The sequence below is a fragment of the Taudactylus pleione genome, unplaced genomic scaffold (assembly GCF_031769625.1).
Source record: "Taudactylus pleione unplaced genomic scaffold, aTauple2 ptg000145l, whole genome shotgun sequence".
Lineage (NCBI taxonomy): Eukaryota > Metazoa > Chordata > Amphibia > Anura > Myobatrachidae > Taudactylus > Taudactylus pleione.
Window position 1 is genome coordinate 3,822,218 of NW_028284547.1, and position 72,089 is coordinate 3,894,306.

General features: G+C 42.6%; 1 protein-coding gene and 1 pseudogene across 3 annotated transcripts; one reads left to right on the plus strand and one right to left on the minus strand.

Annotated features, from left to right (window-relative positions):
• Nucleotides 1-3,855: 3,855 nt before the first annotated feature.
• On the minus strand, nt 3,856-40,589 carry LOC148522634 (uncharacterized; annotated as a pseudogene). The gene is made up of 3 exons (XR_015878525.1): nt 40,531-40,589; nt 12,742-12,778; nt 3,856-8,085 (listed from the first exon to the last, which is right to left on the minus strand). The product of XR_015878525.1 is annotated as an uncharacterized LOC148522634 (transcript).
• Nucleotides 40,590-41,055: 466 nt separating this feature from the next.
• LOC148522635 (uncharacterized) lies at nt 41,056-50,601 on the plus strand. 2 transcript variants are annotated; one of them, XM_088473987.1, is made up of 4 exons: nt 41,056-41,154; nt 41,656-41,808; nt 46,636-46,700; nt 46,794-50,601. In XM_088473987.1, the coding sequence occupies exon 4, from the start codon at nt 46,977-46,979 to the stop codon at nt 48,108-48,110; it is 1,134 nt and encodes a 377-aa protein (XP_088330113.1). In that variant the 5' UTR covers nt 41,056-41,154; nt 41,656-41,808; nt 46,636-46,700; nt 46,794-46,976; the 3' UTR covers nt 48,111-50,601. The 2 variants fall into 2 exon arrangements, with proteins under 2 accessions (XP_088330113.1, XP_088330114.1); XM_088473988.1 differs by lacking the exon at nt 46,636-46,700.
• Nucleotides 50,602-72,089: the final 21,488 nt, after the last annotated feature.

Consider the following 72,089-nt stretch of genomic DNA (forward strand, 5'->3'; position numbering starts at 1 on the left):
AGGACCCGTTCTGCGCATTTGTTTACTAAACCCCCAGCCCAAGCATGATTGACAAGCAGCATTTGGGGGGTGAAGCAGGGGAGCAGCTGACCACTGTTCCAGGAAATAGGGGCGTGCCGTGATCCTCAGTTGCAGCGATGGGATCGTTGATGCACCATGGAGGTGTCTAGACCTGCTGCATTTGAGATGGACAGAATTGTACAGTCACTTGTGTGCGCCTCTCTAATTCCGTCAATCTCTGAATCAGGCCCTTGGTTCACAGAAAGGTGAAGATGCTGGGTGTACCCCTCCATCAACTAAGTGTATGAGAATGAGACAGATTCACATAGCTGGAAGTGGGCATCCAAGTTTGCAAGAGATCGGCCACGGCATCAGTTTAAGTCGCGGCTGCAGCAAAAGACGCATCTGTGTGTGACATTTAGAAGAATGTCTCACTCTCTATCCACCATCTCTTCCCAAATGTCTCATCTCTTTCTCGGGCTTAATATGTCTAAGACTGATTTTGTTGTTTTCCACTCTTCTCCGTCTTTGTCTCACTGGTTACATTACCAGGATCTTTCAGTTCTTCAGGGCTCTCTCTCACTCTGATCTATCTCCAGAACATTACCAGGATTAGCGTTTTCCTCTCCCTCAATGCCACAAAATCACTGCTCCATTCCCTTATCTCCTCACAACCACAGCCAGCTCCTCTCTGGTCTCCCCCCACACCCATCACTCGCTGATACAGTTCCTCCTTAATGCTGATGCTGGACTGATCTTCGTCACACAGCTCTGCTTCTGCCTCCTCGCTCTGCCAGACCCTCCAGCGCCTCCTCATACCCTTCAGTATGCAAACTAAGCTCCTCACTTACCTGCTCCAGACCATCAAAAACATCTACAACATTATCTCTCCCCACACTCCCTCCTATCTGCTCTGGTCAGTCGATAGCCACCTCCTCTCCTCCCCACTGATAACCACCTGTCACTGCCATCTCCAAGACTCTCCCTTCCTCCATCACACTCTCCACCAGCCTCCAATTTACCAAAGTTTCCCTCAGATGTAATTTTTTTACTCAAGCCTACTGGACCAACCCACTCCCACCCAATACCTTACCCACTCTGTGTCTCCCCAGTGGTAGTACCTTTCCTATTGTAGAACATGAGTTCTTGCCAGCAGGGCCCTCACTCTTCCTGTTTCATCCCTCCCCCTTACAGTTCACAAAACTTTGCCAGTGTGTACTGTATATACATGTAATTATGTATGTTGGCATTGTCTAATTATATTACTGTAACCACCATTTGTGACACTACTCTGCATGGCACTGCAGAACTTGGTAGCATCCTATGAATACTGTTATAAAGTCCCGCTTCTTCACCTGTCTCAACAGCAACAAGCAGCAGGGATGAGACATTTTGGATTAGTCTCCCCCACCCCAACTCTTTTGAATGTCTGCAGTATTTGGGATGAGTGTTATTTGTCCTTTTATTCTGGAATTTATTAAGCTATCAAGGAGGGGAAAGATGATGCATTGAGGCAGCTTCAGTTAGCCAAGAACAAGGATGTGCAACTTATTAACATGGGTAAAACTCACAGTCACGTCATTTTGCTATTCAACTAGAAAACCGCATTAAGTTGACGCGGGATTCAAAGGGAATTAGTTTGCACCTCCACATTAGGTGAAAAATTGGAAAACTCCTTACTTTAATATAAAAATGTCAGGAAATAGTGTAGTACAGTGGTTCCTAAACTGTGTGCCACAGCTCCCTGGGGTCCCGCAGCGCTATCACTGGGGTGCCGTGGTAGCTGGTGGCCTAAAGAGGCCAGTGCTTGTTTTTCTTTTTGTGTAAAACATATTTTTGGTGCACGGGTAGGAGAGGGGTTGGTGGTGCAGAGTAGAGAATGTGGGGGGGGGATTTGAGATGAGCAGGGGGGCTGTCAATGTATAGCAATAGGCAGGGAATTCTGAGGCTGCCTGTTGCTGAATGGGGTCCTACAGCGCAGTGCATTGTAGAAGATCAGACAGGAAGTGTCTGCTCTGAGGAGCGATGCTGCAGAACGGTGCTGACAGTCACAACTAAAGGTAAGTAAGGGGGAACATAGACAGGGGCACATGGAGAGACATGGAGGGGTCAACGGCAGAGAGAATCGGAGGGGGAAAATGGAGAGACTTGGAGGTGGAAATGGGAGACAGGGGATAATTGGTAAGAATAACAGTTTTTCTCTTTCCTTTTTCGCTTTCTTATTAAATACGTATGTTATTTTGACCCAAATACTTAAAAACAGGACTGTTCGTAATTATTTTGGCTTTGGAGTGCCTTGAAAAAAACTTATGGAGAACCTAAGGGTGCCTCCAACTGAGAAAGTTTGGGAACCACTAGTGTAGTACACCTGGGAGACCTCCCAATGAATAATAATAAGTTTAGAGGTTTTGTTTTTGCACAGAAAATGTAGTAAGGTACCAAGGAGATACATGACATAGGAAACACAGGTACATGTCCCTTGCATGGGACAGCAATTGTTAAAGAAAGAAGAAAATATTTGGGTGCTTGGATTTAAGATAAATGCAAGAAAAGTGGTAGTAGAAAGAGATGGGGGAAGGAACGAAAGAAAGGGAGACAGGAGGAGAGGTGGGATGGATGGGACTCCATGCACTTTTTACCAAAACATTGCAACAAGGAAGGTTCAAGAGTAGCAAAACTAAAGGGAGGGATTACAGCTAAGATATAATGGAGGAGCAGGACACCATTATGTTGAGACCATGGTCCTCACAGTTTAAAAAAGGAGCTGGAGCATATTGGTCATACCTCAATTTAAGAAACATACCATATTCTCTGCAGAAGTGCAGACATCATAGGTAATAAGTACCAGCAGAATAGTAATTGGATAGCATTCTCTTTGATGCCACAGATGAATAATTTAGAGACTCCCAGACCAAATTTACTATCAATACTCTACATCCATGTTTTGCAATCAGTTAATTTGTTCGCACACCATTCAAGCTATAGGCATGTGTATCAGCATATCCCACCTCATTCTTCCAGTGTTGGACAGAAGTCCATATAGGCTCCTTGTCAGATGTCCAGATTTCAATATGAAATTTACAGGGTCTTTGATCTTTTCTATGACTTGGAACACAGTCATAGGTTAAATGAGTTGGCTAGACGTTCCTTTTCTTGTCTGTCTGAAAAGATGGATGCATTGCTGCAGCAGGAGTCCACAAAAGATCTGTATTGGTGCAGGTACCTCCATAATCCAATAATGCTCTTTGTCTTTAAACTTTCCCAACCGTAGAGCTTTGCTCATAGAGAAATCCAATATAGACAGTCCTGGTAACTTTGGCTACAGTGGTTTAAACTTGACAAGACCAGCAAGTGGCTGAGGTATAGCGAGTATATTGTAAGGGTGTTGTCGTTTCATGTGTACTTTTTCTGCTAAGTACTATCATGCATGTATTAAAGTCTGATTTTGCATCCCTCTGTTATGCACAATCCATTCCTCTGCTTTGAACTCTTCAGCAATCAACATGTCAGGTCTGGTAATTTCCTTGGATGACTGCGCATCTTTCAGGCGTTTCAAAAAAATTAGTAGACAGAAAAAGAAAGTGCCTCTGCACAAGCTACTCAATTGATATATATATAGCCAAATTCTGAGATGGTTAAACAGTACACTATAGATTACATATCAGAAGAATATTCCTATAGAGAACTGAAGTAAATGCCATCAACATATAAAGTTGGCGGTGCTCCACTAGAGTTAGAAAAAAATATCAAAAGGAAAGAAGGGAAAGATAACTCTTTAAATAAGATAACTTATTTAAATCTGATAAAAAGTAATTTTTAATGAAGTTTAATGTATAATACAATACAAACACCATGTATAAATTGACATATCACAAACAGAAATATATAAAAAGATATACAAACATTGCAAATATCACAAAAACGAGAGTGAATTATCTGGAAAATTCTCACATTAAGTACTTTTGATTCAATTCGCTCAAATAGTCCCATGTTATCCAGAGAGTAACCTCTCAGTGTAAATCGCTGTAGTGATAATTATCAAGGCGAAATAATCAAAAAAAGAGATTTACTGTAAAATATCTCTTGGGTTGAATAAACTGACTATCCACCTACTGGTGGTGTAGATTGCTTTTGAATTTAGTCACATAGACAGAGTATGGTTAAAAGAACTGCTCAAATAGAGGTATGAGATACTGCTGTTAAGTCATCTGCCCGAAGGCATCCAATGATTTTAATGAGTGTTCCCCACCTCAATTGCAGTTATAATAGTCAGAAAAAAAAATAGTAAGTGTAAAAAGAGGAAATCAATAGTCATGCATCTGCTATCAAATCTCATAACATCAAAACCAACGTGAAGAGGAGAATTTAATGAGTACATATAAACGACAAATATTGATTCACTTTGAATAGTGCATCTGCTGTCAGTCAAGCTGTGCTCGGCTCCTGCGGAAGTATGGAAGATACAATCCACTGATAGTCAGGTAAAACCCAAATGAATATATAATAAGTTCATCAAATCAATACACATCAATTTACACCTAATACTTCATGGGTAGCTTCTCCGTATTGAATGCCAGGTGAATTGCGTTAGAAAAAAATAAGGTTCCCTTTATGCCAAGAAAAAGATATTTGTGGCTTAATTGGTAATATATGTCACTATAAAAGGTATACAAGTAAATAGATAATGATAATTCAGATCTAATAACCACAGTACCATATAGAGGATATTGGCTGACAGTACAAGGCATTAAACATATAGTAATCACAGAAATGGCGTGATCCTCCACGTGGTACGGGTATAAGAGATTTACAGCAATCCGCATGCAATCGGGCGATTGTTGCGTTCTGTGCATGCATCGCAGTGCGTGTAATTCTGCAGTCACCATGCAGACTCATCGCAGTAGTTCACAGGAAGTGATCATTTGGGGGGGGGGTGACTGGGGGTTTGGTCGGTGAAACGCAAGTGTGCCTGTACGTTTGAATGCCGTTATGGAGCATGCATAAATTAGCCACTGCGATGCCATACACAGCTTTGGCTTCCACTGCATGTAATGGGTGTAGAAATTTCGGAGTGATGAATTACAGGATCCAGCAATGTCTCCTTCCTCTGGCTTTCATGGAGGATTAAAAATAATAAATCAAGAAGAGGAGCACACTGTATGTACACACCCCAGGCCAGGGAATGGAGCTAATGTACTGGGAGATGAAGCGCTTGAAATTAAAAATCAAAAGTGGAAATCCCATAGGCCTTGTTTCATGTGGGGTAGGGGAGAATCGGGCACTGTGAGGAGCACTGCACTGGGCTGTGTTAGGGCCACACTATGTAGCTGCAGGGGAGAAGGCTGTACATGTGCAGTAGTAGCAGACTCCAGCCAGCAGATGGCGTGATAAGAAATATAAGTAATATGGGAGATATACATACAAGAGGTTCTGTCTCCCTACATGAAGGTGGAAGGATATGACCGTGGTGGGTAAAATAAGCTGGAGGACTATGTTATTACTGGGTGCTATATATTGTGTAGGGAACGTTTATATAAGCAGTTTCTCAAGCTGAAAATGCAACATGATACAGGGAAATGAGATAGCAAAGAAATCCATTGATCTCTATAATGCACCGCCCTGTGCTGCCCACAAGGGCGGCAGCCATACACTCATGTGTCAGTGAAACAGCCAAGCTGTATGGGGCAGGGTGATAGTTTAATCTAAGTTGTTCCTCTGGAGGATAGGAGATAAGGGAAGACAGCAGCCAGCAGGGAACACTATGTATCTTTCCTGCTACTGAGCAATCCCTGATTGGCAGGAAGACCCCATGTTTACATTTTACCACCAGATATAAAAAGACAAATAATCCATTTGCTGAATGTTACTAATGATGAATGATTCTTTGGGGGTTATATATTGTTATATTGTTACCAGACTGTCACCATTACATTATCACCTAAGTATATTTTCTGGGTCTATCTAAATGTACATAATTATCTATTAATGAAATCATTTAGTTCTACAATCAAAAACAGAATCACATTTATCCAGATCAGATTTATTCAGGAAGTGTTATGGGAACAGCTGCTAATAACATAAATGGTTATTACAGACATGACGTGTACACGTCCTTCAGTCTACATGCAGGATGGATCTGTCTGAGTTACACCACTATATCATAACTACTATCTGTATACTTTTACTGTAATACAATATTATTTACTATAAAGGATCTCTATAATCAGCCTGGTACACAATGTGCTCTCCTTTGGACTTATTTAATAACATGGTGTAAAAAGAAAGTATGTGCTGTAACCCATAGCAACCAGATATCAGCAGTCTAAAAGGTTACTATGGGATACAGGTGACCAGTGCCTTAGTTGCACCACTTTACATTATAATACATAGTATCCAAAATAGGAGATAAGGCAGTAATAGAAAGGTATGAGGGAAAGAATAAGTAGGTATAAGAGGGACCAGAGAGGAGACCTGTAGGGTGATACAGGACAGTGTGCAGGGTTCCTGAAGTAATATCCAGTACTCAAAGCTCTGCCTGTCATAGAAGGAATCCCAGTACTGGGAGGAGCTGCTGGGACTTTACTAGATAAAAATCTCTTTCTTCTACTAGTCCCAACACCTGCATGAGCAGAGCATCTATATATTACACAGCTCAGTAATGGCAGCACCATCACCATTCTGTTCTCATCCTGCAGCTCTAGTTCCTAACAGAGAGATCATCCTAGGGAAAAAGTGCTCCCAAGTCCATGCCAGACCTCTCCAGTCTTTATCAAGACTGATTTATATAAAACACTAGTCACATTCATCAAATAAAAATTGTCTCCCTTGAATACATACTGTTGTGATACAAGTTAACGTACTCATGAAACACATGCTACATTCAAGACCTCAGAAAGCATCCTCATGCGATTTACTACAAAGAATACTTATTAAATAATTGCTACATTCAGAGCATTCAAATGGTTTCTCTCCTGTGAAGACTCTGATGACGAAGAAGCATTGACTTGAGAAAAACATTTGCTGCATTCAGAACATCTAAAAAGGTTTCTCTCCTGTGTGACTCCTCTGATGTCTGACAAGTTGTTGCTGGAAACTAAAACACTTGCTGCACTCAGAACATGTAAAAGGTTTTTCTCCTGTGTGACTCCTCTGATGACTAACAAGATGTGACTGGTGGGAAAAACATTTGCTGCATTCAGAACATGTAAATGGTTTCTCTCCTGTGTGAATCCTCTGATGTGTAACAAGATCTGACTGTATGGAAAAACACTTGCTGCATTCAGAACATGTAAATGGTTTCTCTCCTGTGTGAATCCTATGATGTGTAACAAGATGTGACTGGTGGGAAAAACACTTGCTGCATTCAGAACATGTAAATGGTTTCTCTCCTGTGTGACTCCTCTGATGACAAAAAAGATTTGACTGGTGGGAAAAACATTTGCTGCATTCAGAACATATAAATGGTTTCTCTCCTGTGTGAATTCTCTGATGACTAACAAGATTGGACTGGCGGGAAAAACATTTGCTGCATTCAGAACATGTAAATGGTTTCTCTCCTGTGTGAATCCTCTGATGTGTAACAAGATCTGACTGGTTGGAAAAACACTTGCTGCATTCAGAACATGTAAATGGTTTCTCTCCTGTGTGACTCCTCTGATGTCTAACAAGATGTGAGTTCTGGGAAAAACACTTGCTGCATTCAGAACATGTAAATGGTTTCACTCCTGTGTGACTCCTCTGATGACTTACAAGATGTGATGCCTTGGAAAAACACTTGCTGCATTCAGAACATGTAAATGGTTTCTCTCCTGTGTGAATCCTCTGATGTCTGAGAAGCTCAGATTTATGTTTAAAGCTTTTGTCACACTCAGAGCACAGATGCGGTTTCTCTCCTGTGAGACTCATCATGTATTAGATGAGAAACAAATTAGTTGAATGTTTCTTGTATCAAGAAAATGAGAAGAGTGTTTGTGAATCCTCCAGAGGTGTAAGAAGAAATGACATCTGTAGTTGTCTTGATCAGAGAAAAATTTATTTTTATACAATGTCTTCTAATATTCTTAGTGGGAATCCTGCTCAATTTTCCTAAAAGAAGGTTATTTAAAAAAAAAAAAAAAGGTTACTGAGTTAATTATACTTTTGTGGTAGAGATGTTATATTGCATAAGGAACATGATCTATATTTATATACAATAAAAATGATCACTACATCACTGACCATAGTTTTTATATTTGTGTATGTTACCAAATTGCTATATGTCCATTTCCAGTCAGATGTGCAGCACAGAGACCTCTACCCTCCGGCAGCAGATACCAATACTTACAGTATATAGTACAGCCATGGCCAAAAGTTTTGAGAATGACACAATTATTGGATTTCACAAATTTTACTGCTTTTGTCAGATATTACTCTGGTATACTGAAATAAAATTACAAGCATTTTATAAGTGTCAAAGGCTTTGATTGAAAATTCAATTAAGTTTATGCAAAGAATCAATATTTGCAGTGTTGACCCTTCTTTTTCAAGACCTCTGCAATTCGCCCTGACATGCTGTCAATCAACTTCTGGGCCACATACTGACTGATGGCCGCCCATTCTTGCCTAATCAATGCTTGGAGTTTGTCAGAATTTGTGGATTTTTGCTTGTCCACCCGCCTCTTGAGGATTGACCACAAGTTCTCAAAGGGATTAAGGTCTGGGGAGTTTCCTGGCCAAGGACTCAAAATGTTGATGTTTTGTTCCCCAAGCCACTTAGTGATCACTTTTGCCTTATGGCAAGGTGCTCCATCATGCTGGAAAAGGCATTGTTCACCACCAAACTGTTCTTGGATGGTTGAGAGAAGTTGCTCTTGGAGGATGTTTTAGTACCATTCTCTATTCATGGCTGTGTTCTTTGGCAAAATTGTGAGTGATCCTACTCCCTTGGCTGAGAAGCAACCCCACACATGAATGGTCTCATGATGCTTTTCTGTTGGCATGACACAGGACTGATGGTAGCGCTCACCTTTCCTTCTACAGAAAAGCATTTGACCCAAACAATCTGAAAGGGGATTCATCAGAGAAAATAACTTAAACTTTTCCCCTCCTAAGGACTGGGTTAATGTAATCTAGTGGGAACTAAATACCATCTTGTATAAATCTTATAGGAATTTTCTTTTATCAAAGTAGAAATGGAGGATTTTGCCACATTGCCTCTAATGATAATACCCCAGGACTCCTCACTAGGTGGAGGACCCAAATCAGCCTCCCAAGCCACTTCATGGGAAAATGTATTTACAAAAACTGAGGAACGGAGTAAATTATATAAATTATATAAAATAGAGCTAATACCTTGTCTCACAGGTGTGTAGTAGCAAAGCCTCTCCAAAGGTGTGAATGGCCTAAATATAGAATCTTTAGGGAAAGAGTTATGAAATGACCTAAGTTGTAGGTATTCATAGAGAATTGGATGGGAGATTTGGTCCTTTTGTGCCAGAAGCTCTAATGAATACCAGGAAGTGCCCTGTATAAAATCACAGATACACCTAAGGCGGGACAGTAACTTAAAATGAATGAGAATGATAAGTAAAGAATCCAGGGAGAAAATCTGGGTTAGCCCAGAGTGGAGTCAGGGGGATGGATAGGATGAGAGGTCAAATCGCCTGGTGCAGAAAAGCCAAATAGAAAGTTAGTTTAGTAGTCGGACCAAGCCTCATAGTAATATGTTTAGGTATAGTGGGAATAAGAATGGAGGACAAAGTACAATGAGGATTCAGTGGTTTCAATTTAAACCCATGGTAAATTAAATGTAGGCGCAAACCAGGTGAGTGTCTGACCTAAATGAGTAGCGTAGCAATACTTCCTCAAATCAGGAAGACCCGCCCACCCTCCAGTGAACTTCTCATTAGTGGAAAATTTTACTCTAGGAGGCTTGTCCAGCCAGATAAAATTAATTATTGCCTCCTGCACCTGGTGAAATACCACAATAGGAATTCTTACAGGTAAAGTTTGCATAAAATAAAGAATTCTGGGCAACACATTCATTTTACCTGCAGTCATCCTGCCAAACCAAGAAATGATCTGCCCCCTCCATGCCCTAAGATCAGACTACACTGTAGCAAAGAGAGAGGGAACATTTTCATTATATAGGGAACTATAAGAACCAGTGATATAAATGCCAAGATATTTTATCTTTTTGGAATGCCAATTAAATGTAAAGTTTTGTTCCAATAGCGTTTGGGTGTCTGATGATATATGCAAGGGAAGGGCCTCTGATTTGGAATAATTAATTTGGTACCCGGCAAGAGTAGAGTAGGAAGATAAAGTCTGAAAAAGGATGGGGAGAGAAATGTGAGGAGAGGAAAGTGTAAGCAATAAATGATCTGCAAAGAGTGAGAATTTATAGTCCCCTTCTCCAACCCGAATCCCTTTAATATCAGTGGAGGAACTTATTAAAAAAAGCAAGGGGTTCTACAATCAAAGCAAAAATTCAAGGGGAAAGGGGTCAGCCCTACCTGGTGCCATTGCTTATTGTAAAGAGATCAGAACACCTTCCATTCATCCGAACCCTTGCTGTCAGGTTAGAGCATAAAACCTGTATACCCCTCAGAAGGTTCCCTCCCAGGCCAAAACCCTTAAGAGTAGCAAACATAAAAGGCCATAAAATCCTGTCTAACGCCTTTTCAGCATCCAAGATAGGAGCAGAGGTGGTGTCTATCTTATTTATGAGATGGGTAAGATCAATTGTTCTCCTTGTGTTATCTCTTGCTTGACGGCCTGGGATGAAACCCACCTGATCAGGGTGAACAAGCTGTGAAAGTTCCCCACTAAGCAGCGTCACTAAAATTTGAGAGAACAGCTTAATATTATTGAGGAGAGATCTGGGTTTGTAAGTAGAGCAAACATTAGGATCCTTTACTGATTTATGTATTACAATATGGCCTCTAGAGTACGAGGAGACAAAGTATCGCCTTTAAGGATTCCATTAAAAAGTCTGCACAAGTGAGGTAATAGCATATTATAAGAAGTTTAAATCTGTTCAATGGAGAAACCATCGGGCAAAGGGGCTTTACCGGATTTTTGGAATTTTAGAGTATCCTCCAACTCCTCTAAAGAGATTTCGGAGCCAAGCTGAACAACCTTGGATCGGCTTAATTTCGGGAGATGGCACAGAGTTAAAAAAGGAATCAATATCCTTCTCTAAAGAGGCAGATGGAACAGAGTTGTGCTTGGCATTATAAAGATTTTGATAAAAAGTCTCGAATTCCTTCACAATCCTCTCAGGATCATGCGTCAGATTCCCCAAGCTGGTTTTAATCGGCAAAATATTCTTTGATGAAACTTTGGCTCGCAATTTCCGAGCCAATAATGTATCCATATATAATCTTGCTAATATTGAAGAAAATGCATGTGTATAATTACGTATACATGCATTCTACTTAAAATTGGTAGTTGATGTAGGTATTAAATTAATTTTGTATTTAATATTATATATTCAACACTTAGAACATAATTTAAGATGTTATATATTGATGTGTTATTTGTTTATGAGGTAAATGTGTATATTTGGGCGATGTATATGTTGTTATATGTATTTAAGAGTGTAATTAATGTGAGGTTTACATTTATACTATGAGGTAGAAGCCACAGTAGGGTTAATAGCACTCAAGATAGAGGTTAGGTTTTGTTATAGACAGGACAGATAGTGGCTCGTGGGCACTCAGAACATGCTAGAACTAGCACGAGTCACCTCAGTTAGGCTAGAGGATATCCACGACATCCGAATACTTAATTAATAGAGGAATAGTAAACAAGGATAATCTCTATAACTAATACATAAGGAGCTACAAGAGTAAAACTATTACAAAGGGGCTATAGAAAAGAACAAGCAGATCTACAGGGACTTCCTTTTATTCGCAGTATAGCAAAAGGCATATTCATGCTAAGGGACTCCAGAAAACTTATGGAAAGGACAATAAGTAACAGAGGACTTTGTTTTAAAGACATACGACCTCATCCAGAGACGATCGCTTGCTGCAAGCGATCGCTCTGAATGAGGGCGGCTACTTACTTTTTTAAGTGCCACCTCCTTGTCAATCGCTAGGCTGTGGGTTAACACCCACAGCTCTATCGACCGACAAGGGTGATGGTCGCGATGGTCAAGACCATCGCGACCATCGGGGCTTTACGACCAGACCCTAAGGTTGGGTCTGGGCTCTCATAAGCCCCAGGGAGCTTCCTGCTCTGAACGAGCAGGAAGTTCCCCACTGACATCAGCAATGATGTCAGTGGGGCCTCCCCCAAACGGCAAGCTTTCCGACTGGAACGCCTCCGTTTGGCCGGGCACGCCCCCTTCCCACCCACCAAATGGGGTGAGCTGTCACTCAACATTGACAGCTCGCCCCATCTGGGGCGAGACCCCTAGCGATGGAGCGCCAGTCACTAGACGGGTCTCGCACATGCGCACAACGGAGCCGGCTCCGTCGTGCGCATGCCCAGTGGGGCAAAATCGACCCTGTTGCGAGCGCTCAGCGCTCGCAACCGGGTCTGAATGAGCCCCATACTGTGCTATATTTGAAGATTCTACAAATAGAATACATGGGACGTAAGATTAACTACTATGTTCCTTAAATATTGTATATATGTGCATGTAAAGTGGTTAATGTGAACCTAGAATATATATGAAATATTATGTAAACTAATGCATGCCATCTAATATAAAACTATAGAAAAGTATTTCAATCTGTAGGTGATTTTACTTACGTGAAGGAATTAAGGTGAAATCCTGCACCATCTGGACCTGAGAAGAGAAAGGTGGTTACCTCTAGTATATGCAAGGACTATAAAAGGAATCAGTATAATTTACCACCAGACGCACGTCTGGAGGTTCAAATCCCGACAGCGGAAGCCCGGAAGGGGTGAAAATCCTGATCGTCGACAGGTAAGTATTAACTAACCTATTATACACCATAATCCTCCCTTAGGGGTGCCTAACCCTAACCCCCCCCAAGTGCCTAACCCTATTCCCCCCTCTAAGTGCCTAACCCTAACCACCCTTCCCCGCCGCCTAAACCTAAGTCCCAGGGGGGTGCCTAACGCCAAGTCCCAGGGGGGAGACTAACCCCAAGTCCCCCCCGGGAGCCCTAAACCTAACCTAACCCTCCCCCCCGTGGCTGTCCGTGCCCAGCTTATCTTCGATCGTTAAGCCGGGTGTCGGGCTCCCACCGTAGGTCTAATGACAGGCGTCGGGATCTCAACGTCTGTCATTAGACTCCTGCCAGGATTAGACAGTCGGGAAGCCAGCGGTCGGGATTAGGTCTGGCGGCTTCCCAACTGCTACCCCTATAAATATACCATTCACAATAGCATTATACCACCAGTTAAAAAAACACTCTGTCCTTAGTCTAAGCTTACCCAGGCAATCATATTAACATGTATTAAAGTACAACTGGGTGGAGGCACTTTTATTTAACCTAGGGGAAGGGAGGTATAATTCTGTCTTATGAGACACTAAAAAATTTAGTTCTTCTCAAACCTTAATAAGCTGATCCAAATCAGATTGAGAGTAGATTTAGGTTTTGATTCTAGCTGGTGCAACTGTGTAGATAAATCTAAAATGGATTGGGTACGCTATCATTTAATTCTAGAAGCTATTTGGATAAAATGCCCACACAAAACTGCTTTGTGGGCTTCCCACAAATTCATATAATATCAGGGGTCTGATTAACGGAAATATAGTTATTGAGTATACGGGAAATATGTACTAAGACATCTTTATTTTGTAAAAGAGTCATTCTAACCCCGGGTGCGAGGTAGAGAGACAAGACAAGGTAAAAGGAAACCGGGGTGTGATCAGACCACGTAGGGTGGTGTATAGTGACCCCGCTAACATGGGAAGTCATGGCATGACCAACAAATATCATATCAAGTCTGGTATATATTCAATGTACTTGAGAGAAAAAAAATTATAAATCGGGGTCCTGCAAATAGTAAATGTTTTTTAAGCAGGGATAGTAGAGCTTTAGAGTTTCATTTGCCAATATAGGCCAGTGAAGAAGACAAAGGGTGGGACCTGTCGTACTTATGGTGAAGGACTGTTTTAAAATCCTCCACTAAATTTACCTCCCCTTAAGGCATTGTGAGTTTGGAGTCTACAGTGGCAAAAAAGAGGATTGATTTACATTCGGGGCATAAACAGTCACCAATGTAACCAGTGTATTATTTAACATACCCGCTATAATGAGAAACCTACCTCTCTTATCTCTAATCACCGTTTCCGGTTCCAACTGTAAATGAGAAAAGGGTCATTCCATGTCAGTTCAACCAGGGGTGTCCACCACCCATCTCAGATTTATACGAAATTTTTTTTTAGTTGAGAGGATGTCAAGACAACTATTTCTGCCAAATATCTTGACTGTCTGATAATTAGTTGATTAAATATTGATTTTTTAAAATGTATTACATTATTTACTATTTGTGGCTTCTTTATCCAGTTTATTTGAAATATCACAGGTGTTTATTAAGGAATCACCATGAAATTTGGACACCTAAGGTAGCTTTTCCCCCCGAATACAAAAATCTAAACCAAAATTACTTTCTCTGCCTCATGTTTTGCATTACGGCAAAAACCCAAGTTTTTAGAATAGAATTAAAAACGCTAGGTTCCATCGACATTAGGGATCCCATTTTTTGGGGGATGCTTAAAAAAGGTAAACATTATTACCACCACCAAAAAAAAATAATCAGCAGGGTACTCTGTTTAATTGTGGAGGAAAAAATAATGAAGTTGATGTTTGATTACTGTTGTACCGCATACATAATTAACACAAGAAACCATGAAATTTAAATTCTTTAACATAACTTGAGTCCATAACTGAAGTTGAGTCGATCTAATTTTTCCCTTTTTTGGAACTTCTTGTAACGGTCTGTAATTTTCCTTCAAGTGTCAGCAGAAAGTGTATACTGCCTTCCAGTACTTCCTTTTATAGTAGGCACTTACGTTACACAGAGGACATGAATAAAAGGAACAAAACACTTATCTCTTGAAGGCCAGGACAGCACATTTGTTGATTGGTTTCGTTTCATGAAGTGTACCAGCACATCTTTTTCCTCCTCATTACATTGAATGATACATTGAATTGAAAGGATTATAGCATGTTATCATACACTGCTGCTATGTATGTTCCAGGTTGCAGATCACTTTCATCTACAGTTTTTGTGACTGAGGTCATAGTGACACTAACTCTGGTTCCTGCTGTCTTCATGTCGTCTGGTGACAATCGATATATGTGTAGCTCATCATTACCAATCGGCCAAAATCTGTGATGAGAATGTGTTCCTGCCACAGTCTTTGCCGTTTCTAGACGGCTATGCTGCTTGGCTTTGCAGTCTTGTATTTCGTTTTGTGACACGTAAAAAGACTTTATGCCATGTACATTTTCACTTGCCCAGCTATACAGATCCAAAAGGTATCAAGATGTGATGGGTTTCCACTGCTTGCAGACTGGTGCATGTGGCTAGACGTTTAACTGTCCCTCCAATGCCATCACATGGACTCTTACCATGAGATGTGGCAAAAAATTCCATTCTGCTTGAATGTTGAAGTCATCCTTATGGAAGCATAAGTTCAAAAAGTATTTGCAGTTCTTGTACTGTGCACTAGCACCATCACTAAAGCAGTAAACATACTCCAATTTTGGTAATAGTTTCGCTAAGTGTTTCGTAACTACTGTAATGAAGGCATGCACAGTTATGGCTACATGGTCACAGGTATCGCTAATAATGCACAGGCTTACACAGTTTAAAGTGTGACAATCATCTTTCTTAAAATATACAACAAATGGGTGGAGTGTTGCTTGTGAAGTGTCCCAGTGGAATCCTTGAATAAAATCCTGACACATGAATGAATAATTTTCTGCAAAATCTAGTAATACAATAGCTTCTGTTTCTGGGCGAACAGTTTTCTTCATCTGGCGTTTCATTCAGCATGCGACTTTGCTGTATACAGATGGGCTGTTGCATCATCAAAAGCACTACAAATAACTGCACGGAATTGTTCCACATTACTAGTGATTGTAACCAATTTACTTTGGTCAGTGTGGACCCACCACTTATAAACAATTGTGTCCTCATCATTCATGTCACTATCATGAAAAAGTTTTTCAACTATATTCTGAAGTGCTTCCAGACCTGGGCATTTGTCACATCGATGAAGCATGCAAGTTTTTGAGACTGAAGAACAAACAAGGTTTTTGTAGTCCATCTTTAGTGGTAGAGCTGCAACCAATAATTTTTAATTTTGTTGAGTTTCGCAAACACACACAGAATGCATCTCTTGCCGCAACAGTAACACACCACATAGGTCGTGAGGAACAAAACTTAGACAACCCAACTTGAATGTATGGAAAACGGTCTTTGAAAGCAAGATGAAACTCTTTCAAGTTTAATAGGAGTAGCCTTTTCTGTTTGTGAATCCTTTATCCTCCTGAAACTTTTACAGAAACAAACTCTTTCTTTCCAGGGCACATGGACCTGATGAACGATGTGTATATGAAGGGCTTCCCTCTATATTTTTCAGGTTCTGCCAGTATACCATGGGTTTCTTTACGTTTTCTTGATTGTTTTACCATGTATTCTGTGACATTAAATTATTCTGCAGTCTGCTTAATTGTCCAGCTGTTCGGTGCCAGAGTTAATATTTTTATTTCTTCTTGTTGTGGCGCCTCTTCACACTTTTGCTTTAATTCATATATCAGACTCTGTAAATCATCACAACCTGAACATTTGCTTACTTTCTGGGGTGATTCTAGTGATGTGCTAGGGATAGACATTTCAGTAAGCTTCTCTTGAATGGCTGTACTTGCCTGCTCTCTTTCTTTCCTTTAGCGTATGTCTCCCGGTGTCTTCTCTTTACCCCATGCAATTTCACTGGTGAACAACCAAGCTTTGTAATACTTTCATTCAGCTCATCTGTTTCTGCAGGCTCATTTCCACCCTCCACTGGGGATTCAACTTCTTCTATTGGCAAATCTATGTCTGTTTGTTCTTTACAGTGTGACAGTTGAATTAGACATTTTGGGCCAAGTTTCTGTCCTGGCTTAATAACAGCATGAAGCCGACAGTCACCATGCTCTTTGGCCTACTTCAGTGACATAACTTTTAAGCTTTTTCTGGCTCCTTTTTGTGAGACAAGAAAGGATTATAGCATGTTTTCTGAAAGTCTTCATATCTTAGCAGCAGAAGCTTTTCATGACGGTAGCAGACTGAGGTTTCAGGATCATTAGTTACTGTATTTGGAACTTCAGTTCTCAAAATCAAAAGTTCTTTTTCTTCATCTGTAAAAGTGGTCCCAGCCATGTAATCCAATGGTTTTTGAGTAGCTAGTAATATGGCAGTCCGTATTTAAAAGACTACCAAATGTGCACTTTGAATGAGCAGCTGCCATGATTGACTATCTTTCTGTGTCTACCTCTCTCTGGAAAGTTCCAGTTTTGGTTTCTCTAAATAGAATACCCTTCCCATCAATTTCCGTTTCATTTTCTGTATGTTACCTTAGGAGTCCAAACTTTGTGGTGATTCCTTAATAAACACCCGTGTATTTAAAATAAACTGGATAAAGCCGTGATTAGTAAATTTTTAAATAAATTTAAAAATCAATATTTAAATCAACTGATTGTCAGACAGTCGAGATATTTGGCAGAAATAGTTGTTTTGACATCCTCTCTTAACTTAAAAATGTTCAAAAAAATCTGAGATGGGTGGTGGACATTTTTTTTTTTTTGGGTGATCTGATGTGGAATGACCCAAAAGGAGAAAGAAAGCCAAGAGGCAAAAAAAAAAAAAAAAAACACTCGTAGACCCGGAGAGGGAAGGGTCTGACATAATGAGCACCCAGAATGGAAAAGGCAGGGGAAAAATCCCACCATAGCTCAGAAATGGTCATATTGACCAGTGGGGGGGGGATTAAGGCACTGGTCTCACACCGACTGACGGCAACCAAAAGGGAACCTTACTAAAAATAGATTGTAAACATACAATTATAAAATAATACAATCAACATAGAGATGAATCATAGAAGTTAAGAACTGAGGTCACACTGCTAACTTGACCAATGAAACATGCATATAATGCAATACAAAAAAAAAACATACACAACAAGGATGCTTATGAAAAATACCCAGAAAACTTAATGAATGAGACAGCAAAATAAAGCAAAGGAGAGTAGCATCTACAGCTTAGCTAGGGTTAGCAAATAATGGAAATAAATCCAACATAGATAATAGAGGAGCCAGTCTCAAGGTGGGTCGTGTGGAGATGAAGATTTGGAAGACACCATTGACCATATATGTTTTGGAGCTCTTGGAGGCAGTGGAGAGAGGGCTGCTTGCAGGTCAGACTTATTTGAGAAGCCTGAGCTGCCACTGTACCAGGAGGAGACAGGTTAAGCTTTGACAACAATCGAAGGACATACTCTCTGGATTTGGCTGACAGTTGTCTTCTGTCTGTTGAAACAATCAGAGAGAAAGGAAAACCCAATCTATACTTAATGTGATTGTCCTGGAGAACCGGAAATATTGGCATCCTAGCACCACATCGCATGAGGGAGCAGAAGGTACCGGATTCGCTCGCAAGGTGCGATGCACCCTGTCTAGGAGCAATTGATCCACTGGAATGTCAGGTAGAAGGTGTTGGAGGAAGCGAGTTAATAAGTGCTCCAATTGGCCTGGTTCAATGGATTCAGGGATATTCTTGATCTGCAGGTTGTTCCTCTGAGCCCTGTTCTCGATATTCTCCTGTTGATCTTGAAGTAAATGAAAATCTATAGCAGTCAGAGTGTGTTTCACCTCCTGCTGGAACTGGATAATTTCGTCCATTTTATGTTCCATCTCATCAGTGTGAGCACCAAGCTCAGACTTTAAGACAAAAGACTGCTTTTTGAATCTCAGAATGGAATGCATTTTTATAGGGATTTTATCTCAGAAAGAATGGAGGCAATGCTATCCCTCATAGAGACAGCAGGGGGGTCTCCTCTTCTGATTTTAATAAAGAGGCGAGATCAGCATGGGGAGCAAATTTGTGAGGTTTAGGCATAATTAAAAAAATCTACAGGTCTGGATTTGGGTCATGAAGCAGTGTGAGGCAACAGTCACTGATATGACATTTCTATGCAGGATAGCTGTACAATCAAAGCCTGAGCAGAATCCCTATGAACAGTGAAGCTACATCTGCTGCATTAAATTGGTTATAAGGTAGTAGCAGTTAAAACTTGGGTGAAGGTGCAGCCCAGATAGAGAAGACCAGAAGCCCCTAGAGGTGTGAAAACGCCCCTAGGAATACAATGAATAGCTCCAGGCACTCACAATGTATGCAGAGAATGTACTCACTGCTCCCTGGAAATGCCACGATGGGAAGGTTGCAGATCCACTGGTGGACACAGAGACAGGTGTGGTGAAGCACTGTAATATCTGTTCTGATATAGGTAAGGACCCTGCCTCCGTTCTCTGAAGCAGGCTGGAGACAGGTGCGACCGGCATCACTCACAATATCCGGCGACTCAGCGGGAGCCACGCAAGATGACAGAAGGGCTCCAGTGCCCAGTTCGAGCTTTATCTAATTGGAGACAGGCAAGGACCCTGCCTCTGTCCACTGCGACAGGCCAAAGACCGGCGTGGCCGGCGTCACGCCAAACAAGCCGCAGCGTCCGGCGGCTCAGTGGGTCATGCGTCACACTGCTCAAAGTGTGCACCGAGGTTACAGAAGGGCCCCGGTGTCTGGTTCAAAATGCAAATCCAGCCCCTGTTGCGATGGTGCAAGGAGAATTGTACCGATTGACCGAAACTCAAGGAAGGCACAACCAGCCAGTATGGCCGCCAGACCATGACCCTATAATGTTATGCTTTTTTAATTAATTTAACAAAAATAAGTTTGGAATAGGTCTATTATTTAATTAATGCTACTTAGGGGTCAATCCTATTAGGTGCGTATTGCGATTTTCACTTCGAATTCGCATAGCGAATTAATTTTGCAATCCAATTAGCAACTCTCACTGACCAGTCAGACTGAATTCATAACTTTCCAGATGGAAAGGAAAATCTTTATTTTAAGGTTAAAATGTGGAAACACTGTGCGGTCTAGGGCACATGAAGGGAGCAGGTCTTTAAGATGCGACCCCCTTTTCATCACTCTTGGGGGCATGTCTGGAACTTACAGACATGTCGGACTGCCCCCAAGCGCTCCTGTCTTTGAATAGCCCAGCATCAATTCACCGGCGGTGATCGCTGCGTCGCTATTTTTCCCACCTGTGGGACACTGTAGCCTGCGGGTGGGGATGGCACCTGACAGGCTGTTTTAGAGGGACACCGCCAAAAGGGGCAGGGCACATTCTGCCCTTATGAAATTGGATAGGGCACGGCATCCCACTAAAACAGCCTAGCGGGAAAGCTAGTTACTAGTATATTGTTAGAAAACTTTAGTCTACATACTCTAATGACTCAGTGTGACTCTTATTCCTTGAAGAGCCAAATGCATGTCCTACGGGACCACCAGAGGAAATCAAGGAGGTTGTTTATGAAAAATACATGCGAGAATGTTTGAAGTTGGGATTAATGCCAGTCTTCCCAGAAGGAAAATGGACAAAGCTGATCTCTCCAAGCCGCAACCCCGTATCAATACCTCCCTGTGAAGACAAGAGTAACCTTGTCAGCCTAAAGTTAGTACTTACTGGCTTCCTCCGGTTCATCATATCCAAACTTCCATGTCTGAAAACCCCTTGACTTTTAATATCACAGCTCCAGTAGCTATGCCATAACAGCCAGCAGAGACCTCGCTGACTGACTGAAAAGGACCTGGATTAACAGCTCTGGACGCTGAGGAAGATGCCACAGAGAAGCACCAAAACTCCCAGCAGATCTGAGTACCAGGCCCTCCTTAGCCAAACTAGAGTCACTAGAATGACATGTGCTACCTCTCTTGTTTAGAACACTTAGTAGCATGGCTACCAGTGATGAAAAGTAAATGAGATGGAAATCCCAAGGAATGACCATTGCAACAACTAAACTTGCTAGTGGATCCTATGGAATTTGAATAATCCCTATACCCCTAAAGTCGCTGTTTAGCGTTGCACACAATAATAATTGTAGACCAGCCCAATTGTGTTTCCAAAGCACAAAAAGTTATATTATTCAATAAAAAGAAATAATACACACTTTGATCTAGACAATGAGCATAAGTACAATTAATACAAGGTTACAGCCAAATACATACGCTTGCGCACTGATACCAGGTCCCAGCCGATCAATCCAGATGATGCATTACCTTTTGAAAAAACTCCTGACATAGGAGAGAAACGCGTCAAGGAAGGATTTAGTGGACTGCTTTCATCTCATTCATTACCTTTCCTCAGCCACTTGGCACATCAGCCATTTACCTTTGCACCTTCACCGGCGGTGTTTCTGGGTCAGTGGATATCAAGCCACGCAATATAGGCACCAGTCTCCTGATCCACACCACTCCGGTCAGCAGTGTGGTGGGCTGTATCATCAGCCGGATCTTACCTTCATCCCCACACGCTGGAGTGTCTAGCCACTGGAGCGGCTTGGCTTTGAGGCTCACGCCGGTCTGTCGCATTACATCAGCGGCCGGATGTTGCTCCCTCTTCATTCACAGGAGCTATCAGCTGTTGGAGTGGTGCCAGGTTTGGGGCTCACACTAGAGCGGTGCATTGCACCTGCCACTGGACTTTGACCCTTTTCCACATGCTGGAGTTGGATAAGATTATAGCGGCGCCACAATAGTATACAAGAACCTTCTCCACCTTGGTGGGGAGCCGCTGCAGCGGCTGTACACAGGACATCAGCCTTAACATCAGGGTTCTACTGGTGACTATATCTAATTAGATACTCTACATATTAACTTTTCTTTTTACCCTCCAACATAGATGGGATCAATATCTGGTTAATACATCTGCTATTGTTCATATACAATTGGCTTAGGATGTCATTCCAGTGCACCATAAATTGGTTAATAGAGTTATTTCTAGGGGTGAGCGGGTTCGGATATCTGAAATCCGAACCCCCCCGATCCGAGGCCGATCCGAGTCAGGCTCGACTTTTCCCGCCTGACTCGGATCTGAAATCGAGGCAAAACGTCATCATCCCGCCTTCCGGGTCTCGCGGATTTGGATTCTATATAAGGTACCCGTGTCTGCGCCATTTTCTCACTCGGCTGTGGACAGTGAAGAGGGAGGGTGGGAGTTAGGGCTGGCTGTGTAGTGTAGTGCAGTGTAGTGTTGTACTGCTGTTGTCCATAGGGGCTGTGTCCACTCCTCCAAAGTCCATAGGGGCTGGCTGTGTTGTGCTGTTGTTGTCCATAGGGGCTGTGTCCACTCCTCCAAAGTCCATAGGGGCTGGCTGTGTTGTGCTGCTGTTGTCCATAGGGGCTGTGTCCACTCCTCCAAAGTCCATAGGGGCTGGCTGGACTGTGTTGTGCAGTCAGTTGTCCATAGGGGCTGTGTCCACTCCAAAGTCCTGTGTAGTGTCCCAGTCCTAAAGGGGTGCTGTAGTGTTGTCCAGGGGGTGCTCTGTCCATCAGGGGTGCTCCCCCAAGTGCAAAAAAAATAAATATTTTTTCTGTGTTTGTGAATTGTGTGCGCAGTAGCCGCACGTGCATCAACAAAGTAGCGCCAAGCGTGCACCTGTGTCATAAGGGTGCTGTAACCCCCAGAGTGCACTCCAAACAAAATAAAAAAATATTTTCTGTGTTTGTGAATTGTGTGCACTGTGGCTGCACGTGCATCAACAAAGGAGCAGCGCCAAGCGTGCGCCTGTGTCCCATAAGTAAAAGGCCAGCTGGCTTGTCCGTTAAAGGGTGCTGTAACCCCCAAAGTACACTCCAAACAAAAAAAATATATATTTTCTGTGTTTGTGAATTGTGTGCACTGTGGCTGCATGTGCATCAACAAAGTAGCAGCGCCAAGCGTGCGCCTGTGTCCCATAAGTAAAGGGCCGGCTGGCTTGTACGTTAAAGGGTGCTGTAACCCCCAAAGTACACTCCAAACAAAAAAAATATAGATTTTCTGTGTTTGTGAATTGTGTGCACTGTGGCTGCACGTGCATCAACAAAGGAGCAGCGCCAAGCGTGCGCCTGTGTCCCATTAGTAAAGGGCCGGCTGGCTTGTCCGTTAAAGGGTGCTGTAACCCCCAAAGTACACTCCAAACAAAATTAAAAAAAATATTTTCTGTGTTTGTTAATTGTGTGCACTGCGGCTGCACGTGCATCAACAAAGGAGCAGCGCCAAGCGTGCGCCTGTGTCCCATAAGTAAAGGGCCAGCTGGCTTGTCTGTTAAAGGGTGCTGTAACCCCCAAAGCACACTCCAAACAAAATAAAAAAATATTTTCTGTGTTTGTGAATTGTGTGCACTGTGGCTGCACGTGCATCAACAAAGGAGCAGCGCCAAGCGTGCGCCTGTGTCCCATAAGTAAAGGGCCAGCTGGCTTGTCGTTAAAGGGTGCTGTAACCCCCAAAATACACTCCAAACAAAATAAAAAAATATTTTCTGTGTTTGTGAATTGTGTGCACTGTGGCTGCACGTGCATCAACAAAGGAGCAGTGCCAAGCGTGCGCCTGTGTCCCATAAGTAAAGGGCCAGCTGGCTTGTCCGTTAAAGGGTGCTGTAACCCCCAAAGTACACTCCAAAGAAAATAAAAAAATATTTTCTGTGTTTGTGAATTGTGTGCACTGTGGCTGCACGTGCAACAACAAAGGAGCAGCGCCAAGCGTGCGCCTGTGTCCCATAAGTAAAGGGCCAGCTGGCTTGTCCGTTAAAGGGTGCTGTAACCCCAAAAGTACACTCCAAACAAAAAAAATAACAAATTTCTGTGTTTGTGAATTGTGTGCACTGTGGCTGCACGTGCATCAACAAAGGAGCAGCGCCAAGCGTGCGCCTGTGTCCCATAAGTAAAGGGCCGGCTAGCTCATTTCTTAAAGGGTGGTGTAACCCACAAAGTGCACTAGTCTCCAACAAAAATAAAAAATTATTTTCTGTGTTTGTGTGCGCCTTAGCCGCACGTATATATCACTATAACATAAATGGAGTACCAAACTTTCTCCGATAAAAATAAAATAGGGAAAGATCAAGAACCACTTCCTCCTAGTGCTGTTGCTGCTGCTGGGGGTTGTTCATCATCCCAGAGAGGAAATAGGAAAACCACTACTTTTACTAAACAATTGACCCTACAACAGTCCTTAGCGAGGAGGATGAAGTACGACAGCAGTCATCCTGAAGCAAAACGTATAACTGAGGCCTTGGCTGCTATGTTGGTGTTAGACGTGCGTCCGGTATCCGCCATTAGTGCAGTGGGATTTAGACAATTGATGGAGGTAGTGTGTCCCCGGTTCCAAATCCCGTCTAGATTCCACCTGCATCCTCAAAGCAACAGCGACAAGCGTGCATCTGTCTGTTAAAGGGTGGTGTAACCCTCAAAGTGCGCTCCACAAACAATAAAAAAATTCTTCTTTTTTTTTTCTGTCTTTGTGAATTGTGTGGGCTGTAGCCGCACCTGCATCCTCAAAGCAGCAGCGCCAAGCGTGCGCCTGTGTCCCATAAGTCTGTTAAAGGGTGGTGTAACCCCCAAAGTGCTCCAAAAAATAAAACATTTTTTTTTCTGTTTGTGACTTGTGTGCGATGTAGCCGCATGTGTATCAACACAGTTGCAGCGCCAAGCGTGCGCCTGTGTCATAAGTCAAGGGCCAGTTTGGACATCTGGTCCGGACTGAAGGACGTGCCAACAATTTCTGACAAGTCTACTGTCACTGCATATGATACTGTCCTCAAAGCAGCAGCGACAAGCGTGCGTCTGTCTGTTAAAGGGTGGTGTTACCCCCAAAGTGCGCTCCAACAAAATAAAATAATCTTTTTTTCTGTGTTTGTGTGTGAAATTTATGCGCAGTAGCCGCACCTGCATCCTCAAAGCAGCAGCGACAAGCGTGCATCTGTCTGTTAAAGGGTGGTGTAACCCTCAAAGTGCACTCCACAAAAAATAAAAAATTCTTCTTTTATTTCTGTCTTTGTGAATTGTGTGGGCTGTAGCCGCACCTGCATCCTCAAAGCAGCAGCGACAAGCATGCGTCTGTCTGTTAAAGGATTACATCGGTGACAGCATCCAAGTAGGCATGTCAGACAGTCTGTACCTGTACTGGCAGGAAAAAGAGGCAATTTGGAGGTCCCTGTACAAACTGGCTCTATTTTACCTGAGTTGCCCCCCCTCCAGTGTGTACTCCGAAAGAGTGTTTAGTGCAGCCGGGAACCTTGTCAGCGAAAGGTGTAGGAGGTTGCTTCCACAAAATGTGGAGAAGATTATGTTCATAAAATGAATTATCAACTCTTCCAGGGAGACCAGCCTCCAGAATGTACAGAGGGACCTGTGATTGTGGATTCCAGCAGGGACGAATTAATACTCTGTGAGGATGAGGATGTACACAACACTGAAGAGGGTGAGGAATCGGTGGATGAGGAGGATGAGGACGACATCTTGCCTCCGTAGAGCCAGTTTGTGCAGGGACAGATTAATTGCCAGCTTGTTTTGTGGGGGCCCAAACGAACCAATAATTTCAGCCACAGTCGTGTGGCTGACATAAGCGCTGAAATGATTGGTTTGTTAAAGTGTGCATGTCCTGTTTATACAACATAAGGGTGGGTGGCAGGGCCCAAGGACAATTCCATCTTGCACCTCTTTTTTTTCTTTGAATTATGTACTGTTTGGGGCCTAGTTTTTCAAACTGCCATCCTGTCTGCCACTGCAGTGTCACTCCTAGATGGACCATGTGTTTGTGCCGTCCACTCATGTCGCTTAGCATAGTCATCCAGCTACCTCGGTGCAACCTTTTGGACATAAAAACACTATTGTGAGGTGTGAGGTGTTCAGAATAGACTGGAAATGAGTGGAAATTAAGGTTATTGAGGTTAATAATAGCATAGGAGCAGAAAAACGAGGCTGTTATAGGTGGTGGCAGTTCATGTGGAATGGTTTTGGAGATATCCAGTGATTGTTGGTAGCGGATGCAGACGTGATGTCTTTGTGTGTGTATATCCCTGTGAAACCGGGTTAAAGTGTGATGTAGGTATTATGGATAACCAAAGGGTGGAGGTTTCATCCACCAGAACAGGAGGATTGCCATAGATCATAAAGATATGGATCTGCAGCGGAATGTAAGTTTTCTTCTCAAAAACCCCTGTTGTAATTTTGATATTTTACCTTTTGTGACCAGGAAGGACACCCACCGGTCCTAGGAGGAGATTTTCATAAAACAAAAGTGAAAAAGGAAAAGGCATTGTAGGATCTTGACTGCCACCTAGTGGAGAAAACGAGGTAAAGTTGAGTATGTAAACACCCGTCAATGTCACTAGGTTATGTTTTGTTTTTGGGAACTCCAATATAGAGCCGACAAAATTCAAAATTGTCACAGTGGGGGAGGGGGGGACCACTAATGCTCGTAGAATCTGTTTTTCATCCATGCAGGCAAATCAAGTCAACAGCAGGATATCTGAAGACTGCAGATGGATCGAGTGAAGAAGCCAGATTGGGTAATAAAGATGGAGACATTCTAGAGGACTGATATCTCAAATTTCCTATTCTAGATGCTGACAAGGCCCAGCTGCGGACACATGATATTCCTGGTAGATGATGAAGATAACCGGACGAGACACAGATTGGAAGAATCAGGATCCAGATCATCCAGGAGCATACTCTCATCCCAATTGGGCGAAGAACAATCATAAGGTTTTTTTTATTTTTAGAATTATGAAAATGATATTGTTAGGATTCTCCCCAAATTGAATTCTCTCTCTTTTACCACCTGTATGAACAAGCCGCAGTAAGACATACCCTAATATAATGAAGGATTTCATTACAACCCCGACATTGAATGTGCCTACAGATACTAATATGTGAACAGGCAAAGTCATGTATAATAATAATTATTGTAAATGTTCCTTTAAACATCCTAGATAATGTAGTCTCATTTCCCCAGACTTCCTTTATAGGTTAGATGAGATCCCACATCCTACCCATGGTCCTGTATAGATCCACTGAATGCGTATAAGGGTTGCTCTACCCTCTTGAGACGCATTATTAATGGTTCAATGACCGACTTGTGTCATACAGTTTAGAACATTGAATAATAAATTATTATGCATGACTGGAAAGATTAAGTCAGGCTGTGATAGCGCTTGATTGGCTATCAAAGGGTGGGCTGTCGAAATCAAATTGGGTATTATCACTTGCAATTATTATCTGACAATTCACAAAAATTAAAGTTAACTGAGGTATGTTTTCTTCTTCAGGGTCCAGAGGGTCCACAGGATTTACCTTGGGGACGTCCTAAAGCAGTTCCCTTAAGGGTGGGAACGCTCCTGAGCAGAGAGGATAATCCGCCGCCCAAAGGAAGCATCCTGGGAGGCAAAAGTATCAAATGCATAGATTTTGATAAAAGGACGGAAGACCAAGTGGTTGACTTGCACAGCTGTTCAGCCGAGGCGCCATGTCTAACCACCCATGACGGCCCGACAGACCGAGTAGAATGTGATGTCACGTTGTTTGGGACAGAGAGACCAGCCTGTGTAAAGACCTGAGAAATAGTCGTACGCAGCCAGCGAGCCAAAATCTGTTTGTCTGCTGGCCAGCTTCGCTTGTGAAACCCATATAACACAAAAAGAATCTGAATTCCTGATGGAGTTGGTACAATCCAGGTAAATACAAAGGGCTTTAACCACATCCAAGGAAGCTTCGCCTGTAAACAGGTCTGACGACTGAGAGGCCAGGACTACAATCTCCTCATTTATATGGAAACGGGAAACCACCTTTGGAAGGTATTGATTCCTACTAGTCGCTATTTAGCGCTGCAAGTCGCTTAAGAAAGAATTGCTTTCCAGTCCAATCGTTTGGTTCCAAAGCACAAAAAGGTTATTTATGTAAAGAAAAAGTAACACGGTGAAAGATTTAACAATTGGAGTCAAAAGCAATTAAAAGAAGTACAGCTTGATAGATACGCATGCGCACTGGTCCCAGTATATAGTCATCAATCCTGAAGCCTGTGAGAATGGCTGAACACTGGAACCGGGATGCAGTTTATATACCTTACAGAGTTCTACGTTAACAAAGGAACTAGTTTACAGGTTTCCATTGGTTCATGCTTCTGGATGATCTTGTCATTGGTCAGTTCATACTTTGTCATTAGGGGTATGGCTTCGTTCTCCAACTGTTTCTTTGTGTAGTTTCCCGGCGAACAACTGGTTAAAACTAGCTACAACACTGCATATAGGCCCTGATTCAGAGCCAGACGCTCTGACCAGAGCACTCGCTGTGAATCAGGGCCCACCTCCATTAATATGGAGCGTTCTCCTGGACGCTCGAATAGCTGTGGGTCACCACCCACAGCATATACGAGCGTGCAAAATGATGGTCACGATGGTCTTGACCATCGCGACCATCGGAACTGCGAGTAAAAGCCTGCGGTTGGGTTTCTCAACCGCAAGGCCAGGAGTGATTTTGGCTCTATCAGAGCCAAAATCACTCCCACTGACATCACTAGTGATGTCAGTGGGGCCGGCTTCAGACGGTAGGCGTTCCCTTGGAAACGCCTCCGTCTGGCAGGCACGCCCACCATCGACAGCACGCCCCCTTTGATGAGACACTCCGAGCGAAGGAAAGTCCTTCGCTCGTCGGGTCTCGCGCATGCGCACGACGGAGCTCCCTCCGTCGTGCGCATGCGCAGTGGGGAACATCGACCCACTTGCGAGCGTACTGCCGCTCGCGAGTGGGTCTGAATGACCCCCATAGATCACAACACTCTATGCAATAAATCCCTATCATTCATAACTTGCAGATGCAAGATGCGACTTCTTTACCGATAGAACCGGAAGTCTGCACATAAGCAGGGTTTTAGTATGATAAAAAACATTACATGTCCACTATGTTCTATACGTTAGATCTCATTTATGTACCTTTTTCATCATGATTATTAGTTAAAAATACCTATAATAACTCTGGTTATTACCTATGGTGAATGGAAACCATTTTATACATATGCGTTCGCATATGTGCATCTGTGCATTGGAAAAGGAAATGTCAATATGTGTGTGAGTACACGTTAGCGTAAATGTGTACGCATGTGGATACACATACGAGCGTCTATGTGTTAGCATTTGTGGTCAGCTGTAGCATGTCTCAATCAGACTTTCTTTAAGTTTAGAATCAGTATAGAGGCAGCCTTGGATGTCGATGGCAGCCGTGTATTATAAGCACTAAGTGTGTTATAACACAAAGTGTAATTATATAACAGTTAAAAAAAAAAGTTGAACAAACATTGAACAACATCTACAACAAGGTAATTACAATATCATTCCTTACCAGTAGTTTGTGTGTTGTACATTATTGAATGTATTGCAAAAATGTATCAGAAACTTCTATTAATGATCTCACTCCATGGAATCATCTCTAAGACTACTACATCCTTTACTCTCCCTGCAGCTCATCCTTTTGTACATATTGCTGCCTCAGTACTTTCCTCTTCTCTTACAAACACATATGAGCTTTTAACTTATCTAAACACATTAACAATAACATCCACAACCTCTCGCCATAACAAACATTCAGTCAAATCCCACAAATATATTTATATCTCGCTCCTGTTGCTTCTCTTAGCTGGTGACATATCTCCAAATCCAGGCCCAACCCACATGCCACACCCACAACGAACTATAAATCCAGCTAACCTCATAAATATTGCATGCCTCCCTTCACCATCCAAGTCACTAAAATGTGCCTTATGGAATGCACGCTCTGTCTGCAACAAACTAACATCCATCCATGACCTCTTTATTTCAACCAACCTCAACCTTCTGGCAATAACAGAAACATGGCTAACACAATCAGACACTGTCTCCCCTGCTGCACTTTCACATGGTAACCTACACTTCTCACACACCTCCAGGCCTGGCAATTGTAAAGGAGGTGGGGTAGGAATATTACTCTCCCAATCTTTCACATTCACAGTTCTCCCACAGGTACCTTCACTCACATTTACATCATTTGAAGTACATTCTATCAGGACTTTCACCCCTTTCTCTCTGCGAGTTGCTGTTATCTATCGCCCGCCTGGGCCACCGCACCAATTTCTGGAACATTTTTCAGCCTGGCTCCCTCACTTCCTATCCTCAGACATCTCCACCATCATTATGGGTGATTTCAATATCCCCATTGACAGTCCACTATCTCCTCATGCCTCCAAACTATTCTCTCTAACCTCCTCTCTTGGCCTCTCCCAATGGACTGACTCCTCTACTCATAAGGAGGGCCACTGCCTTGATCTTGTATTTACCAGACTATGCTCAGTTTCAGATATCACTAATGCTCCTTTCCCTCTCTCAGATCACAATCTTATCACCTGCACACTTTCCTCCATTACATCAACCTCAATGTCAGTGAAATCAACCAAACCTCCTAAAACCCGCAGAAATATTAATGTGATTAACTTTCAACAACTATCTACCTCTCTACAACAACTCTCACCAATTTCTGCACTCACTTCTCCTGAGACTGCTGCATCACAGCTAAACCAGATTTTAGTAAAAGCCCTCGATGAAGTAGCTCCAGCTACCCATCACACTCCGCGTAGACTCAGATGTCAACCGTGGCATTCTAACTTAACAAGGCATCTACAAAAACTCTCACGTAAAGTAGAACGTCAGTGGCGAAAGTCTCGCACTCCAAGTGACTTCCTCACATATAAGTCTATCTACAACTCTTATCGTACTGCTCTGGACACTGCCAAGCAAATATATTTCCAATCTCTTATCTCTGCTCAAGCCTCTAACCCCAAGCGACTTTTTAATACATTTAAACTGCTTCTTACCCCTCCCTCACCCAAGCCACCTGCTACTATCTGTGCACAAGATCTTGCTTCCTATTTCAAGGACAAGATTGATAATATCCGAAATGAAATGTTATTCTCTTCCTCAGCTAGTGACCTACTCAATTCCCTACCTGAACCCTCTGGCACATTCTCTTCATTTGACCCCACAAATGAAGATGAAGTATCTACACTCTTCTCATCCTCCTACTCTATTACCTCTCCTCTAGATCCTATACCCTCACAAATTAGTAAAGCTCTGTCTCCTGTGCTCATCCCAACCCTAACTAAAATCTGTAATCTCTCTCTTTCTACTGGCATCTTTCCATCACTGTTCAAGCATGCAGTGATTACTCCCATTCTGAAAAAACAAAATTCTGACCCTAACACTCTCTCTAATTACCGTCCTATCTCCCAGCTCCCATGCCCCTCCAAGCTACTGGAGAGACTTGTCTACACCCGCCTCGCACACTTTCTTAACACCCACAACTTATTGGACCCACTTCAGTCTGGCTTCCGTTCCCAGCACTCCACAGAGACAGCACTGACTAAGGTAGTAAATGATTTGGTCACTGCCAAGGCTAAAGGCCATTACTCACTTCTAATTCTTCTAGATCTCTCTGCTGCTTTTGACACTGTTGACCACTCTCTTCTCGTACAAACATTACAATCCCTAGGTCTTAAGGACACAGCCCTTTCTTGGTTCTCTTCCTACCTATCTGATCGCTCTTTTTCTGTTCGTTTTTCTGATTCTGCCTCCTCTTCGCTACCTCTATCAGTTGGAGTACCGCAAGGCTCTGTCTTAGGTCCTTTGCTATTCTCAATCTATACCACCTCTCTTGGCAAACTAATCCGCTCTTTTGGATTTCAGTACCATCTGTATGCGGATGATACTCAAATCTACCTATCCTCTCCAGATTTATCACCATCTGTGTTGGTCCGTGTCACTGAATGTATTTCTGCCATTTCATCTTGGATGTCATCTCGCTACCTGAAACTTAATATTTCTAAAACAGAATTAATTATATTTCCACCGGCCAATAACAGTTACCAATCTGATCTCTTTATCACTGTTGATAACTCAACAATCCACCCCACCCCACAAGCTCGCTGCCTTGGTGTCATCCTTGATTCTGAATTGTCCTTTGTTCCCCACATTCAATCTGTCTCAAAATCATGTTACATACATCTAAAAAACATATACAAAGTTCGACCATATCTCACACAAGACACTGCAAAAACTCTAATCCATGCACTCATTATTTCCCGCATTGACTATTGCAATAGTCTCCTTACTGGTCTTCCCAAAAACAGGCTATCGCCATTACAATCCATTATGAATGCAGCTGCGAGGCTTATCTTCCTTGCCAAACGTTCATCGTCTGCTGCCCCGCTCTGTCAGTCCCTCCATTGGTTGCCGGTTTTCTACCGTATTCAATACAAAATACTGTTACTTACACATAAGGCCATTAACCGAATTACACCAACATACATCTCTTCACTCATCTCAAAATATCTCCCAACCCGACCTCTCCGCTCAGCACAAGAACTGCGTCTCTCATCCCCACGCATTACTTGCTCCCATTTACGGTTACAGGACTTTCTTCGGGCTGCACCCACTCTATGGAATGCCTTACCACACACAATAAGACTTACCTCTACTCTTCAATCCTTCAAGCGTTCCATGAAAACTCACCTCTTCAGACAAGCTTATCAGATTCCAGAACCGACCACATAACCTTCATAGCTTCCATGTCTTATCACATCCCCTCTCACAGTCCACACATAACCTCACATATTGTCTTTCTTCACATACTCCTGACATTTTGCCGACATTCCTGTGTGACTGGATCATGCAGCCCACCAAGAAACTCTGCATTCTGGCCAGACCAAATTGCAATATATATAGCACCTATCCTTGTGTATCAACGCCTATTTCCCTATAGATTGTAAGCTTGCAAGCAGGGCCCTCTTACCTCTATGTCTGTCTGTTATTACCCTGTTTTGTTCTATCAATGTTTCCAATTGTAAAGTGTAACGGAATATGCTGCGCTATATAAGAAACTGTTAATAAATAAATAAATAAAATATATATATATATATATATATGTGTGTGTGTGTTATGTGCATCAGTGTGTGTGTGGTGCATTCGCAATTGTGCGCATCAGATTGCGCCGAAGCAGAGTAGCGTCAGATAATAATTGCAAGCGTTCATAACCAATTATTTTACTTTGACAAAGGTAACCCGCTCTAGTACGGAGGACAGCTTTATTATGATGAAAAATCAAATATGAAGAGCGACATGACAGCTGCCAAGTCAGAGACTGTACGAGCTAAGACGATAGCAAGGAGAAAAAGCGCCTTCTTTGTCAACCATCTTGACTTCACCATATCCAAGGGTTCAAAGGGAGCAGTCTGCAATGCCCTGAGAACCAAAGTCAAATCCCACTGTGGCACCGGAGGAACAAATGGAGGTTGCAGCTGGAGAACTCCTTGCAGGAATGTTCAAACATCCGGCAGAAGGGCAATTCTGTATTGGAACAAAACGGACAGTGCAGAAACCTGAACTCTCAAGATAGCCAAGCGAAGGCCTAAGTCTAATCCCGCCTGAAGAAAAGCAAGTATTTTTGAGAACCTTGAAAATCTTAGGGTCATTTTTTTTCTGATGGCAGACTCAACAGCCATGCCGTCAAAGTCAGCCGAGGTAAATCCTGATATAGGCAGGGACCCTGCACTAGCAGATCCGGCCATAGAGACAGTGGAAGTGGACTGTCTATGGATAGACATGGACCAGGCAGGGGCTATTCGTTTATCATGCCGCCTTTCTGCTTGAACTTTCTGACGACTGTTGGGAGGAGGGAGATTGGAGAAAACAGGTATGCCAACCTGAAATCCCACCTCACCGCCAGAGCATCCACGAAGACAGCTGAGGGCTGTACCTGGGGACTTTGTGATTGTGACGTGACGCCATGAGGTCTACGGCCGGTAATCCCCACTTGTCCTCCAGGAGTTGAAAGAAATCCGGATGAAGAGCCCATTCTGCGCCGTGTATGTACTGGCGACCTAGGAAGTCCGCTTCCCAGTTGAGATCACCTGGGATGAATATTGCCGGAATATGGCTTTCTGCCCATAGCAGAATTTCCACCACTTCCTTCATGGCTGCCAGACTTCGTGTGCCTCCCTGATGGTTGATGTAGGCGACTACTGTCACGTTGTCGGACTGAACCTGGCCAGGCCTGCCTTGTAGGAGGTCCTGCGCCAGTATGAATGCTCTGTGCACTACACCAAGCGCCAAGATATTTATTGGTAGACTTTCCTGATCCGTCCATCTTCCCTGAAAGGTGTGATGGCCTGTCACTGCTCCCCATCCTCGCAGGCTTGCATCCGTGCCGTGGTGAGGAGTACCCAATCCAGGACTCATAATTGACGACTCATGTTTAAATGAGTCATCTCCAACCACCAAGCAAGGGGCAGCCGAACCTCTGGTGAGATGCGGATCTGAGACTTTATCCAATGGTATTGACCATCCCAATGAGCCAGAATCCAATTCTGCAGGGACCTGGAGTGGAACTGGGCATAAGCCAGTGTTCTCCCCAGGCTGTTTTCTGTGGGCACATTGCCGTAAGAAACAGCATACAGGCGGCACTTCCCCCGCCACAATGCATTGCATTCCCGGTCACCGAATATGTCCTTGTTGCCACAGACTCGGATGCGACTCCGACGTCATGTTCTTCACATTGAAGGCTCCGTGTCCGCTGGCAGTAAGGACATGTTAGCGAAGGTTCCAGGTGACAGGACACGGCACATTGGGGTGGGCAGGGGACGCGGCATTGGGTCAGGGGAGAATGCCGAGCAGGGGATGTGGCATTGGGGCGGGGGGGTAGTTGTCCATCACAGTGCAGGGGAGGTGTCAGGCTGGAGGGCAAATATCCCTCCTCCTGTATAAAAGTTCAGGTGGAAAGTCATCTGAACTGATTAAAGAGAGCCTGGAAGTGGGGCCAGTATCTGTAGAGCTGTATAAAAAATATATTCTATGTAGCCTGCAAGTGGGGACAGTATCTGGGCCTCTAAGAAGAGAATTAATATATAAATTGTTATTTCAAGTTTAAATCATTATAAAGGTCAGGATTTAAAACATTATATTATTGAGAAGGCCCCCACCCAGCTACTTCTTGATGCCACCCGACTGGAAAAATTTTCTGGGGAGAACACTGACTATAATGGGATGATGCAGTGGTGAGAGCTATATACATATATGTACTATAATGGGATGATGCGGTGGCGAGAGCTATATACATATATGTAGTATAATGGGATGATGCTGTGGTGAGAGCTATATACATATATGTAGTATAATAGAATGATGCAGTGGTGAGAGCTTTATACATATATGTACTATAATGGGATGATGCGGTGGTGAAAGCTATATACATATATGTAGTATAATGGGATGATGCTGTGGTGAGAGCTATATACATATATGTACTATAATGGGATGATGCGGTGGCGAGAGCTATATACATATATGTAGTATAATGGGATGATGCTGTGGTGAGAGCTATATACATATATGTAGTATAATAGGATGATGCAGTGGTGAGAGCTTTATACATATATGTACTATAATGGGATGATGCGGTGGTGAGAGCTATACATATATATGTACTATAATGGGATGATGCTGTGGTGAGAGCTATATACACATATGTACTATAATGGGATGATGCGGTGATGAAAGCTATATGCATATATGTAGTATAATGGGATGATGCGGTGGTGAGAGCTATATACACATATGTACTATAATAGGATGATGCGGTGGTGAGAACTATATACATATATGTAGTATAATGGGATGATGCGGTGGTGAGAGCTACAGTCAGGTGCATAACTATTGGGACATTGACAGAATGAAACAAACAAGATGTGCTTTAACTGCAGACTTTCAGATTTAATTTGAGGGTAATTACATCCAAATCAGGTGAACGGTGTAGGAATTACAACGGTTTCTATATGTGCCTCCCACTTTTAAAGGGGCCAAAAGTAATGGGACTATCAACTCAAAAGCTATTTCATGGACAGGTGTGGGCTATTCCCTCGTTATTTCATTATCAATTAAGCAGGTAAAAGATCTGGAGTTGATTCTAGGTGTGACATTTGCATTTGGAATCAGTTGTTGTCGACTCTCAATATGAGATCCAAAGAGCTGTCACTATCAGTGAAGCAAGCCATCATTAGGCTGAAAAATCAAAACAAACCCATCAGAGAGATAGCAAAAACATTAGGTGTGGTCAAATCAACCTATTGGAACATTCTTAAAAAGAAAGAACGCACCAGAGAGCTCAGCAACATCAAAAGACCCGGAAGACCACGGAAAACAACTGTGGTGGATGACAGAAGAATTATTTCCCTGGTGAAGAAAAACCCCTTCACAACAGTTGGCCAAATCAAGAACACTCTCCAGGAGGTAGGTGTATATGTGTCAAAGTCAACAATCAAGAGAAGACTTCACAAGAGTGAATATAGAGGGTTCACCACAAGATGTAAACCATTGGTGAGCCTCAAAAACAGAAAGACCAGATTAGAGTTTGCCAAACAACATCTAAAAAAGCCATTACAGTTCTGGAACAACATCCTATGGACAGATGAGACAAAGATCAACTTGTACCAGAGTGATGGGAAGAGAAGAGTGTGGAGAAGGAAAGGAACTGCTCATGATCCAAAACATACCACCTCATCAGTGAAGCATGGTGGTGGTAGTGTCATGGCGTGGGCATGTATGGCTGCCAATGGAACTGGTTTCTTTGTATTTATTGATGATGTGACTGCTGACAAAAGCAGCAGAATGAATTCTGAAGTGTTTCGGGCAATATTATATGCTCATATTCAGTCAAATGCTTCAGAACTCATTGGACGGCGCTTCACAGTGCAGATGGACAATGACCCGAAGCATACTGCAAAAGCAACCAAAGAGTTTTTTCAGGCTAAAAAGTGGAATGTTATGCAATGGCCAAGTCAATCCCCTAACCTGAATCCAATTGAACATGCATTTCACTAGATTAAGACAAAACTGAAGGGAAAATGCCCCAAGAACAAGCAGGAACTGAAGACACTTGCAGTAGAGGCCTGGCAGAGCATCACCAGGGATGAAACCCAGCGTCTGGTGATGTCTATGCGTTCCAGACTTGAGACTGTAATTGCCTGCAAAGGATTTGCAACAAAGCATTAAAAAGTGAAAGTTAGATTTAGGATTGTTTAGTTTGTCCCATTACTTTTGGCCCCTTAAAAAGTGGGAGGCACATATAGAAACCGTTGTAATTCCTACACCGTTCACCTGATTTGGATGTAATTACCCTCAACTTAAATCTGAAAGTCTGCAGATAAAGCACATCTTGTTTGTTTCATTTCAAAGCCATTGTGGTGGTGAATAGAGGCCAAAATATGAAAATTCTGTCAATGTCCCAATATTTATGCACCTGACTGTATATGCATATATGTAGTATAATGGGATGATGCGGTGGTGAGAGCTATATACATATATGTAGTATAATGGGATGATGCGGTGGTGAGAGCTATATAAATATATGTACTATAATGGGATGATGCAGTGGTGAGAGCTATATACATATATGTAGTATAATGGGATGATGCTGTGGTGAGAGCTATATACATATATGTAGTATAATAGGATGATGCAGTGGTGAGAGCTATATACATATATGTACTATAATGGGATGATGCGGTGGCGAGAGCTATATACATATATGTAGTATAATGGGATGATGCTGTGGTGAGAGCTATATACATATATGTAGTATAATAGGATGATGCAGTGGTGAGAGCTTTATACATATATGTACTATAATGGGATGATGCGGTGGTCAAAGCTATATACATATATGTAGTATAATGGGATGATGCAGTGGTGAGAGCTATATACATATATGTAGTATAATGGGATGATGCTGTGGTGAGAGCTATATACATATATGTACTATAATGGGATGATGCGGTGGTGAGAGCTATATACATATATGTAGTATAATGGGATGATGCTGTGGTGAGAGCTATATACATATATGTAGTATAATAGGATGATGCAGTGGTGAGAGCTTTATACATATATGTAGTATAATGGGATGATGCGGTGGTGAGAGCTATATATATATATGTACTATAATGGGATGGTGCTGTGGTGAGAGCTATATACACATATGTACTATAATGGGATGATGCGGTGGTGAAAGCTATATACATATATGTAGTATAATGGGAGGATGCGGTGGTGAGAGCTATATACACATATGTACTATAATAGGATGATGCGGTGGTGAGAACTATATACATATATGTAGTATAATGGGATGATGCGGTGGTGAGAGCTACAGTCAGGTGCATAACTATTGGGACATTGACAGAATGAAACAAACAAGATGTGCTTTAACTGCAGACTTTCAGATTTAATTTGAGGGTAATTACATCCAAATCAGGTGAACGGTGTAGGAATTGCAACGGTTTCTATATGTGCCTCCCACTTTTAAAGGGTCCAAAAGTAATGGGACTATCAACTCAAAAGCTATTTCATGGACAGGTGTGGGCTATTCCCTCGTTATTTCATTATCAATTAAGCAGGTAAAAGGTCTGGAGTTGATTCTAGGTGTGACATTTGCATTTGGAATCAGTTGTTGTCGACTCTCAATATGAGATCCAAAGAGCTGTCACTATCAGTGAAGCAAGCCATCATTAGGCTGAAAAATCAAAACAAACCCATCAGAGAGATAGCAAAAACATTAGGTGTGGTCAAATCAACCTATTGGAACATTCTTAAAAAGAAAGAACGCACCGGAGAGCTCAGCAACATCAAAAGACCCGGAAGACCACGGAAAACAACTGTGGTGGATGACAGAAGAATTATTTCCCTGGTGAAGAAAAACCCCTTCACAACAGTTGGCCAAATCAAGAACACTCTCCAGGAGGTAGGTGTATATGTGTCAAAGTCAACAATCAAGAGAAGACTTCACAAGAGTGAATATAGAGGGTTCACCACAAGATGTAAACCATTGGTGAGCCTCAAAAACTGAAAGACCAGATTAGAGTTTGCCAAACAACATCTAAAAAAGCCATTACAATTCTGGAACAACATCCTATAGACAGATGAGACAAAGATCAACTTGTACCAGAGTGATGGGAAAGAGAAGAGTGTGGAGAAGGAAAGGAACTGCTCATGATCCAAAACATACCACCTCATCAGTGAAGCATGGTGGTGGTTGTGTCATGGCGTGGGCATGTATGGCTGCCAATGGAACTGGTTTCTTTGTATTTATTGATGATGTGACTACTGACAAAAGCAGCAGAATGAATTCTGAAGTGTTTCGGGCAATATTATATGCTCATATTCAGTCAAATGCTTCAGAACTCATTGGACGGCGCTTCACAGTGCAGATGGACAATGACCCGAAGCATACTGCAAAAGCAACCAAAGAGTTTTTTCAGTCTAAAAAGTGGAATGTTATGCAATGGCCAAGTCAATCCCCTAACCTGAATCCAATTGAGCATGCATTTCACTTGATTAAGACAAAACTGAAGGGAAAATGCCCCAAGAACAAGCAGGAACTGAAGACACTTGCAGTAGAGGCCTGGCAGAGCATCACCAGGGATGAAACCCAGCGTCTGGTGATGTCTATGCGTTCCAGACTTCAGACTGTAATTGCCTGCAAAGGATTTGCAACAAAGCATTAAAAAGTGAAAGTTAGATTTAGGATTGTTTAGTTTGTCCCATTACTTTTGGCCCCTTAAAAAGTGGGAGGCACATATAGAAACCGTTGTAATTCCTACACCGTTCACCCGATTTGGATGTAATTACCCTCAAATTAAATCTGAAAGTCTGCAGATAAAGCACATCTTGTTTGTTTCATTTCAAAGCCATTGTGGTGGTGAACAGAGGCCAAAATATGAAAATTCTGTCAATGTCCCAATATTTATGCACCTGACTGTATATGCATATATGTAGTATAATGGGATGATGCGGTGGTGAGAGCTATATACAGCTATGTACTATAATGGGATGATGCGGTGGTGAGAGCTATATATGTACTATAATGGGATGATGCAGTGGTAAGAGCTATATACATACAGTATATATGTATGTCTATTTTTATACTGTTTGTATCTTGTCCCTGATGGCGGGGTGACTCCCGAAATGTCGGCATATTGAAGGACTTTTAGTCAATATTATAACTTCGCTCTCCAGAGTGCCGCCTATATTGGTAATATATATATATATATACACACACGCATGCTGGGGCAGAGAGTACTATACAAATATGTACTTTAGATACACACAGAGAGCTATATATATATATATATATATATATATATATATACACATACACGCACACACACACATGCTGGGGCAGAGAGCACAATACATATATGTACTATATATACACACAGAGAGCACTATACATATATGTACTATATATACACACAGAGAGCAATGTACATATATGTATACACACACATGCTGGGGCAGAGAGCAGGCTAAGATTACACAGCTGCCGCCCTCCGCTCAGTCACTCCCCCATGATTTTTGCCCGCACACCCCGTACTGCCCGCAGCTACAGGGGCCCAGCACACACCTCACTCACCGGTACCGCTCGCCGGGACAGTCAGGGGCCAGGGCCCAGGGGGAGCACCCGGGGGTGGAGACTGGGCGGGTACACGGAGGAGGCGGGGAGGGGCTGCAGAGGAGAAGGGAAGAGACTGGGAGGAGTCACAGGGGAGCGGGCTGGAAACACGAAGACTATTGCGGAGACTGGGCGTGGTTACAAGTAATGGGGAGGAGACTGGGCGTGGACACTATTCTCTGGTATCCCGGAGCTCAGACCTGGCTTTTCGCAGATCTGGGGCTTCTCCTGACGTCAATCGGTCACGTGACTGTACGATCCCTGGACTTTCCATCGATTCCAAGCAGCCAAATACTGCTTGGAACAGTCACATGACCTGGTGACGAAGGGGTAGCCCCGGGCTCGCCGGCGTGACGCGGGAACGGAGGATCCACATGTCCCCGCCTACTCTCCACCCCCCTCCGCCGTGTCCCCGCCCAGTCTCCTCCCCCTCCAGCATGTGTCCGCCTCGCCGTCTTCTTCCCATTTCTAATGGTTACGCCCAGTATGCTCCGTGTCCCCGCCCAGTCTCCTCCCCCGGGTGCTCCCCTACCCTGACTGTCCTGGCGAGGCCTCGGAGGCTCGGACACAGGAGGAGCAGCTGCGGTGAGTGAGTGTCTGGTCGGCAGAGCAGGGGGGGAAACACATGGGGGGTGACTGAGCGGAGGGCGGCAGCTGCTGTGTATTAATAACAGTCTGCTCTCTGCCCCAACATGTGCTGCACTCAGTGCCAGTCTGTAATGCTGGGCACACACTGAATGATGTACCCAAGCGTGATGTCACCTGGCGGGGGGGGGCATACACACTTGCCGATGGCGGCAGCGACGGCGAGGGGTCACGTTGCTTTCGACAGCATGGCCCCCGCTGACGATTTTGCATGCAGGTCCGACGGGCGATGTCGCTGACGATTCGCGGAAGCGCTGGTACACACTGCCCGATATGTCTTCCGATCCGGCATACCATACGAGTAGTGTACCCGGCCTAAGATACCTATTTGGGGGCATAAAGGAGAAGGGACTGTTTGTAGGGACATACACACGGACCATTACCAGCAGCTAAACGCATGTATTTGTCTCATCGCATTTATGTTCCTTTATTCTATTACAGCCTGTTGTTGTGGTGATGGTGCACATTGGTGGACGCGCTCCCACAGGATACCTTCGATGCACCAGGGAGACGGTGAGCGGGATAACGATATATCGCGATCCAGCCGGGAGCAGTGTCAGCCTGGATGAGCGCTGGGCTATATCTGCATAAAAGGTACATGGCTTCCTTACTGCAGTGTTGTCCTGACGAGAGTAATCTATTATAAGGGCTTATATTGATGCTGAATCGAATAACCAGCATTCCGCCATTATAATTTAGTGAGAGTCAGTGGGGTCATGGTGTTAGAGGGGCTACACATCAAAAGTTATTGGACTGCACTGAGCTGAAATATGGCATGTCCATGTAGAACCGGCGCTCGGTACGTACATGCCAAATTTCAGGGAAAAAAAAATAAAAAATGTGAAATTTCGAAAAATCTAAAGAGGAAAATGTCGCTGTTTTCCCTCCACCTCCTGTTTGACAAAAAGTGTCAGTTTTGAGGTATTTTTGGGAAGGCGTACCCCGGGGCAGAGGGCGATTTATGATTTGTTTTATTTGATTTTGTTTCAATTTATGGCCTTTTGGGGTTATGGTCTTTGAGAAAGTTATTTTTTTTAAGTTGGTGTAAATGTGACCCATGTTAAAGATGAGGATTTTACGTTGTGAATGTCAATTTGAGGTCTCTAATGGCTCCTGAAAATGACTTCCCTTGAGTGAAGCTATATGGCTGATTTCTCCTAGCTAGTATAGGTTATTCTGTGTGCTGGAGGGGAATTAGCGCTGTTTATGTTATACTGGGGAAGGGGGGTATTATGGAGTTAGGGGGGCAGATTGTATGATTATTTGTCCAGGCACCACTCTAATTTAAGAGTTTAATAAGGTCAGTTCGGTGCCAGAGGCGGCTTGGAGAGAATGGGTGATGTCACTGAGCCTGGGCATCAGTGTGTGCCAGTGTAGTGACATGTCAGTCAGATAGGCAGCCTGCTGTGTATATAATTTATTGCGGCAGCCTTCTCTCTGTGTGAGCGCACTGTCATGTCGTGGTGCCAAATACATTGTTGTGAATCATTATTGACCTTCCCGGATAGCTGCACTGTTGCTGCCCTTCCCAATATGTCACATGTATGTGTTATGTCAGCATTAGGTGTGTATGTGATCCTTAGTTCGCCGACATAGTGGGTAACTAAGTGTATGTGTGGCAGAACAGCAATACGGTTTGGGTAACGCCATCTTGTTGCTGTCAGTGTGTGTGTGTTTTATTATTTTTTTTGTTCCTTTCTATTTACATATTTTTTTATTTTTTTTTTAGGATTTGTCACCATAGCCATGCACCCCCCCCCACCATCATGTCATTACAGATCTGCACCTCTACACCATTGTAACTGCACTACACCACCATCAAGTCACAACTGCCCTGCACACCTCACACCATCATCTGCACAAGCATTCTCCTTTATATGTGACTAGTGGCATATGTCTAATATATCATTCAGGAAGGGTCTGGCAAGGGACAGCCGGTGCCCGGGGCAACTGCTGCTGCTCCAAAACGTCGGACACACCTACCTGTGACTGTGTGCCGTTTTATATATGTACAAGCCCTCCGAGTGCCGCCCGTCTCTCCATTGCTCTGTATGTATAATATATGCCAGCACTGTCAATCGAGCAATAACCATTGTAAAAACAGGGTGAGATAAATACACATACACTGCTAACCACGTGCATATTTATGTCACAATACAAATTATTTAGTAATTCTCTTTCATACAGTTTTCTTCAACTCTTATGATATATCCTGTATTCTAAACCCGAATACCAAATCTACCCATGTCGCTTGCATAGAAATATCCTATTTATCCTTTCAAAACCTGGTATCTCGTATAACAATAACCACTGCTTCCACCACAATGAGCAAAGTGCTTGTGAGATGATCACATTATTCCCATATATGTAACATTAATGCTTTTTTTTTTTTTTTTATATAACAATGCTTTTATTTAGTTTTGCATAAACAGTGATACATTACACTAGGTTTATATGGCACAATAACCGTGAATCACCAAGAAAACATACAATAAAGACCGAGTACCAAAACAATAATAAGATATAAATGAGCAAGAAAAACCCAGACAGCATGGACAAATTGTCAAAAGGTCTTAGGCTGGGTAGACACGTAAAGATTTTCTGTCCAACCATCCAACTAGTTAATTGGTTGGAATGAAATCTGGTAAGGTATGAAAGCAAATGACAATCAGCAATTTGTTCCCAAACACCACAAAATGGACAAAAACTTTTGTATGAACAAATTGTTTAGATCAAACATCTAACAAACTTGTCTGACGACCATTTTCATCTGTTTTCTGGCATTTAGGAGCAAATTGCTGATCATCAGTTACTCCCATACGTTACCAGATTTTCATTCCAACCAATCAACTAGTTGGATGGTTGGACAGAAAATCTTTACGTGTGTACCCAGCTTTAGAGGAGGCTGGGAACATATTGAGCAGTTAGATTGGGCATAAAGAAAATTGATACCCAGATAATTGTCTAGCGTTGAAAAGGAAGGAGAAAGGAGACTGCAGTAAAACAAATCTGGAGGGATGAAAAATAAAGGAAGTTAGCAGAAACCAGGAAGGGGGTGACGATTGGTATTGATACCATGGGGCCCAGAGTTCGTGAAAGGTGGCCACAGTGTTATTTTGTAATATCGAGATATATTCCATAAAAGCCACAAAATGGACACGGGCTCGGAGTGCTGCCAACGGGGGAGTTGCGGGAGTTCTCCAATTCTTGGTAATTAAACATTTGGTGGCATTACAAATATGGACTATAAGTTTATCATGATGCTTGCTGACGTCCCGGAAGGGTGAACTCAGTAGGCGCTACAGACACATCGCACAGCGGAGTCAAACCTGTGATACATGATATCATGCTCTACACTTGTTCCCAAAGAGATCTAACAAGACCACAAAGTATGGTAAAACATAGCCACATTGTCTCCAGCAGGAGCTTGAAGTTGATGGAAAGATGATGTGGAGCTTAGATGGTACCATTGGCTCAATTCAGACCCGTGCGCTAGATGCATTTGCACGCAGACGTTCGCTGCCAGAGTATGCAAATCCTGCGATCGCACGGCAAGACATTAGCACTCCCACTATGTCTTGGCGTGCGATCGCGGTATGGTTTTAGACGCCCACAAGCCAGTCATAAGACGCCCACTTTCCCTTCGCAACACACGTCATCTCCAGGAAGTGTATGCAACAAATCGGTAACATTGAGTACCATCGGAAGCATATGCAGCGCTTGTGGTTGACCATACCCTACTGCAAGCACTGCGAGTGCTGCTGTGTTTTAAACAACCATGTGACATGTACTATGACTCTGCATCTTAATTATTCATGCCCTAGAAACGCCACTTTGAAGCTCAGGCACGCCTGCGTTCGTACCACCACTCCCCCCGTTTCCATCGACCTTGCCCTGTCACCACCCACAAACTGCACATTCTGTCACTCAAACTTGCGGGACATCGATGTACTCGCTGCGATCGCTTCCCGATCGCAACGACTGGTTCACGCACTGTATATTTTACGCATGCACAGATCGCAAAAATCGGCCAGCAGCGTGCAAACTCAGCCTAGCGAACGGGTCTGAATCGGGCCCCAAGTACCATCTGGTGTATCATTTCTCCTTATCAATAGGGGCTGGTAGGTCGGCCTCCCAGGCAACTTCATGGTGTTCCCCATTAGGGGAAGTCGGGGCCAAAATGGAGTGATACGGTACAGAGATATTGCCTTTACGACTTATCGAATAGATACAAAGGCATTCAAATGAGGAGAGAGGCCGTATATTACGAGGTGGAGATTGAGAAGTAATGAAACTAGTGATCTGCAGGTATTGGTAGTGACATGTTGAAGGAAGAGAGGATCGACCTTAAAGATCTGCAATTGATGACGGGGCAAATTTACCCTGCACATGTTTAAATCGGTCAATCTGGACACCCTGTGAAAAGGAGGCCATAGTATTTCTAGACCCAGGGGGAAATAAAAGATGATGCCAAATAGGGAACATAGGGGAAGGGTGCGATGCCAAATAATGGGCCACAAGAAGTCTGTCCCACACCTCGAGGTTGGAGTCGCATAAGCCGAGGCTGATCTAAGCGATTTAGCTAACCATACGATCCTGTCAACACTCCCATCCTGGAGCGTAGCGTATTCAAGATCCACCCATTTCTTGTCACCTAGGTTGGAATGCCACAATATAATATGATTAAGTTGTGCTGCATAGTAGTAAGAGCAAAGTATCGGCAGACCAAGACCTCCCTCAGGCACCGATTTAGCTAGGATGTATCTACGGATCCAAAGTCTACCATTTGCCCAAATAAAACGGTTACAAAGGGTTTGCATTAGGGATGTGCAGATTCGGATAGGTTTGAGTTTGCACGTTGAGTTCGGATTTTTCCCTCCAAAAAAACGGAACTCAGAAAGAGGCAAAACGTCATCTTGCATGGACGAACATCAGCATTCCTGGACTTTTGTCCAGGAATGATGATGTTTGTCCATGCAAGATGACGTTTTGCCTCTTTCTGAGTTCCGTTTTTTTGGAGGGAAAAATCCGAACTCAACGTGCAAACTCGAACCTATCCGAGCCTGCACATCCCTAGTTTGCATGGAGCTCACCATTGAAATCTGGACAGGGAGAGTCTGGAATAAGTATAATAGCCTAGGAAGTAGGTTCATTTTAATGGTGTCAATCCGGCGGAACTGGTATGTGTGTGTCTGGGTGTTATATATATATATATATATATATATATATATATATATTGCCATTTTACCAAGTCTTTTGCCAAAGTTTGGAACATTGGGGAATAGTTAGCATAAGAGGGAATAAGACTTGGTGATTAAAATACCAAGAAACAGATTAAATTTGGAGGTAAGCACTGACTGAATATGTGGGGGACGCAAAGAGCCAGAGCTTCCGACTTTTAACTATTTCTTTTATTTCCAGAAAGGGAGCTATAGGTCTTTAATTCTGCCTGGAGATTGGGGTGGGACATCAAGGGGTTAGTCAAGGTAAGCAGAATAAGAGGGACAACTTGTACTGCGTCCTCCCCACCTCAGTCCCCTTCATATGTAACCTTTTACTTATTAACATTTTTCTTTCAGGACAATTGAGCAGGATTCCCACTAAGAATATTGGAAGACGCTGTGGAAAGGGACATTGTCCTCTGATCAATCAAACTATAGACGTCATCTCTTCTTACACCTCTGCAGGATTCGCATAAACTTTTCTTGTTTTCTGGATAGAAGAAACCTTTTACAGCTAATTTGTTTCTCAGTTAGTACGTGATGGGTCCCACAGGAGAGAAATCCCATCTGTGCTCTGAATGTGACAAAAGCTTTCCATATAAATCACAGCTTCTCACACATCAGATGAGTCACACAGGAGAGAAGCCATTTACATGTTCTGAGTGCAGGAAATGTTTTTCCCTTAAGTCACAGCTTGTTACACATCAAAGGACTCACACAGGGGAAAAACCTTTTACATGTTCTGAATGCAGCAAGTGTTTTAGTTTCCAACAGCAACTTGTTAGACATCAGAGGAGTCATACAGGAGAGAAACCATTTACATGTTCTGAGTGCAGCAAGTGTTTTACAGAGAAGCAAGAACTTGTTATGCATCAGAGGAGTCACACAGGAGAGAAACCATTTACCTGTTCGGAATGCAGCAAGTGTTTTTCCCAGATGTCACATCTTGTTAGACATCAGAGAATTCACACAGGAGAGAAACCATTTAAATGTCCTGAATGTAGCAAGTGTTTTTCACATAAGCCACAACTTTTTATACATCAGAGGAGTCACACAGGTGAGAAACCATTTACATGTTCTGAATGCAGCAAATATTTTTCCCGTAAGTCACAACTGTTTAGACATCAGAGGATTCATACAGGCGAGAAACCATTTCAATGTTCTGAATGCAGCAAGTATTTTAGAGCGAAGCAAGAACTTGTTAGACATCAGAGGATTCACACAGGAGAGAAACCATATAAATGCTCTCAATGTAGCAAGTGTGTTTCCAATAAGACACATCTTGTTAGACATCAGAGGAGTCACACAGGAGAGAAACCTTATAAATGCTCTGAATGCACCAAGTGTTTTACCTCCAAGCGACAACTTGTTATACATCAGAGGAGTCACACAGGAGACAGACCATTTAAATGCCCTGAATGTAGCAAATGCTTTACCAGTTTGTCAAATCTTTTAAAACATCAGAGGAGTCACACAGGAGAGAAACCGTTTGAATGCTCTGACTGCAGCAAGTGTTTTTCCCAGAAGTCATCTCTTGTTAGTCATCAGAAGAGTCACACAGCAGAAAAGCCATATAAATGCTCAGACTGCAACAAGAGATTTACTAGAAAGATAACACTTATTAATCACATGAGGAGTCATTCTGAGGGCCTGAATGTAGCATGTGTTTCATAAGTAAGTTATCTTATGTCACCTCAGTATGCATTCAGGGGAGAGTGAGACTATTTTTATTTTCTAAATGTGGCAAATTTCTATTTTTTAATTAAACCCTTGTTAAAGATTGTAGAGGTCTGACAAGGGGACTTGGGGGCATCTTTCCCCTGGGACAGTCTCTCTGTTAGGAACTAGAGCTGCAGTATAACAGCAGACAATGGTGATGGTGCTGTGTAATATACAGCTGTGCTCTGCTCATGCAGGTGCTGGGACTAGTAGAAGAAAGAGCTTTCTGTTCAGTAGAGAGTCCCAGCAGACCCACTCAGTTCTGGGATTCCTTCTATGTCAGGCAGAGCTATGAGTATTGTATACTACTACAGGAACCCTGCACACTGCCCTGTATTACCCTACAGGTCTCCTCTCTGGTCTTTCTATCGCTGTCTTACCTCCTGCTTATATGAGTACTCTGCTCTATGTTGTAAAATAGTGCAAGACATTGGTCACCTGTATTCCCTAGCAACCAATAAAGTTGTCCATCTATAAAAATCTAGTTATGTAACATATATCAAAAGAAGATGAAATTCTGCGCTTCACTGTTGGGATGTCCTTGACATTTAGGAGTAAGTCACACCCTCACCTTGAAAGAGACTAACTCCATCGAAATGCGTTGGTGTGGTAGCATTGGGACTTATTTCGTCCATCCAATGACCCAGGTTAATTTATTCCCCATTTGGTTAAGGAAATGATTATTCCAACATTTTCTTCTATGGATGTTAGTCCTAATGTTATACTTTGTTGTTTTCCATTCAAATTTGGCATCTTAAATTATGGAATGGTTATTTGTTTACTGCCGAGTGTGAATAAGAAGGTCTGGTCTGGGAGATTTCCTATATGGGACAAAGAAACCTTGATGTGTATGGAACAAGCAATCTCTATGTAAGCATAGATGTAAGTTTACTACTTTGTGTCAACATATTGAGGTGGATCACATATCTGGTTCCCTGCACTATAGAGTGGATTGAAGTAGGTGATATGTCAAAGCTGTAATGATACCTTTATATGTGTTCTACTGATTTCGCTCATGTAAGCACTAATGTGAGCATTTATTGTCTATGTATATTCATGCAGTGATCTATATTATTATATCTACACTATATTCTGTATGGTGAGGACCCTTCCTGAACGTTATATACCAGTAACTAAATATTGTCCTCATTCTCTTATTTTATGGTTTTACTGCGGAGAAATAAATTCAATGGAGAAGATAAAGAGAGCCTCTTTCATTTAAGGACTGTTTATTATATTTTAATGCTATACTTTACAAGGGGTTGGGTACGGGATCTGAATGGTCAGAATCCCTACAGATTTCTAGACGTATAACCCTTCCCTCTCTCAGCCTAACCTTCCCCTCTCGCAGCCAAACCCTAACACCCCCACAGCCTAAACCTGACCCTCCCATCCGGCAGGCTAACCCTCATCCTTTCCTTAGTGGCTAACTCTAACCCTTATACTTAGTCGGGATTCCGACTGTCTGAATTCCGGAGCCGGTCTTCTGATGACTGTTGGGATTCCGGAGCTGGTCTGACTGACGGTATCTTGACGGTCGGGATGGCGACTACATCCCTTCACAAGGACATCCAAACAGTGAAGCGCAGAATTACATGCTGGATGTGACTGTCAGGCTTATCTTCCAGTGTAACCATTCAAGGTTCTGATATTCTGGGCGTGTGAGAAGCCTAATCATTTAGAATTGGTTTTGTCTGCAAATAACAGGAAGAAGTAAACTCACAATCGTTCTGTTTTATAATTTCCGAATAGTTGGGTTCTATGTAAAAATAAATTGTGAACAATCATCTGTGAGTGATAGAGAAGGATTATTTTCCAAGTCCATCACAGAGGGTCCTTATATCCTATACTAACAATCACATTTCTTTCATTATTGACCATTTTGTAAGCAAAATATTTGTGTTTCTTTTTGGTTTTAGAAAATAAAATTATGTAGGTGAAAAGGAATGGCGCTAATGCCTCAGGTGGATGAAGAATATATACAGTATGTAGTGTTCCCTCTAGCTCCGGCGGGAGGCAGGGCGCCGGAGCTAGAGAGGGCATGCTGGCGCGCGAGACCGAGAAGGGGGCGTGGTCATCGGAAAAGGGGGCATGTCTATAAGACGCGTCCCCTTTTCGTCACTCTTGGGGGCGTGCCCGGCACTTACGGACACGCCGGGCAGCCCCCAAGCCCTGCAGACAGGGAGAATAGATGCCGGGCGCATGCGCCCGGCGTCTATTCTCCGGCGGTGACCGGGTCACCGCATGTTTCTCCACGGGTGTCCCGTGGGTGAGAACGGCTCCCGCAGGCTGTGGGGGCAGGGCGTTTTTTGCCCTCCTCCTGGAGGGCAGGGTGCTTTTTGCCCTCCAGAAGGAGGGCAGGGCGCCGCGCCCCGCTAAAACAGCCTAGCGGGAACACTAGTATGTATCCCAATCAAGGATAAATCAGAGAACAAAATTTATTTAAAACATGTATAAATATATTCCATAAAATCAAGATGACATAATGGGGTAACCGGAAAACAGCTTCTCACCATTAGACAAGGCTGCGGTGGCTTGATGCAAACAAATCAAAATCGAAGAGGTGACGGGCAATGAAGCTCGGCACCACCGCAGAGAATGTAAATTGTTCTGGCTTGCTGGTAGTCAGAGGTTCCCTTGTAGCATGTACTCCATAATGCGTTTCGAATTGTGATCAATTCTTCTTCAGATGTGGACAACATGCTGTTCAGATTGTGGTGATATTTATACACCCAGAAGTGATCTAATTGGGTACTCACAATTAATATTCAAATATATTAAAAATTATTCAAAATCAATTTTCGCAATCACCTAAACTGGAAGTGACACTTGTGGCCCAGGTGTATAATTCCGGCCACCTGAAGTGACACAGGCGCTATATGCCCAAACGTCACCTCCAATTACAAAGAAAACTGAGAGCAGTGTAGAAAGCACCAAATCTCCCTAAGATCAGCAGCGAAAGTGACATAGGCACTACACTGCCTCCGGTCACACTTTATTCTGGAAGTGGCGTCAAACATATTAAAGATGCTCACTTCCTTTTACCGCAGTATTATTACTGGAAGTGATGCATGTGTGTCACCGCATGTCCACTTCTGGAAATTATGTCTGTGGTTCACATTTAGTCACTTCCAGTCTAAATATAGAAATTGTGCACAATAAAATACAGGTACATCATATATATTCAATCTTTCATATAATATGCAATAAAAATACATAATTTAAAATTCATAAAATACATAATTTAAAATTATATAAAGAGGATTTGTTTTATTAAATAGATATATGCAGAAAACAAAATTATTGATTTGTTCTTAAGTTTATAAGATATGTATTGAATTGTATGATTTACCATTATATATAAATAGAATTTGTTTCTGTATTACATTTTATTATGTATGACTGTATATCAAGTGATGTTTGAAACAAAAATGTTTCTTGTTTTATATGCAGTGTCTCAATAAAAATATTTATAAAAAAAAAAAATTATATAAAGAGATATAAAATACATATAAAGTTCCCATGTATGTTTCAGGAGCATAATTATACTGAATCCAGTGGGTTTCTTCCTATCAACAAAGCTATACCGTACTTTGTATTCCAGTAAAGTCCATCCCTCAAATTTGATAGGAGTACTCCCCAATCGGTAAGTTCCAATCCTCATTGTTGAAATGTGATCCATAAAGTGCAAAAAGAGAAAAATAAAAAGTTATATATTTATCCAAAGTTAATATATAATATGTATTACATACACAATACACTGATATTTATAGACTAATCTAAGAACCATTTCAGTTCAAAGTCTAAGTTTAGACCAGTTGGTGCTAATGTATCAAGTGTGTATATCCACTTCATCTCGCACTGCGACAACTTTTTTTCTAAGTCTCTCGTTCTCCAATTATCTTTAACACATTGGATACCAAGAAATTGTTTAATCTTTTTTTCACACTTATAATGCTGTTTAGCAAAATGGTCTGATACAGAATGTGTTGAAAGGCCTTTTCTTATATTATATATGTGTTCAGACATTCTTGTCTTTAGATTTCTAGAGGTCTTTCCTACATAGACCAAGCCACACATGCATTCTAATAGGTAAACAACATTTCTAGAGTTACAAGTAATGAAATCATTAATTTTATATTCTATTCCATTAATATTAAATGCAGTGGTTTTTCTCATATTGTCTTTTGAAGCGGTGGTTCTGCACATAAGGCAGTCCCCGCATCTATGGAAGCCTCGCGTTCTGTTACTTGTAATAGTTTTCTCAATTAATGCACTTTTGACCAACTTATTTTTCAAAGAAGGTGCTTTCTTATAAATAAAAGTGGGCTTCATGGGTATTACTCTACTCAGAATGGGGTCATCCTTTAATAATTTCCAATTATCCTTAATAACTTTTTCTAATTTTTTATGATGGGCTCCATATTGGGTGATGTATGCCCATGCAAATTTATTCTCATTTTGAATTAATTCGGATTTTTCTTTTTCTTTCAAAAGGTCTTCTCTCTATATCTCTTTGACTTTAGAACTCGCTTTATCTAAAAGGTCGGTTGGATAACCTTTGCTTTGGAATCTACTACACATTTCTTTTATCTGTTCATCCAAAATTACTTCCTCAGTACAATTTCTCTTTAACCTTTTTAATAGACCTAATGGTATATTTTGGAGCCACCTCTCATGATGTTCACTCTTAATATATATATACGAGTCGGTCCACCGACTCGAACTCATATATAAATATTAAGAGTGAACATCATGAGAGGTGGCTCCAAAATATACCATTAGGTCAATTAAAAAGGTTAAAGAGAAATTGTACTGAGGAAGTAATTTTGGATGAACAGATAAAAGAAATGTGTAGTAGATTCCAAAGCAAAGGTTATCCAACCGACCTTTTAGATAAAGCGAGTTCTAAAGTCAAAGAGATAGAGAGAGAAGACCTTTGGAAAGTAAAAGAAAAATCCGAATTAATTCAAAATGAGAATAAATTTGAATGGACATACATCACCCAATATGGAGCCCATCATAAAAAATTAGAAAAAGTTATTAAGGAAAATTGGAAATTATTAAAGGATGACCCCATTCTGTGTAGAGTAATACCCATGAAGCCCACTTTTATTTATAAAGCACCTTCTTTGAAAAATAAGTTGGTCAAAAGTGCATTAATTGAGAAAACTATTACAAGTAACAGAACGTGATGATTCCATAGATGAGGGGACTGCCTTATGTGCAGAACCGCTGCTTCAAAAGACAATATGAGAAAAACAACTGCATTTAATATTAATGGAATAGAATATAAAATTAATGATTTCATTACTTGCAACTCTAGAAATGTTGTTTACCTATTAGAATGCATGTGTGGCTTGGTCTATGTAGGAAAGACCTCTAGAAATCTAAAGACAAGAATGTCTGAACACATATATAATATAAGAAAAGGCCTTTCAACACATTCTGTATCAGACCATTTTGCTAAACAACATTGTAAGTGTGAAAAAAGATTAAACAATTTCTTGGTATCCAATGTGTTAAAGATAATTGGAGAACGAGAGACTTAGAAAAAAAGTTTTCGCAGTGCGATATGAAGTGGATATACACACTTGATACCTTAGCACCAACTGGTCTAAACTTAGACTTTGAACTGAAATGGTTCTTAGATTAGTCTATAAATATCAGTGTATTGTGTATGTCATACATATTATATATTAACTTTGGATAAATATATAACTTTTTCTTTTTCTCTTTTTGCACTTTATGGATCACATTTCAACAATGAGGATTGGAACTTACCGATTGGGGAGTACTCCTATCAAATTTGAGGGATGGACTTTACTGGAATACAAAGTACGGTATAGCTTTGTTGATAGGAAGAAACCCACTGGATTCAGTATAATTATGCTCCTGAAACATACATGGGAACCATTTTATTTCATGTATTTATATGTATTTTATATCTCTTTATATATATATATATATATATATATTTATTTTTTATAAATATTTTTATTGAGACACCGCATATAAAACAAGAAACATTTTTGTTTCAAACATCACTTGATATACAGTCATACATAATAAAATGTAATACAGAAACAAATTCTATTTATATATAATGGTAAATCATACAATTCAATATATATCTTATAAACTTAAGAACAAATCTATAATTTTGTTTTCTGCATATATCTATTTAATAAAACAAATCTTTATATAATTTTAAATTATGTATTTTATGAATTTTAAATGATGTATTTTTATTGTATATTATATGAAAGATTGAATATATAATATGATGTACCTGTATTTTATTGTGCACAATTTCTATATTTAGACTGGAAGTGACTAAATGTGAACCACAGACATAATTTCCAGAAGTGGACATGCGGTGACACACATGCATCACTTCCAGTAATAATACTGCGGTAAACGGAAGTGAGCATCTTTAATATGTTTGACGCCACTTCCAAAATAAACTGTGACCGGAGGCAGTGTATCTTAGGGAGATTTGGTGCTTTCTACACTGCTCCCGGTTTTCTTTGTAATCGGAGGAGACGTTTGGGCATAGCGCCTGTGTCACTTCAGGTGGCTGGAATTATACACCTGGGCCACAAGTGTCACTTCCAGTTTAGGTGACTGCGAAAATTGATTTTGTATAATTTTTAATATATTTGAATATTAATTGTGAGTACCCAATTAGATCACTTCTGGGGGTATAAATATCACCACAATCTGAACAGCATGTTGTCCACATCTGAAGAAGAATTGATCACAATTCGAAACGCGTTATGGAGCACATGCTACAAGGGAACCTCTGACTACCAGCAAGCCAGAGCAATTTACATTCTCTGCGGTGGTGCCGAGCTTCATTGCCCGGGACCTCTTCGATTTTGATTTGTTTGCATCAAGCCCACCGCAGCCTTGTCTAATGGTGAGAAGCTGTTTTCCGGTTACCCCATTATTTATGTCATCTTGATTTTATGGAATATATTTATACATGTTTTTTAAATACATTTTGTTCTCTGCTTTATCCTTGATTGGGATACATACTGTATATATTCTTCATCCACCTGAGGCATTAGCGCAATTCCTTTTCACCTACATAATTTTATTTTCTTTACTAGTCTGTGAAGTTGGCGTTTCCTTCAATAAGGTGTTTTAGGAGGCTGCTTATATCCAGTTTTGTGCAAAAGTATTGATTGCCCTTAATATTTTTGTGATTTATACTCTTTTTGGTTTTAGAAATATTTTGCTGGTTTGTCAAAGTACTTTTATTAAAATACATTAAAGTTATGTAAACGTGCGACCATACAAGACAGTTCCTTTTCTTTCTTGTCTTCTATGAACAATTGTTAGTTTGCTGACACTAGACCGCTATTGGCGGATATCCAGTTGCTATGGGTTACAGCACACCTTAGCTGTTCACACCATATTATTAAATAAGTACCAATAGTGTTGGACCAGGGCATGAAGTGCCCACCAGGGGAATGCAATAGTAGGGGCCCACTAAAGGGGTGTAATCGGTAAACAGAGCCGTGGCAATAATATGTGCAAATAGATGAAGGAGAAGTTGGCTAGCGATGGACCTCCAGGAGCCAGAGAAAGTGTCCCGATTAGTAAATAGACCCCAAAGAATGACATTAATAAAAAATATTGTTTATAGATATGCCAATCCAGCTTTTAACTTTATGAGGACGATATACATTGAACTACTGAAAATAATCTAACTACTGAGACTGTATTAATCCCTTTTTGAATACATGTTATTTTAGGATTATTATTTTTAATTTAAAAGTGCTTACACATGGAGTTGATGAGGGCTATATTAATTAATAAACCTTTTTCAAGCAGTACACTGAACCCCTGCAAGTACAACACATGGATTCCTCTGCATGCCACTATTATGCCATCAGACTCCTCTGCATGCCAATATTATGCCACCAGACTCCTCTGCATGCCACTATTATGCCATCAGACTCCTCCATCTGCCATTATTATGCCATCAGACTCCTCCATCTGCCACTATTATGCCATCAGACTTCACAGCCTGCCACTATTCTATCATCATATATCTCCACATTCAGTTACACAGATCAAAACAAACCTGATGATTAATTTCACTCACACATCCTCAACTGTTATGCCCTAGCAGGGAAACTTCTATTCTGTCCAGACTGCGCAAGCCGGGGGCAGCTGTGTCATATATGTGTCTTTTGCAATTAAGTACGTCAATTCTCTTTTTCTCGCAACGCGCACAATTTTGGACAGCTAGGGAGTTTTTGCAATACAATTAGCCATACAGTCAGGTGCATAAATATTGGGACTGACAGAATTTTCATATTTTGGCCTCTATTCACCACCACAATGGCTTTGAAATGAAACAAACAAAATGTGCTTTAACTGCAGACTTTCAGATTTAATTTGAGGGTAATTACATCCAAATCAGGTGAATGGTATAGGAATTACAATGGTTTCTATATGTGCCTCCCACTTTTTAAGGGGCCAAAAGTAATGGGACTATCAACTCAAAAGCTATTTCATGGACAGGTGTGGGCTACTCCCTCGTTATTTCATTATCAATTAAGCAGGTAAAAGGTCTGGAGTTGATTCTAGGTGTGACATTTGCATTTGGAATCAGTTGCTGTCGACTCTCAATATGAGATCCAAAGAGCTGTCACTATCAGTGAAGCAAGCCATCATTAGGCTGCAAAAATCAAAACAAACCCATCAGAGAGATAGCAAAAACATTATGTGTGGCCAAATCAACTGTTTGGAACATTCTTAAAAAGAAAGAACACAACGGAGAGCTCAGCAACACCAAAAGACCCGGAAGACCACGGAAAACAACTGTGGTGGATGACAAAAGAATTCTTTCCCTGGTGAAGAAAAACCCCTTCACAACAGTTGGCCAAATCAAGAACACTCTCCAGGAGGTAGGTGTATATGTGTCAAAGTCAACAATCAAGAGAAGACTTCACAAGAGTGAATATAGAGGGTTCACCACAAGATGTAAACCATTGGTGAGCCTCAAAAACAGGAAGACCAGATTAGAGTTTGCCAAACAACATCTAAAAAAGCCATTACAGTTCTGGAACAACATCCTATGGACAGATGAGACAAAGGTCAACTTGTACCACCTCATCAGTGAAGCATGGTGGTGGTAGTGTCATGGCGTGGGCATGTATGGCTGCCAATGGAACTGGTTCCCTTGTATTTATTGATGATGTGACTGCTGACAAAAGCAGCAGAATGAATTCTGAAGTGTTTCGGGCAATATTATATGCTCATATTCAGTCAAATGCTTCAGAACTCATTGGGCGGCGCTTCACAGTGCAGATGGACAATGACCCGAAGCATACTGCAAAAGCTACCAAAGAGTTTTTTTAAGGCCATAAAATGGAATGTTATGCAATGGCCAAGTCAATCCCCTGACCTGAATCCGATTGAGCATGCATTTCACTTGATGAAGACAAAACTGAAGGGAAAATGCCCCAAGAACAAGCAGGAACTGAAGACATTTGCAGTAGAGGCCTGGCAGAGCATCACCAGGGATGAAACCCAGCGTCTGGTGATGTCTATGCGTTCCAGACTTCAGGCTGTAATTGCCTGCAAAGGATTTGCAACAAAGTATTAAAAAGTGAGTTAGATTTAGGATTGTTTAGTTTGTCCCATTACTTTTGGCTCTTAAAAGGTGGGAGGCACATATAGAAACCGTTGTAAATCCTACACCGTTCACCTGATTTGGATGTAATTACCCTCAAATTAAATCTGAAAATCTGCAGTTAAAGCACATCTTGTTAGTTTCATTTCAAAGCCATTGTGGTGGTGAATAGAGGCCAACATATGAAAATTCTGTCAATGTCCCAATATTTATGCACCTGACTGTATAATATTTAGCAACGGTAATTTCTATAGGAAGGAAAACATGATATTTTAAGGTAAAAAGGTCAGGGCTTGGTTCAGAACCCATTGGACTAAATAGGCATTGGACATTTTCATTTTGCTTAATTGGGCTAATAATTACATGACATTGGTGTGATAGTCTGCAGAGTGCAGAATAATGGATTCAAAGATGTGGGACAGGTATATAGGGGTGCTGTATGGATGGGAAAGGTGTTTCAAACATTACAGGAGGGAGTTACAGGTGTTTTTTTTTTTTTTAAATGGCCTCAACTTACCTAAAAATGAACTTTTAAAATTTCCTTTTTCAACTTTTTTGTTTTATTCGTATTTTATTTAAATGAAAGAAGTCTGCTTTTTATAATTATTTGACTTTAAGAATTACATTTTTTTGGAGGTGCTGTAGCACCTCGCTCCAGCCTGCACTCAGACAGGCCAACCTGACACAGGTGGGCTATTGGATATTTATCCCAAGCACTGAGCACAATGGCTGCAACCACCTTAAAATCAAAGAAACCCAAAGTAAATAATTACAGCAGCGCTTGGTCCTGATTTATCAAATCTATGTATGTTATAAATTTAATTTGAGAGAATATATATATGTGAGACCAAAAAGAAAGGGGAAAAATGTATATATGTATAAAAAGTATATAAATTTAATAAAAACAACAATAAAAAATAAACATCAATTATGACCACACTAATAAAAACATAGAATTATAGAGAATAAATCAATTGAATCATACCCAAACAATAGAAAGCCTTTCATGTACAGACAACCACATCAAAAAAGAACCTTAGTGAACAAATACGTTTGGCAACACAGTCTAATATTATTGTTACTTATAGTAACCTTTCTTTTGTTATAGTCTGGTCAACGTCTGAAATAGCTCTCCTCAATGTTTAGTACCAGTCAAAGAAAAAGCTCTCATTAGAAAATCTCTTTTATAATTGAGAATAGAAAAAAATTAGCACAGCTCCTCCATAGTTGAAACCCGACAGTGCGGTAATAGTGGTTTGATAAAAATATATGTATTTCTATATGACCGCAGTACACACTCACCCGCTGGTCTAATCCCGAGACACTCTCCTTTGCACCGTCAGCTGTATGGTTGCAGATGGGTGCGTGCACAGGGGAGGGTCTGATTGCTTGGCGTCCTGCCTTATCCCGTCTGCAGGGGGACCACACCGCCCAGTTGTGACCGCTGCAGGCTAGTATGTCCTGTAGGTGTCTGGGAAAATCCTTTCTATCCCAGCGTCTTTTTAGTGTCTCTATTCGGCTCCTGGTATTTGTGCATAGGTTAGATCACTGAGACAAGAAGTTGATGGGCGGTTGTGACGTGGGTTTTACTCGAGTCACCGTGAAGAGTATTAAGCAGGCTTGCCTACCCTCCCGATTTGGCCGGGAGCCTCCCGATTTTCGGGTGCCGCTCCTGGCCCCCCGGAAAGGCAGGCAAGCCTCCCGGAAGTCTCACACCCTCCCCACCTCCCCCCTGAAAAAAACAGAAATCCCGCAGCGGGGGGCCCGGTGACGCGATTCGCGCAGAATCGCGTCATAGTGGCCCCGCCCCCTGCTTCACAATGCCGAAAATCACGGCATTGTGAAGAGGGGGCGGAGTCACGATGACGCGATCGTGCGGCTCCGCCCCCAGTGTGACTCAAAATGGCCGCTCCGTCCCCAATGGCCGGCCCCGCCCCCCGCTATTAGTCGACAATCAGCTCCCTCCCGGAAGGCTGGAGCTGATTGTCGGCAAGTATGGTATTAAGAATACTGCTCTTGTCACCAGACACTTAAATCATATTTAGTAAACCACAATTATTACACAGATGTAGCATAGGCCTCTCCAGGCACGTGATTTCATAGAGCAGAGAGAATGCTGATACATTTTTAGTATTTATTGAGAAAATGTCTCCAGAGCGAAGTTAAAAAAAAACAAAAAACAGGTAAATAAACAAGACATACAAATATAAAGTGCACAGATTGATTTTAAATAAAAGAAAAGGATAACAAGTCAGAACCCGAAATTGTCTGAGGTTAGGTACACACCTAAACGACCGGCAATTGTGTCGCTGTTCAGGGCGATTTGCCTTCTCCCTGGACATCGCATGATTGCCGGTACACACTGCACAATTTAATGAATGACGGAACGCCTACTTGTTCCGTCCTTCATTAATATGTATGGCGCCGCATCGTGTGATTGACTGTGCAGCGCATCCAATCACACGATAGCGAATGCGACCAGCGGGAACACGCAATTGTGCATACACACTAGGCGATATACACGATTTGTTGTACCGATACGCCAAATCGTGCCAATATCATCCTGGTGTGTATGCACAGTTATTCTGAGGTTTAGGTGATCTGCGTGGAGGGAGACCACGTGAGGCAGAAGATCGGATCTGAGTAGATGCAAATTAGGACGTCTCCAGGAACTTAAACGTCATATTACTCCCTGGTTTAGAAGGTATTTTATGTCAGGAAAGCTGAAGTAACTCAACTGATAAAGTGACACTACCAGCCTGCCGGTCTGTGGGCAGGGCTTGCACAAGAGCCCCCTATGGTGAAAAGCCAACACTATTTCCATGAAGCTATATCTTCAAAAGACTAGGTAACACCTGGCTGAGTAGTTTATGCAATGCAGACACAGTTTTGAAACTAGGAATTCATGAAATATACATCTTGGGGGGAACTATAATAATCCACATCATGGTAATGGTCGGGCTATTACTCATAGGACTGTGAGCACACTTTACTCAGGGCACACAGAATGCATACAGTAATGACACATGACTTTGAGGAATTGCCGTAACCCATACAGGCACACAATACAGCAAAAGTTATACACAGCTAGATTCTCAGAGCCATCAATTATACAGTATAGATACACAATACAGCAAAAGTTATACACAGCTAGATTCTCAGATCCATCTTTTATACGAAATCAGCATGATATCCCGGCGTTCAGAATGCAAGTGATCAGAAGATCGACAGCGACATTCCGATCTTGAAGGACCCCGACAGGGACCGGTAAGTACCCTAACCCTCTCCCGATGGTGCCTAACCCACCTCCTGCACCATAAACCTAACACTCCCCAGGTAGTGCCTAACCCCAACCTCCCCCCAGTGGTGCCTAACCCTCCCCTCACGAAGCCCAACCCTAACCCCCCTGGTTGGTGCCTAACTTTAACCCACCCCGGGTAGCCCCTAAACTTAACCCTCCCTGGGTAGTGGCTAAACTACCCCAGTGGTGCTTAACCCCCCCTCAGTGCAGCCCAAGCCTATGGCTCCCAAAAAGTCCCTAAACCTAACCCCCCATCCCCGGGCTACTGCTAACCTAACCCGCATACTTACCTTCGGGATGCTAGCGTTCGGGATGCCGACATTGGTATCTTGATCCTATTCTAGATAGCGGCATCGGCATTCTGAGGAGCATCAGAATGCTGGCATCGGTAAATTGACATCTGGGATCCCGTCCGCCGGCACCCTAACTGCATCCCCTTTTATACAGTACAGGCACACAATTCAGCAGGGGGTTATACACAACTAGGTTCTCAGAGCCATGTTATATACAGTACAGGCACACAACACAGCAGAGAGTAATACACAGCTAGGTTCTCACAGCCATCTTTTATACAGTACAGGCACACAATACAGCAGGGGGTTATACAGTGCTCTTTAATACAGTACAAGCACACAATATGGGATGTAGTCAGGATCCAGACAATCACAATGGCGACTGTCACAATGTTGACATTGGCATCCCGACGGTCACAATCCTAACAGAATACAACAGTGAATATTAGGTTTATAGTCAGGCTGTGGAAGGGGTGGGTTAAGGTTAGGATTGGGTTTAGAATTCTTACTAAAATCCGTTAGCAGCATTCCGACCATCAAAATCCCATCAGTATTCTGATACTCAGCATTGTGACCGTCGGGATCCTGTACCCAACCCCACAATACAGCAGAATTTATACACAGCTCGGATCTCAGAGACTTTTACACAGTACAGGAACACAATATAGGAGGGGGTTATACACCACTTGGTTCAAAGAGCTATGTTTTATACAGTACAGGCACACAATATAGCAAGGGCCTATATATAGCTCAGTTCTCAGATCCTTTTATATAATACAGGCACACAACGCAGCAGCAGTTATACACAGCCTTTATGTTGTATGGATCAGGGTCACCCCTTTGCAAATTATTTTGCAGTTGATCTATTTTGATAGGGCAAATACTACATCATTTACAATCTGACTACTTAGTTGACATGCAGGAATAAACGAATGGTGATTAGCATATAGTAAGTATCATAAACAAAATAAATTATATTTTCTAAAAAATATTAAGTCTCCCTAATCCTAAATGTTTATGATATAACGGGGTATACAAGAAGGCTAAGATTCATTAATAAATCATTGAGGAGAGACTGAGGTGGAGTCAGCTGGGCCAGTGACAGCAGATGTCCTGCAGCAGCACTCAAGGTGGCCTGGGCCCCGTAGCAGCTCCATTCTCTGCACCTAATGCCTGAGATCTGCTGCAAAATTGGACAGGTGTGTGAGTATATATTGGGTGTTGAATCTTCATCCAGGTCTCCAGTATGATTGCATCAACAGTCAGGTCTGGAGTTGGATCCACAGAGGATTGGACGAGTGTGTACCCATCTTTAATTATGCAGCATCATATCAGATGAATAATTTGCTCTGGGCCTGATTCAGACCCGGTCACTCTGACAGAGCGCTCGCTCTGAATCAGGGCCAGGTTTTTTTTTTTTATTAGAACGGCCTCCTGGCCGCTCACATAACTGTGGGTGACCACCCACAGCTACAGTGAGCGGCCATGGTGATGGTCGCGATGGTCAAGACCATCGCGACCATCAGGCTTGCGACGAGACCCTTGTGGTAGGGTCTCGTGGCCGCAAGCCCCAGAGAGATTTCGGCTCTAACAGAGCCGGAATCTCTCCACTGACATCACTCGTTCTCATGGGAACGCCTCCATTTGGGCAGCCACCCCCCCGGCCCGCCCACCAAAGGGGGCGAGCTGTCACTCAACATCGACAGCTCGCCCCCTTTGTTGCGAGACCCGGAGCGACGGAGTGCCCGTCGCTAGCCGGGTATCGCACATGCGCATGACGGGGCCGGCTCCGTCGTGCACATGCGCTGTGGGCCACCATCGACCCGGTTGCGAGCGCTCAACGCTTGTGACAGGGTCTGGATCAGGCCCTCTATCCATTGTTTCTAAATTAAAAACTGCAGATAAACTAAAAGGAGGATTCTGGAGGTGTAATGGTGACAGGCCAACATTTGTAACATAGTCCTTACCTGAAGATGTTATTCACATTCTCTTTCTGAAGATGCATCTGTTGCAGACCAGGATCTTATTAAAAGATATAATCCAAAATCCATATCAGTAGTCATTATCCAAAGTCATTTACATAAAGTAGGACCTACTCAGAGAGTAACAATGTAGGACAAAATGTCACCACAAAATGGCTGCCAGTAGCTGGGCATCCTTTATATAGGGCTGTGACCTGCACTGAGATATCACAATACATGCAGGCAGCAGCTAGAGATGGCTGTAGCTCTGGGCACAGATGCCCTGCAGCAGCACTCTGGTGACAATAGAAAAGCCGGGGGCTCAGGAGATGGCATTGTAACTCGGTACAAGGAGAGGACTGGGCCCCAGAGGCAGCCTGGGCCTTGTAGCAATCGCACTCTGCACCAACTATGGGCCGTATTCAATTAGGAGCGAGAATACTTTTTTTTTCTCGCGGCACAAGTTTTTTAAGCTATTAAAATCTTTGCGCTATTCAATTGATTTTTGTTTTTCACGCGCCTGGAAAAAAAAATCTAGCGCTCATTTTTTTCTCTTAGCTCTAGAAAAAAAGAGCACGAGCATTAACTTGACGTGCACTTTTCTAATTAAACAGATGGGACCCAGCTATTCAATTGCGCCTCGCGTCTGGTTTCTCGCGCTCAATTTAATGAAAATCTCGCTTGTTTTTCCACGCATGTCTGGGGGCTCCGAGAATTGTGTTTTATTTTTCCAAAACAGTAATCTTAACTTCTAAAACAAGTGAGTTAGTCCATTCCACTCTCATATATGTGAAAAATGTAAAATGGAAAATTCCTACAGTGCATTGCAACATCTGTCTCAGTGGCCATTTTGTTGAGTGCAGGAGCGATCTATTGCCATTGTTAGCTCAGGAGTGATCTATTGCTATTGTTAGCTCAGGAGTGATCTATTGCTATTGTTAGCCCAGATATATTTCTATTATTAGCTCATATATATATATAATCTGTGTGTTTATATAAATGGGTTTATGTTTAGAATACTGAGGAGGGGGAAAGGGCAGGGAGGGGATTGTGAGGGCTAAGGTGGTGGTGTTCTGTAGAATGAGATGTATATGGTTGTGTTTTGTAGAATGAGCTGAGTAGTTCAGTTAGGTGGGGTTGCATTTGTGAGAAGTTTATTAGGGTGTTGTGAATGCAGATGTCGGGTGGATATGGTGCTGTAAAAAAGATTTGTGCTATGTGGATGTGGTGTTGTGAAAAAGATTTGTGCTATGTGGATGTGGTGTTGTGAAAAATGTTTGTGCGATGTGGATGTGGTGTTGTGAAAAAGGTTTGTGCTATGTGGATGTGGTGTTGTGAAAAAGGTTTGTGCTATGGATGGGGTCTTGTGCAATAGATCTGGTATTTAGTAAAATATCACCAAACAGCAGTCCGCATCCATCACTTCTCTCCTCACCAGCGTCTACCAAAATCGCTGCTAAAATGCTGCGAGGTGAAATATTTATATGACGTGCAAAGAAATTTTAGCCAGCCCCTCTCGCGTCCCTATGCAAATTATGCGTGGGAGGTTATAGTAATTGAATAGAGCGCAAAACGGGAGCGCGCATGACAGAAAATGGACGTGAGGTGGCGCTAAATTTAATCGGCAGAAATTGTTAAATATCCCGTGCCCAATTGAATCTGCCCCTATAACTACACCCTTGGAACAGGCACACAATATACCAGGGGGTTATACAGTACACAGCTAGATTTTATACAGTATAGACAAGGGGTTCCCAACCACGGTCCTAAAGGCAGACTAACAGTCCAGGTTTTAGGGATAGTCCTACTGGAGCACAAGTGACTTAATAGGTACCTCAGTTATTGTGATTTAACCATCTGTGCTCATTCATGGATATCACTAAAACCAGGACTGTTAGTGTGCCTTGAGGACCAAGTTTTGGAATCACTGGTATAGACACACAATACAGCAAGGGCCTATACACAGCTAGGTTCTTAGAGCCTTATTTTATACAGTACAGGCACACAATACAGGAAAAGTAAAACACAGCTGGGTTCTCAGAGGCTTATTTTATACAGTACAGGCACACAATATATAGCAAAGGCCTATACACAGCTAGGTTCTTAGAGCCTTATTGCATACAGTACAGGCACACAATACAGCAAACGTTATACACAGCTCGGTTCTCAGAGACTTTTATACAGTACAGACACACAATATAGGAGGGGGTTATACACCACTAGGTTCACAGAGCTATCTTTTATACAGTACAGGCACACAATATAGCAGGGGCCTATATATAGCTCAGTTCTCAGATCCTTTTATATAATACAGGCACACAACACAGCAGAAGTTATACACAGCCTTTAAACTGTATAGATCAGGGCCACCTTTGTGCAGATTATTTTGCAGTTTATCCATTTTCATAGGGCAAATATATAAGGCTAAGATTCACTAATAAATCATTGAGGAGAGACTGAGGCTGAGTCAGCTGGGCCAGTGACAGCAGATCCCTTGCAGCAGCAGTCAGAGGCGGCCTGGGCCCCATAGCAGTCCCATTCTCTGCACCTAATGTCTGAGATCTGCTGTAATCTTGGACAGGTGTGTAAGCATATATTGGGTGTTGAATCTGCATCCAGATCTCCAGTATGACAGGTCTGGAGTTGGATCCACAGAGAATTGGACAAGTGTGTATCCATATGTATTTATGCAGCATCATATCAGATGAATAATTTGCTCTATACATTGTTTCTAAATTAAAAACTGCAGATAAACTAAAGAGAGGTGCCTGAAGGGGTAAGGGTGACAGGCCAACATTTGTCACATAGTCCTTACCTGTTATTCAGATTCTTTTTCTGAAGATGTTCCTGACAGGGATCTTATTGAAAGATATTATCCAAAATTAATATCAGTAGTTGTTATCCAAAGTCACTTACATAAAGCAGGACCTACTCAGAGAGTAACAATGTAGGACAAAATGTCACCACAAAATGGCTGCCAGTAGCTGTGCATCCTTTATATAGGGCTGTGACCTGCACTGTGACATCACAGTGCCTGCAGGCAGCAGCTAGAGCTTAGATCAGCTCTGGTCCCAGATGCCCTGCAGCACCACTCTGGTGAAAATAGAAAACCATGGCTCAGGAGTTGGCAGTGTAACTCGGTACAGGGAGAGGGCTGGGACTCAGAGGTGGCCTGGGCCTTGTAGCATTTGCACTCTGCAACCACTATAACTATGCCCTTGGTACAGGCACACAATATAACAGGGGGATATACAGAGCTAGGTTATCAGAGCCATCTTGTATACAGTACAGACCCACAGTACAGCAGGAGGTTATACACAGCTAGGTTCTCAGAGCCATCTTTTATAAAGAATGAGTTTGATACTCCGGACACGGGATGCCGGTGATCAGAAGACCGATAGCAACATCCCGATCTTGAAGAACACCGACAGGAGCCGGTAAGTACCCTATCCCTCCCTGGTGGTGCCTAACCAAAACCTCCTACCCGGTGGTGCCTAACCTTAACCCCGCCTCCCACACAATAAACCTAACCCTCCCCAGGTAGTGCCTAGCCCTAACCTCCCGCCAGTGGTGCCTAACCTCTCCTCCACACAGCCCAACCCTAAGCCTCCCCGGTTGGTGCCTAACCTTAACCCATCCCGGGAGGTCCCGAAACCTAACCCCCCCATCCCCGGGCTAATGCTAACCTAACCAGCATACTTACCTTCAGGATGCCAGCGGTCGGGATGCAGACGTCGGCATCTTGATTTCTAGATAGCGGCATCGGCATTCTGAGGTACGTCAGGATTCTGGGCATCGACATATTGACGTCCGGGATCCCCTTTGCCGGCTTGATAACTACATCCCCTTTTATACAGTACAGGCACACAATGCAGCAGGAGGTTATACACAACTAGGTTCTCACAGCCATCTTTTATACAGTAAAGGCACACAATGCAGCAGGGACCTATATACAGCTAGGTTCTTAGAGCTTTCGTTTATATACAGAGGTACACAATATAGCAAACGTTATACAGAGCTAGCATCTTTTATACAGTACACAGCTAGGTTCTCAGAGCCATCTGTTATACAGTACAGGCCACAATACAGCAGGGAGTTATACACAGCTATGTTCTTAGACCCTTTGTTTATATATAGAGGCACAAAACACACCAAAAATTATACAGAGCTATAAACTCCCCATCGCCTGAAGAGTGTTCTCTCCTAACAGTGCAGGGTAAATCATCAACCATAGTCATAATGACATAATGAAATAATGACACAGAGACTTATATAAGGGAAAATGAAGGTCAGCTTTATTTAATTTTAAACTAATTAAACTATTTAATGTATAACTGAACTAACTAATAGAATAAGAAAGAAAGACAGACAAAGTATGGTGGCGCAGAAAGAACGGCCACACAATGCAAGATCATCAACTGCATACTCACATCAATCTTCTAAATGGGAGACGAGCAGCCAGCCCATTACCACGCCCAAGGTATCCACCTCCCACCCCAATGACACGACGTGAGGCCCACCTGGTTAGGTGGTTGCCGATGACCCCAGTAAGGTAAAATCAGCCTAAGCCATGTATTGGAAGGGAGAGCACCTCAAGCTCCAAAGACGGCTACTGCTACCGTTCTTTCCCGCCAATAGCGGTTCCCAGCTAAGAACAGCACCGCCACCATACCCTAATCTACAACACATTTACTTCTTCTAACTCCTCAATAACTCCATTCCAATGCACCATCCATCCTTTAAAGAGGACATCAGTGGACCTAATCAAAGCATGTAAAAGGACCACTCCTCCAAAACCCTGTACACTGCAACTCACAGCCAGGTTTATCCATCTTCTGACCACCTACAGGGTTCCAGGAGATAAAACCAGTTCTCCAACTCACAGCCAGCTTTATCCATCTTCTGACCACCTACAGGGTCCCAGGTGACAAAACCAGCTTTCCAGACCTGCTGTGGAATGATATCAAACCACAAAACTCTGCAATAGGGGGCACATGGCAATGATCGTCCCCAAATGAGCTGAAATGGAACACTCCAAAAACCCTAAACCATCTATTGGCTGGGGAAGCCTTGGCTGGGTGCAGCTTTTTTTCTAAGTGCAGTTTTTTAAGTGCATAACTAGCGTTAGACCTGCGTTATTTTTTATTAGTTAATTCTTCTGCTGATCCTGAATGAATTGACACCGCCTCTCTCCCAATCTACAGGTAACTGAAGTTGACTGTGACTGCAAAGTGTTTCACCTCCTGTGCCTCCTTTATTAATTATAATCATAGGTAACTGAAGTTGACTGTGACTGCAAAGTGTTTCACCTCCTGTGCCTCCTTTATTAATTATAATCATAGGTAACTGAAGTTGACTGTGACTGCAAAGTGTTTCACCTCCTGTGCCTCCTTTATTAATTATAATCATAGGTAACTGAAGTTGACTGTGACTGCAAAGTGTTTCACCTCCTGTGCCTCCTTTATTAATTATAATCATAGGTAACTGAAGTTGACTGTGACTGCAAGTGTTTCACCTCCTGTGCCTCCTTTATTAATTATAATCATAGGTAACTGAAGTTGACTGTGACTGCAAAGTGTTTCACCTCCTGTGCCTCCTTTATTAATTATAATCATAGGTAACTAGCTTATTCTTTACTGAATCCTTATGCTTTTGTTTCTAATGCCTTATGATTTGTAATAGTTACATTGTTTTAAGGATTCTCTCAGTTTATTGACTAAAGTGAATGCTTGATTTATTTGTAGCCTTAGATGTATGGTATGTGGTCATTGTTGACTTAAGCCATTTTTATTGCTAGCTTTCTCTGGCTGGCCAATTGGGGGTTTTCATTAATTAGTGTCCACACTTGCCTGCTTCCCTGTATAAGTGTCAGTAGTTTGGCTGGGTGCAGCTTTTTTTCTAAGTGCAGTTTTTTAAGTGCATAACTAGCGTTAGACCTGCGTTAAACCAAGGAAAAACAGAAGGAGAAAAAAGGTCCATCACGCAACAAACCCCAACAATCTAGAGACTCAGACTACAACTGGACTCCCTGTACAATCACGGCAAGAACACTTCTAATGCTATTAATAATGCTGGCCTTCTGATTCTAGCATACAATTCAATGCTTATCGTACTTTTCCCCATGTCAGTTTATATCTATCAACTTTGAAACACTGTCCTTTATCTCAGCTCTCTTGCCTAGCCTCACATCCTCTGTCTGCTTACAATCTGCGTTATTTTTCACATTCTGCACACTTTAGAACCCCACTTTTATTTCTCCCTATAACAATCTTGTTAATCTGCATACATATTGATACACTGTTCTTTGATACGTCACTGTTTTCTTACTTGCATTCCTACAAATCTCTTGCACTCATATCTCATTTAAATTTCCAAATTTCTTTCCTCTTGTTTACTTATAAACACCATGACAAGGTTTTCGTCAACTCCCTCCTTCCCTCTGTCTCTACCTAATCCTCTGTTCTGCCCCCTGCTTCCACCTTTATCCTTTCCCCCTTATCTCTTCCACCTCCTCCTCCCCTTCTCCCCCCTCCTGTCTGCCTACTCTTCACTCCTCACCCATTACTCCACTTTCTTCCTGTTCTACCCCCCCTCTGTCCTACTACCCCACCACCAAACCCTCCTCCTACACTCCTCTCCCTGTCACTTCACCCCACTGCCATCCACATCTCCCTCCCTGCCCACCTCCTATTGGTTCCCTTTCCAGCTCAGGTGCCCGCACCATCACTAAACTCTATTCATATCGGTCCCCCAAATTAATCTCACCTCCACGTTACAGCAACCCGGACAATCTCATTCACATCTCCCCCACAAATGCTATCTCTCTATCCTGTGCCCTCTGGAACGCCAGGTCAGTCTGTAATAAACTGGTCCCCACCCATGACCTTTTTATCTCCAACTCTCTGAATCTCCTAGCCATCACTGAAACTTGGATCTCACCCTCTGACACCACTTCTCCTGCTGCTCTATCCTCTGGGGGCTTTGCCTTCTCCCACACCCCCCGGCCTGGGGGTCGCCATGGTGGTGGAGTTGGGGTCCTTCTATCCACCAGTTACTCATACCAGCTAATACCCTCTGAACCATCCCTTACATTCCCCACATTTGAGGTTCATGCTATACGACTCTTCCAACCAGTAAACCTCAGAGTAGCTGTCATTTACCGTCCCCCTGGCTCTCCCTCCAAATTCCTTGACAACTTCGCTTCCTGGCTCCCTCACTTTCTCTCCTCAGATCTTCCCTCCATTATCCTAGGTGATTTTACTATTCCTATTGACATTCCCACAGAATCCTCTGCAGCTAAACTCCTTACCCTCACCTCTTCATTTGGTCTCGCCCAATGGACCTCCTCACCCTCCCATGTGAGTGGGAACTCACTTGACCTGGTCTTTACGCACCGTTGTGATATTTCTGATTACTCCAATTGCCCATTCCCCCTCTCTGACCATCACCTTCTCTCTTTTAACCTATCCCTCTCTCCTTGCCCTCCTCTAACTCCTAAGGCTACCATTACTAAGCGTAATATTGAGGCTATTGACACTGTTGCTTTTTCCTCCCTGCTGGACTCTGTTCTCTCCCCTATCATTTCTCTCTCCTGTCCTGAACAAGCTACTTCCCTGTACAATTCCTCCCTTGCTTCTGCTCTTGATTCTGTTACTCCAGCAATAACCACTCACCCTCGCAGATCCACACCACAACCCTGGCATTCCAAATGCACCAGATACCTACAAAAGTGTTCAAGAATTGCGGAGCGTCAGTGGAGAAAGTCACGCTCTAAGGCTGACTTCCTCCATTTCAAATTTATTCTCTCCTCCTACAGTGCTTCCCTGTCTCTCTCCAAACAAACATATTTCAAGAACCTCATCTCCTCCCAGTCCTCAAACCCCCGGCGTCTCTTTGCCACTTTCAACTCCCTACTCTGCCCTTCCCCTCCTCGCCTTCCCTCCTCGCTCTCTGCCCTCGACTTTGCCACCTACTTTACATCTAAAATTGACTCCATACGTGAGGACATCATATCCCATCAGACCCTTAGCACTCCTCTCCCTCCTTGCCCTTACCACCCCTCCCCTTCTGTCTCACCAACTCTGACATCCTTCTCCCCTGCTTCTGGAGAGGAAGTCTTGGCCCTCATCCGGTCCTCCCCTCCTTCCACCTCCCCTCTTGACCCTATCCCTTCCCGTCTCCTCTCCCACTTGTCTCCTTCTGCCTGTTCCCATCTGGCTCACCTCCTTAATCTTTCCCTATCATCTGGCACTGTCCCTTCTGCATTCAAACATGCTCTTGTCTCCCCCATTCTTAAAAAACCTACCCTTGATCCTAACATACTTTCAAACTATCGACCCATCTCTCTTCTCCCTTTTGCTTCCAAACTCCTTGAGCGTATTGTCTACAACCGCCTTACCACCTTTCTTTCCTCCCACTCCCTCCTTGACTCATTTCAATCTGGCTTCCGATCTCTCCACTCCACGGAAACTGCCCTCACGAAAGTCAGCAACGACCTCCTTGCTGCCAAATCCAAGGGTCACTACTCTCTGCTCATTCTCCTTGACCTCTCTGCTGCATTTGACACTGTAGACCACCCTCTCCTCCTGCAAATCCTTTACTCTCTCGGTTTACGTGAAACTGCCCTCTCCTGGCTTTCCTCCTACCTCTCTGATCGTTCCTTCGCTGTGTCCTCTCATGACTCCTCTTCCCCTCCACTTCCACTAAAGGTAGGAGTTCCCCAAGGTT

Bases quoted from the DNA above. Each gene is read 5' to 3' on its own strand.
- LOC148522635 (XM_088473987.1), top strand. From the start codon at position 46,977: ATGGGTCCCACAGGAGAGAAATCCCATCTGTGCTCTGAATGTGACAAA.